Consider the following 68,315-nt stretch of genomic DNA (forward strand, 5'->3'; position numbering starts at 1 on the left):
AAAGGAGATTAGATTTAACTCCTAAGGGTGATAGCCATTGAAGCTTTTGAAGAGGTGAAGAACATAATCTGATTTATACTTCAAAATGAATCAACATGTATGAATCTCAAAAACAATGTTGAAAAATGAAGCAAGTCAGGGAAGAAAGAATAAGTCCAAAACAAACTACTAAATTATGTACTAGTTAAGAGTACAATTTTATTTTTAAAAATGAAATAAAAAGCAAATCCAGGATGCAGGTTACCTCTGAGAGAATTCAGGAAGAATGAATAAGTCCAAAACAAACTACTAAATTATCTACTAGTTAGGAATACAATTTTATTTTTAAAAATGAAATGAAAAGCAAATCCAGGATGCAGGTTATCTCTGAGGAAATTCAGGAAGAATGAATAAGTCCAAAACAAACTACTAAATTATCTACTAGTTAGGAATACAATTTTATTTTCAAAAATGAAATAAAAAAACAAATTCAGGATGCAGGTTACTTCTGAGGGAAGAGGGGGAATGCAATTTGAGAGAGAATACAGGGGATGTCTAGTGCTAGTAAATTCTATTAAGTTGGGTCGTGGCTATGGGATGTTTATTCTTTAAATCACATATACTCTCATGTGATCTATATTATGAAAACATAAAAAATTAAATATTTTGACTACTGAGCTACTGAGAATGATTGACTATAGGAAGGCAAGACTGATTCAGGAAGACTCATGATAAAAGGCAATTTTTAAAATCCAAGCGAATGGGGTTGGCAGTATGGTATGATGGGATAGCAGTCAGTGAGAAGGGACCAGATGTGAAAGTAGAGCTAATAGGAATTGCATGTGCATCGGATGTAGGGTATGAGACCAAAAAAAAAGGGGTGGGCAAGATTTAGAGAGGAGCAGACAGGTACAGGAATGTTTGGTGGGGGCGTCAGAGAGATTGATCTCTCCAGACTCTTTCAGCCCTAATGTGCCTGTGCCCAGTGGTTCGAGAAGGCCTTGGTGAAGATCTTCAAGGAAATCCCCCAGAACACATATATCGGGAGCTATAAAAGGAGCCCATCTGCACAGAAGCATCTCAGTACCTTGCCCTCTGGGAGCCCTAGGAGCAGCGGGCCCCTGTTCCCTGTCAGGACTTCTGTTCTGATGCTAGTTGCAGGGGTACTGGAGCAGAAAAAAGAGAAAATACAAGTTTGGGAGCTAGAGGTGGGAAAAGAACAATTTGCTATTTCCAATAAGTACAGGTCACCCTTGAACAATGCCTGGGTTAGGGAGCTCATCAACCCCCAACCCCTCACCTCCCTCCCAACCTTCCCCTGCCCTGCAGTTGAAAATCCATGTTTAACCTTTGACTCTACAGTCATCCCTTCTCAAACCCAGATTCACACAAGATGGATGGAAAATATTGTTTTCCACCCACATTGGGAAAATTCGAAAACAATGTTTTCAATCTGTGGTTGCTTGAATCCACTGATGCAAAACTCATGGCTATGAAGGGCAGACTATATTTTTTGAAAAACATCCACAGTGTAAGTGGACCTGTAAAGTTCAAACCTATGTTGCTCAAGAGTCAACTGTACAAGGCGAGCTTGATTAGGGAACATTTAATAGCAAATAGCAAAATGCTTTACAATATAAGATTTATAGAACTTTAAACAACGAAAACAAAAAAAACTAACTAGGTCCTCCCTCCCCAGATCTGCAGCGAGCTGCACTCTGGAAAGCTGATGCAGGCCAGCATCAAGAGGAAACACTACCCGGGGCAGCAGAACTCACCAGAGGAGTTGCCAAACCGCAATGTTCAATGCAGAAACTTTCTGTAACAGTGCTTCACAGTATGCAGGCTAGAGCAAGGGATAGTAACTATTTGTTGAATGAATGAACACATGAACAAGTCAGTGACCAGAAGTCAGAGAGTTTTGTCTGGGATCTGTAAGCCAGGGCGGATGACTGCTGTTTGGAAGGCTGAGGAAGTGTTTCACACATCTACTCGAGCCTGCTAATTTCCAAGGCGACTGTGATAACACGATACAAATTAAAAGTGCCACTGAATTCATGGTAGTTTTTTGCTATTTGTATTTGTCCTATGGACACAAGTAAAAAGTATGACAACTATAATGGGGCAAGCTCTGAAATTTTTTGATGTTTGAAAAGAGAAAGAAATGTCTTGTTCGAAAAGTCTAAATTATTTCTTCAAGTATTCTGAGCCTCACTCTTTTTCCTTCTCTGATTGTACAAATATTAGATCTGTTGTCCCACAGGTCTCTGAAGTTCTGGCCATTTCTTTTCTATTTTCTCCCTCTTGTTCAGATTGGGTCATTTCTATTTTCTTGTTTTCAAGGTCATCGATTCTTTTCTCTATCATATGCATTCTGCTATCGAGTCAATTCAGTGCCTTTTTAAATGTCATTCTATTTTTCTGTTCTAAAACTTCCATCTTATTCTTCTGTATTTTCTACTTCTGTGCTGAGATATTGTTTTATCTTTTGTTTCAAGCATGGTTGTAATTGTTCGTTTCATGGAGGCTGCTTAAAAATCCTTGTTAGCCGCTGCCAACGTATATATAATCTCAATGTTAGAATCTGTTGATTGTCTTTTCCAGTTCAAGTTGAGATGGTTCTTGGAATGATAAGTTATTTTTTGTTCTATCCTAGAGAGTTTTGGATATTATGTTGTGAGACCCTAGGTCATATTTCTCTATTTGGTAGGCAGTCATTCTGTTTAGGTGTACTGTTCAGCTCCAGGTGGGGCTAGAATCTCAGCTCCCAGTTTGGCCCCAGTAATACCACCAGTGAAACGAGCATCGACTCACACTGCCTTGCTTTTGGGTGAGAGTAAAAGTTCTCCCCATTGGGCCTCTCTGATGGGATCAGGGAAGGAGGGCTGGGAAAGCCAACCAGCTGTGTCACTTGCCTTGTTCAGTCACATGGCTCTCTGGTGAAGGAAGCAGTGACTTTTGGTAAAAATTTTGTTTTATGTCTTTCATCTTTTGTATTTCTCATTTTCTTCTTTTTGCTTTGTGGTCTGGGAGATTTGCTTAACTCTACCAGTCCTTCTGAATTATTTTATTTTGGCAATCATATTTTTAATTTTTTTCTTTGTCCTTTTTCATGACATCCTATTCTCAATTTGTGGCAGCAGTATTTTATCAAATCATTCTAAACAACACTTACTAGTTTTTTTTTAAAGAATAATTGGTTCTCAGAATTATGTCTATTATCGATTTGGGGTGTTTTCCTATTTATTTTGGTCTCCCTCTTCCATCTTGATGTTTCTTCTCATAGGCTGATGATTCTTGGTTGTCCACTCAGATTTAAGAATGATTATTGGAAGTAGATGGTATGAGTTTCTTTGCCATTGTTTAGATCTGTTTTTGAATAAGTGCCTCCCTTGAATGGAAAGGGTATCTGGGAGCTCTGTGTCCTGTCTATGGTCAGGATATGTAATCTGAAAAGACTGACTTTTGGGTGCTTGGGCAAGGACCTGGCCATTTGGCTTGGGCTCACCAAATACTAGAATGAAGGGGGCTAGACTCAGGTGTCAATATTTTTTCCAGGTAGTTCCTTCTATTTATTTAAGAAACTTGGCTTTTTCTCTCTTTCTGTCTCAGTGTTTTGTCTGGGAGTAAAGGCCGTATTTATTAGCTTGGCTTTCTCTCCTTTTTTCTTTTTTCAGTAACAACTTTATCAAGATATAATTCACATCCCATAAAGTGTACATTCAGTGGTTTTGAGCATATTCACAAAGTTGTGTGTGGATCACCACTAATTCTAGAGTATTTCATGCCCAGCCTCCAAAAAACTTCATACCCATCAACAGTCGCTCCCCATTTCTTGTTAACACCCCCCCTTTCATTCCAAGGTAATCTATATTCTGTCTCTATAGATTTGCCTATTTTGAACACTTCAATAAATGGAATCATATAATATATTAACTTTTGTGACTGACTTTTTTCACTTACCATAATGTTGATAAATGTTGTAGCATATATTAGAACTTTATTCCTTTTTATAGCTGAGTTATATTCCACTGTATAGTTATACCACATTTGATTTATCCATTCATCAGTTGATGGACATTTAGATTGTTTCCACTTTTTAGCTGTTTGAAATAATACTGATATAAAGATTCATGTACAATTTTTTTTGTGACTGTATGTTTTCATTTCTCTTAGGTATATACCAAGGAATTACTGGATTATAGGGTAACTACATTTAACTTTTTGATAAACTGCCAAACTCTTCCAAAGCAGCTGTGCCGTTATACATTCCTATCTGCAATCTATGAGGATTCCAATTTCTCCACATCCTCACCAGCGCTTATTATCTATCATCTGTCTTTTTAACTGTAGCCATCCTAGGGGGATATAAAGTAGCATCTCATTGTGGTATTGATTTGAAGTTCTGTAGTGACTAATGATGTTGAGCATCTTTTCAGGTGCTTATTGGCCATTTGCACACCTTTAGAGAAATGTCTATCCAGATCCTTTACTTATTTTTTTAATTAGGTGATTTGTCTTCATCGTGGTGTTGTAAGAGTTATTCATGTATCTACATAGATATATATAGATATAAGTCCCTTCTCAGATATATGATTTATGAATTTTTCCCCCAGTATGTGGGTTGTCTTCTCCCTTTATTGATGTCAATTGTGGCACAGAAGTTTTTAATTTCGATGTGGTCCAATTAATCTTTTTTGGTTGTGCATGCTTTTGGTGTCATATCGAAGAAGCTATGGCCTAATCTGAGGTTACAAAGATTTACGCCTTTTTTTTTCATAAGAGTTCATAGTTCTAGCTAATACATTTCTATCTCTGGTCTATTTTCAGTTAATTTTATGAATATGGCATGAGGTGGAGTACAACTTCTTTTTTTTTTTTGCATGTGGGTATCCAGTTGTCCCAGAACCATTTGTTGAGGAAACTGTTCTTTCCCCATTGAATTGTCATGGCACCCTTGTCAAAAATAAGTTGACCAAAATGTAAGGGTTCATTTCTAGACTTTTAATTCAATTCCATTGACCTATATTTCTATTCTTGTGCCAATACCACTCTGCCTTGATTATGGTAGCTTTGTAGTAAGTTTTGAAATTGGGAAGTATGAATTCTCTCTCTCCTTCTTTTTCAACTTTTTTTTTTTTTTTTTTTTTGTTTGCTATTTGGGATCCTTTGAATTTTCATATGAACTTTAGGATCAGCCTTCAAGGAAGTTAACTGGAACTGTAGTAGATTATATTGAATCTGTAGTTCAGTTTTGGGGGAATATTGTCATCTTAACAATATTAATTATTCTGATTCATAAATATGGGGTATCTTTAATTGTTTAGGCCTTATTTGATTTCTTTCAACGATGTCTTGTAGTTTTCATAGTTTAAGTTTGATACTTTGGTTAAATTTATTTTTAAGTAGTTTATTTTTGATATTATTGTAAATAAAATTGTTTTCTTAATTTTTATTGCGGTAAAGTATATATAACATGAAATTTGCCATTTTGACCATCTTTAAGAGTACAGGTCAGTGGCATTACGTACATTCATATTGCTGTGCAACCATCACCCTCTTCCATCTCCAGAACTTTTTCATCATCCCAAATTAAAACTCTGTACCCATTAAACAATTATCCCCTATTTCCCCCATCTCCTCAGCCCCTGGTAACTACTATTCTACTTTTTCTTTATGAATTTGACTATTCTCAGTACCTCATATAAGTGGAATCATACAATATTTGTCTGGTGTCTGGATTATTTCACTTAGCGTAATGTCTTCAAGGTACATCCATGTCGTAGCATGTATTGAATGTTCTTTTTTTAAGCTGAAAATATTCTAGTGTGTGTGCGTGTGTGGGTAGAGAGACAGACAGACAGACTACATTTTATTCATCTGTTGATGGACATTTGGGTTATTTTCACCTTTGAGTTATTGTGATTAATGCTGTAATTTCGATTTTGAACTGTTCATCTGAATTGTATAGAAATAGAATTGACTTTTTGAATATTGATCCTGTATCTTGAAACTCACATATTGATTTCAATATTATTTTAGTGTATTCCTTAGAATTTTCTATATACAAGATTATGTTTTCTGCAAACAGAGACAGTTTTATTTCTATTTTTCTATCTGGATGCCATGTATTTCATTTTCTTGTCCAGTTGCCCCGGCTAGAACCTTTCCAGAACAACATTAAGTAGAAGTGATGAGAACGGACGTTCTTTTTTTTTTTTCTTGATCTTAAGGGGAAAGCATTCAGTCTTTGCCTTTAAGGATGTTGTTAGCTGTGAAATTTTGTGTAGATGCCTTTTATTATATTGAGTAAGTTTCTATTTCTAGTTTGTTGAGAGTTTTTATTATAAAAGGGTGTTTGATTTTGTCAAGTGCTTTTTCTGAGTCTATTGAGATAATCATATAGTTTTTGTTTCTTATTCTATTGATATAATGTGTTACATTAATTGATTTCAGATATAAACAACATTGCATTCCTAAGTCCCCCTTGGACATGGTATATAATCCTTTTTATATGTTGTAACAGTTGTTTTTCTAGAATTTCATTGAAGATTGTTATGTCTATATTTATAAGGCACATTGATCTGTAGTTTTCTTGTGAAGTACTTATCTGGTTTTGATATCAGATGTTTAGAGTCTGGCCTCACTCATAGTATGAACTGTTTTATGTTCCCTCCTCTTGTTTTTTTGGAAGATTTTGCAAAGAATTGGTCTTAATTCTTTTTTTAAATTAGTACAGAAAAAAAAAAACTAGTACAGCTTTTAGAATTGGGGAGCGGGGTGAACTGGCATAGCTTTTTCATAGATATGATTAATTTTCCTAATGTTATGGCGTGAACGATTCTGAGCCCCATGGAGCCAATTGAGATTAACCATGAGCCTTTATTAGCCGGCCGGCGACTGACTCTCTACCAGGCAGGGTTAGAGGAGATCAGCCCCGAGCTTTCAGAGGAGGCAGCTGATAAAGCTTAAGACCATGTCCTGGTGGTCTCCTCAACAAGCAAGCAGATTACAGAAGTGGAAGTTGGCTGTTAGCATATCTTGGCCCGGAACAACACCCTTAATTAACAAGTAAATGGATTATAGAAGCAGACATTGGCCATCTTCATATCTTATACAATACACTTCCTAAACCACGCACAAGCAAGTAGGACAACTTCTGGTATCTAAAGATATTTCTTCCCTGTAGCTGACTTAGCTAGTTGGCTCACTTGAAAATTTTCCACCCTTAACACTATCTCAATTCTATTTCTTTCACACCCAGCTTCCATACTTGAAGATTTGGGGCTCAGTGCTTTTCAGGGTTCTGCTGGGAAAATTGACTCCCATCCCCACAGGAGCCCCTTAATGCTCATTTTCTGGGTTGCACTTTTCTCCTCAGTTTTACCTATTTATATACTTTTAATAACTTATATTTCAGGAGCCTTTTATTTGTTAATGACTCTTCTGCAATTCTCTTTGCTATTGTCGCAGGACAGGGCAAATTTCCCTGAGTGGCAGGGAGACCAAGCCCTGCACTGAGAGAAGAGTGTCCCTTGGCAGAGAACGTAGAAAGAATTCAACACACGCCAGAGTTAGAGTCAAAAGGAAAGTTTAGAAAAGGGGTAACACTCCACAGACAGAGTGTGTTCTCTCAGAGGCAGAGAGAGGGACAGTGAGATAGACAGTGACAATAGAGACGAGGACAGTGAGAAAGACAGAGTAAAGGCCCTGAGAAGGACCCAGAGACATAGAAAGACAATGAGTAGAGCTGAGTGTCTAGGGAATCTGGTTTATACATCATTCTTTAGTTCCTGTGAGTTATAGTTTAAAAGACTTTGTTAACCCATTTCCTTTGATATGGACATACAGTGAGGAAAGGGAAGACTATGTAGTGTGAAAAGGTAAGAATATGTAGAATGAAAGGCCTGCTGGCAGTTCCCAGCCTTTAATCCATAGGTTCCCCATGGTTTTAGCCGTAGGGAATGACTATATTGGTTCCTGTTTCCCCTTCTCAGATGTGAGGAATGGGTTGTTAGCAATCCAAGCAGAAATCTTTCTTTGTTCTGAAGGTGTTCTCCTGGCCTGTCTGCAGGGCCGATCAGCACATTGCAGTCTCCTATTGATTAACATTTTAATTCTCTTGCCCCCTCCCTACATTACTATAATGAATTCATTTCCTGTATATCTCTTTACTGCTATTTTAAAGGGGTCTGATGAAAGAAAACAGATAAATGTGTGCTCAGTCCACCATCATAAGATCAAAGCCCGGGACTTAATATAGAGATTAACACTAGGTAGATGCTCCCTCAGTGTTTGTGAAATTGAATTCAATTAAATCCATAGTGTTGGAATTTCTAAAATTATAGAATTTTAGTATTCTTTATAATATTCTTTAGGTTTTTTTTATAGTGTTCTTTAGGTTTTTTGTATTTAAAAAATTGGAATATTATTTGATTTGCTTTTATATCTTCAGACACGCAACTCAAAGGATAAATTTATTTTTAGAAGTTTTCATTTCAATTATATAAATACTTTAGAAGAATTTTAATGATATATGTATATACACACATGCATATGCAACACACATATGTGTGGTATGTATGTGTATGTGTGTATCCAAGATGTTGCAGCAATATGATATTAACATTGACATTTTCATTGCAAAACCAACTTTTTACTCTTCTTTAGAGGTCTTAATTAGCAATAAAATGTTAGCAAAATGTGAATTGTCTAAATAATCTCCAAATTCAGGGAATTTTGAATTGTTTTGTTTCTCCTTATTACAAAGATTGTAGACATACATTTTGAAGGATCTGAATTTTCATTCGGAATTTCCTTAATAATAAAAACTCTTGAAGACATTCAGAAGTACTTATTCAATTCTTGTTGCTCTGGGCTGAAATCTTTAAACCATCTCAAGATAACACACTTTGTCTCTCTCAGTAAACCATTTCTGTACTTATTACACTCTTGGAAATTTTTTATATCTGACTAGCTCCAATTTGAGCTTGTCTCCTTTTTTTTGTCTCATGACATTTTAAAAGCAATCAAATGTAATATATAATATATTGGTTGAAAGCATGGGATTTTGTGTTGGTCAGACTTGAGTTTCCATTTTGGCTTCACCTCTTACTAGCTAGATCTGCTTAAGTATCTTGTTTAACGTAGTTAGGTCTGTTTCTTCTTTTGTGAATTGGAACAATAATGCTGCCTGCCTCATGTGGCTATGGGATTTAAACAATATGCTGCCCAAAATACTGCCTATGAAAAGGGCTCCATGCATAATAGGTGTTTCATAACTATTTGTTTTTATTGTTTATTGATTACAGTAGACCTACTCTATTAAAGCTGAGCAATGAGATATTATGTAACAGAAAATTTTTCTAATGAATTATCTAAGGGAGAATTTGCCATTCTCATTGCTCCATGAGGTTAAATTTGAAGGCAATAATGGGGATTTTGTTTATTTGGTTAAAATATATATATATATATATATATATAATATATATTTTATACATAGATTTCTTTATTATGTATATTTATTATGTATATATTTACTATATATTTATTTATTATACATATTTCTTTGTTTAAGTCCAGAAGAAGAGAGACTATATCAAATGTCTTTATAAACATTAAACAATTTTTATTCTCAATTACTTCTGATTTTACTCATTTCACAGAAGTCAAATACCCTTAAATCTTGCTGAGCTTTATTGTGAAAGATGTTTAGACAAAGATGCTTGCTGGGTGGCAATGCTCAGCTACCACTGGTAAAGTGGCTATTAGAGGCTCTGGATTATTCTTAGATTATTTTCTCTCTGCATTAGACTTCCATTAATGGAGTCGAATAGAGAGGCAGAGTAGCAAGATGAAACCAGCAATCGAGATACAAAACAAGGGATTAGATAGCACTATACATACCCAGGCTACCAAAGGAGGCAAATTCTCAAGTGTAAGAAGCTAGCAGAAACAGGTGTGAAGACTACCTTCTCCTTCTGCTAGTGCTACTCTGTGCTCCCGCATAGATGGGGTATTTACATTAAGATAGTAACAGCTACCCTGCTTGGAAACCGCAGGATGAAACTGGGACCCTCTAGAAATAAGGGAGCATAATTGATGAGAACATAAAATGATCACACAATGACCTGTCATGTTTGTTGTTTTTGAAGTTGTGAGCAAATAGCTAAAAAATCTAAAAGATTTTAGTAGGTAAATTTTCCTAAAATTCATATGGAAAAGTAAAGAAACTGTAATATCTAAAACAATTTTGAAAAAGAATAAAATTGTAGTAATCAGTTTACCAAATTTTAAGACTTATTCTAGAGTCTTGATAATCAGGACAATGTGCTATTGGTGGAGGAATAGACTCACACATTAGTGGAGCAGAATAGAGAACCCAGAAATAGACCTACAAATATCCCCAAATGATTTCTAACAAAGATGCAAAAGCATTTCAGTGAAGGACAGATAGTCCTTTTATTCAATGGTGCTTGGACATCCATAAGGGGAAAAAATGAATTTTGAACTGTGTCACATCTAAACAAAAATTAATTCAAAATGAGTCACAGACTTAAATATAAAATGTCAAAATATAATATTTAAAAGGTACAGAAACATTTTAGGATATAGGTCTAGGCAAAGAGTTCTTAGACTTGAAACAAAAAGCACGACTTAAAAAATGAAAAATTTATAAATTGGACTTCATCAAAATAAAAACTTTGCTCTGAAAAATAACCCTGTTAAAAGGATGAAAAGGCAACCTACGGTCTGGGAGAAAATATTTGTAAACCACGTAGCGGTTTGTGATTTGGAGGGGTCTGCATTCTGTTATAAAGATTTAGTTGCTTTCATTTTTATCTATTGTTTCTAGAGGTATTTATTCTAATATCGTATTAATCTATGCTTTTTACTTAAAAATATGAAACTTATTTACTTATCGTTATATCTTTTACATCTTTAATGCTATTGCCATTTCTGGAAATTAATTCTCCTTTAGTTAGTATGAAGACTCAAAACAGCAAGTTTAATTATTGACTTTATCTTTTTAATGAAACATGTTGGGGTGCTGTATTCAGGAGCTTTCAGTACTGAAATATCATTCTTTACCTCTGGTTCTCGATTCATCAAGTATTTCTTGACACTTTGCTCTGTTCAAAAGAGACTTTTAAATGTAGTTCAGTGGCTCCATTCCTTGTGTGATGCTTGTGTAGTTCTGACCATAAAGGTTTAAAGAGAAAAAGTATGTGCAAATTTCAGAAGCAAAACACCCATGAAACATCATTCTGTATTGCTCTTAGTTGCCCATGTTTCTCCTCTCCTTTTTTGAAATTTAATCACTGACCAGACTGGATTCCTTTTTGCTTTGGTTCAGATCACAGTGCTAATAAGACCACCCTCTCAGCTATTTCCACTTCTCAGATGAGTCAATTATCTTCATTAAGGGAATGATGGAAGGGAATGTGTGAGAAGAAATTTTGTGGTAAGTGTGCAGATTGTGTATTTGATTCTGGCTCTCTGATGTAGATCACTGAGCTGAAAATGAAAGTATGTGGACAGCTAAGCCTGAATCCATGGCTACTTATTTCTTAAACTTCTTTACCAAGGTACCTGTTAGGACAGCAAAGTGTGAGTGTATTTTCTCAGATGTCTTTAGTTTAACCCAAATGGAAATCCTTAAACTCAAAATTTCTTTGAAGTATTATGCTGTATTCAAAAAATTCTCATGCTTTTTGGATCTTAATAGTATAATTGTTTTTCATGGTTTTTTTTTTTTTTTTTTTTTTTTGGTATAAAATAGTATTTTCTATTACCATCTCCACCTGAGACCTGCTAGATGTTTACCAATCCCATTTCTTCTTCCTAGGCATACAGACTATTTTCTGGTCTCTCTTGGAATTAGTAACACAGAGCCATGTGATTAGGTTCTAGGCAACAGAATGTGAGTGGCAGTAATGTATCTCTCTTTAGGCCTTGCCACAAAACTCCATGCAGGATTGCCCATGCTTTTTTTTTTCCCCGCAGTGACCTTGGAGGTTATATGTTTAGTATGAAAGTGACACAAGAAGCAAAGGGTATGGATTCCTGTATCCCCACGTGGAGGAGAGGGACTCAATGTACAGTAGAAGTGACATAGGCACGAAATAAACTTCTATTATGTTCAAGGATAGTTAGTTACAGCAGCTATATTACTTGTCCTGACTAATATACCCTTAGAAAATTTTTTTCCTACCAGCTGTACTCATCAAGATGCAATTTCATTGAGTTGATCAGTTTTGAAAATAGGGCTGAAATAAGGGATGATAACATTATCAGATTTAGTATCTAGGCAATTTCTCTCTTCTTTCTTGCTGTTACAATATTTCTAGACCTCAGGCTCACAAAAATATGTGGATACTAAAATAATTCTTTTATTTTTTTCTCTTTTTCAATGAGCTCTATCAGGGAAATCATTGAGAACAGATACCTAGAATACTATACAAAAATGCAATATTTGGGGGCTAGGCTAGATTAAAATTTTGGCAAGTGAATCTCCTTGTCAAGAGTAAAAAAAACGTTTTCATCATTTGTCAGATTTAAAGGTTTCCGACCCGTTGACATTCTGCAGTGACTCAATTTTTATTGAAAGATCATGGGTGATGATGCAGTTTACTTTACACTAATGGGATCATTTCCATGACTTATGTGTTAAGAGTCTCAAAAGATTCATCATCCCCACGTTCATTGTCATTATCAGATGCAAATCCTCAGTCTGGTAACGATCTCTCTCTTGCACCAGTTCTCAACTTATTCCGAATTTTCTATGGCTACACTCAGGAAAAACCCCTTGGGGGCACTCTTTCACCACTTTCAAGCCTTGTGTGTCCTAAATAATTCCCTCAGCCATTCATTCATTCCACCAACACTCTTATCAGCCTTTCTCAGATTTTTGTTATCCCTAAACCACTTAATGGTTTACTCGATGTACTCTTGGACCATTAATTTTAAGTAAATAGAGGCATGATAAGTATGCAACTTATAAAAATGGAACATAATATTAATGGTAAGAATAATTGTTTCATGTCAGTGGAAGAAGGATGATCTCGTTGCTAAACTTTTGGCTTGAGAGTTTAAGCATCAGGTTCTATATGCAGTATGTTTCTTTCCTGCCTCTTTATTGCTTCTAAATTTAAGAGGATTAAAATTACAATTATAGATGATTGGGAATGTCAGCAAGTATTTGATGGCTTCATCTGATAATTCTGGATGTTAAGGTCAAACATGGACCCAGAATTAATGGAGAAATTTTTAACGAGTAGTACCTTGAAAACTTAAGTCCACAGTCAAGTAGAAACCTGGCAGTTGGATTGGGTCTCCTTCGGGGTAGTGACAAATTCCTAATCTACTCTTTGATTGTATTGCACTTTGTCAAACAATTGTTTTTTTGTTTTGTTTTGTTTTGTTTTTATTGCAGCATCTTGATGTGACTTTTAAGCACACACAAGATTTCATTGTTCTGTGTTCTCTAATGAGAAAGAAAATCATCAAATATTGGGACTGTGTCAAATTCCTAGTGACCAAGCATTTGTACCATAGTTTGTTTTGTTTTAATCCTGACACTTTATCATCACTATTGAAAACTGGCAATAGTTCATTGCTTCAGTGAGAAGTTCAGATGTGTCAAGATAATTGAGGGTATTGCAGAGATCCACCATGCATTTGAAATGATAGAAATGGTCTTTATTGGCTTTATCAATGTCCCCATGGCTTTATCAAATTTCTCCATCCCTTATTTCACAACTTCTAAGAGGACATTTCTTTCTGCACACCAGCGTTCTTCAGTGGTGAAAAGCAGTGTCTCATATCCACTGTCCATTTCTTGGGAGGATGTGCTGAAAAGGTGTACATACAATAGCAAGTTGATCATAGTTATAATTTTCACTATTTCCTTAAATGTAAAATTACAATCAGGAGGCTCTTGGCAGACTGCTAATTAATCTCTGAAAACTAAGTGAGTGTGTGGATTTGCATTTAGGGGCTATTTTTCTAATCTTGTAAGAATCTGGGCCTTTGTCAGGAATGAGCACAACGCATCTCTAATCTATATAATGCTCCACAATAACTTAAAAAAATTCTTATGTGGTGTGAGTTTTCTGTATTACAGTAACCAAAATTCATCAAGCACTTTATATATAAAGTAGCTGAAAAGCGAAATGGCTGCTGGCAGGCCTTTTTGATGAACATCTTCCACATCGTACACTACTAATAGTATGCAATTTCAGCGATCTCTTTTAATATAGATATTGACCAGTCATCAACTTTGGGTGGCTCATATTATAAGTATATCATGAAGAAGGTCACCTGGGCCTGTTTTTACTGTGTTACTGTAAGGAGTGTAATTTTGAGGCCTCTTTGCTTCTAATGGTAAGAGTCATCCATTTTATACTGAAAAGTATAAATGTGGTCATAAAGCACACTCTGCTTTATTTGCAAATAACACAATGAGCACAGTTTCATGAAAGACAATGTATGCAGCCAGTGGATTTTCAGTTAAATCCCAATTTCCAAATATCTATAGCTGTTACAATTTTCATTTTTCATTTCTAGCTATTTCTATAAAATGTTCGTCTCAACAATCACATTTCCAAGTACTTATTGATTCCCATTTTGATTTTTACTGAGGTCCATTTATGGCATATACGGTGATGCCCTTTGACAACTCAGAATAGCCAGAGAATATCCTCCTTCATGAGAGGATTCCAAAACACTACTAAATATCTGATTCTTCCAAGCAGGGAACACTGGGCATCAAAATTTCAGGAAAATACTCTGAGATATCAGGGCTCAATGTTATACTTTAAGCAGATACTTCTTTTTACATTTTTTAGATGTAAAGGACCATTTGCATTCTAGGTCATACGTAACTTCTTAAACAGTGGGTGGGAAGGATAACCTCTGGTTTTACAAACCTTAATTTGCTCACATAAAACATGAAGACATAAAGGCTTATGAGAGTTTTCAGTCTTTTCCTTATTAGACTTCATATACATTGCCAGAAGCTCCTGAATGTTTTTAGATTTGATTGATTTAGAAGATTTTCTTCTATAAGACACTCAGAGATGGGAGGTCTTTGCTTTACAGTATTGTAGCCTGCTGAGCTAGCATATCAAGTAGAAAATATGATTGGAAACAAATGGGCACAGGGGCAAAGGGGACAGCACAAAAAGTGTGACTTTGCCCCTTTGCTTGAAGATTTTATTATGTACCAGACCTCTAATATGGGCTTCTCCTTGATATTTTTGTCAATTTATTCATTCAACAAATATTTTTGAGCATCTGCTACGTGCCTGATGCCCTTCTAGGCACTGGGTTTTCAGTAGTGAACACGATGAACCTTCTTGGAGTTTTATTCTCTAGGGGAGGACAGAGAAGAAACCAAAACAATAAATAATATATATATTATATATATATAAATAATACATACATATCTATATCTATATCTATATCTATATCTATATCTATATCTATATCTATATCTATATCTATATCTATCTATAATGTAGAACTCCCAGTTAAACGGAGATGGACACAGATACTAAATTACCAAACAACATGGAAAGGCTAATAACCCCAAGGTCATTTGCTAGCATGAAGGAAGGAATATACAACTCACTCTGAATAGGGGAGAGGGTAGATGGGAACGCTTCCTGGTAGAAGAGATACCTAAACAGAATCTTAACAACTGCTAAGGATTGGCCAGGAAATACATTAGGGAGGGCGTAGAAGGACATTGTCTCAACATGAAGTGATGGAGTCGTGCAAATGAAAAATAGAATGTGTGCAGTGCTTGTGGTGCGACTAGAACTCTGGTGTTGCTGTAACTCGTAGGAGGAGGCAGAGAGTGAGGCTGCCAGTGAACCACATTAAGGAGCTTGGTCTTTGTACAGCTGAGATTGGGAAAGGAAGAAATACAGGAGAGTGACAAGATTAGATTTTCTAGTGCCTGGTCTGCACCTGAGTGGGGTGCTGTGAGGCACCAGAGCTACAGATACATGAGACATAGGTCTATGGTCCGAAGGTGCTTGCTTCCGCACGGCCCGGTTTTTGCTCTACTTTGTTCTTCTCTAGACCTGCTCATCCTTGATCCACACCTTTCCTCTCTGCTCAGCGCATGTTGAGTGGTCAGTGTCTAGTCCTCGTCCCTGAGCACAGATCAAGATCCAGTATGGAAGACGTTAACGAAATACTACCTAATTTCTTAGCAAGGTACACGTATTAGCTTTAGTTTGAGAAGCATTCTATCACCTGGTACCAGGCTGTCCTGTGCTTCATGGCACCAGATAACTAACTATGCAGCCAACAAACTCTGTTCCCTAAAACCAGCTTAAGGCTTCAAAAAAATCTTTTATAGGGAACCTGAACCAAACCTATTTGTCAAAAATGGGTGCTCCTTTCCCAAGAAAAATTTCCCCTCAGGTCTGTGAACCCCTTGAAATGTGTACCCCACCAATTTACACAAAAAAAAATGTTGAGAGCTTTTGCATATCCATTAAACTGCTGTAAACTTTTGCACAAAAAAACCCACTAAAATTAATTTTACAAAGTGCTGTATTTTTTTCTCTAGCAAGTATTCCATAGGGCTTTTCATTGCATTCATATATTAATATAATATTAGCTCTTTTTTTTTTTTTGGTCTCTATATTCCTTCTGTTGCTTGCCAAGAGCATGCACTACTAAGTCTTCATAAAGTCCCTGTTCCTTTCCCCAGAGCTTATTTTTCTCATCACTCACCTTCGACTATTCATTTAAAAATACTAAATTCCTTTTCCCTAACAGTATAGTTCCACTTTCTACATAGCTCCTTGTCTTGGTTCAAAAGCATATTTTTACAAAATTACAATTAAAAATGAATTTCATGTACTTATTCTTTCCAAAATTACTAATCTTAATACTATAATGCAAACTTCATTGTATTCCAGGTTATAATTTACGATTTCTTTGTTGAACATTTAGGTCGTTTCCAGTTTTTCACTATTGAAATCTAATGCTGCCAATGCACCTTTAGGCACAGTCCTCTTCTGGTTATGTCATTAAGTTCACGAGAGCAGAATTATTGATGCAAACATATAAATATCTTTATGGTCTTGGGTACAGGGTTGGAGTAATGCCAAGCAAAATGTATTACGGTGTCACTGATACAGATCCTTGACTTTAAGCAAGTGGTAGATTAAATCACAGATGCAGCATCTGAAGACTGCTCTTTCTGCATTTACTCTGTAGCAAGTTCAGGTCATGGTTTTGAGTATGCCCTTTCATTTTTAATCAACTTCTGCTCTTAGAGGTACATAATCGCAGCTCCCAAGGTTGAAGATCACAAGACAAAGAATTAACCACAAAGATTGATTAAAATGTTATGTGAATATCACATATACCAATGCCATTTTCAGCTTATGACATTTGTCAATGTCATTTAAACTTATAAAAGACAAATTTATTTTAAAAGGCATTTGCAAGCAAAATAATTTTATTGAAAATTCAGAAGTTACAGTACTTGAAGACAAATTTTTTTTATATCAAAGAAAAATAAGTTAAAAGAAAAAGAACTGATTCAAGTGCAATGATAGTTTTCAAACTAACAAAAACATTTGAAAAACAAACTAACAGCTTAATTTATGGTATAAATATATATTTTCCTCTTATCAAGAAAACACTAATGGAATAATTTTCAGAGCGACCTTTCAACACATCACCTTTCTGGACCCAATTCACATGGTACATGAGGACTAGTATCTAATTCACAGACTGCAGGCATGTGCACGAGTGTAAGAACAAGCTAATTTTAATATGAAATCTAAGAATGACGTATCATTTTATCATATGGCAACAAATAGCATTTTTAGTCACTTCTTGAGCATGTTTTCTTATCTCCTGGATGAAAACCAATCACTTTTTAGAAAGGTGTTTAGCCTAGCGAGCACCAGTGGCAAAAACCAGATTAACCATAATGCTGTCAAAATGTTATCGGTCAGCCGTTTAATGTTAGAAAATATCTTGTTATACCTTTAAGATCAAAGTTTCTCAAATTTTCTTATAGAGGGGGAAGCTAGTTAAGGTAAAATGACCAAAATACTCATTTTTTAAAAAAAGCCCTAATTTTATGTTATTAATGGTCTACATTTTTATCAGATTGTTTTGTTCCTCAACAAAAAATATTGAGCCACTGGTGTTATTTTATTTATTTTCATGATCTACATTCTGTATTTTCTCCCTTTTAAAAAGAGAACCAAGGCCAAGATCTAAGGTGGGTATATACGATCAGTAAACAAATGCACGATTCAGACACTATATTGATTGACATCTGCAGCGAAGAGATACCACAGGCAAGACCTGGGCTTCACTCAGCTAGAAATGGCACTAATACAGAACTTTAGTATTTCAATTAATATTTTTATAGAACTTGCAGTTAGAGAATTTTTGTTAAATATTAATGAAAATACTGATTTTAGGCCCTATTAAGAAATTTACAACATGTACAGTGCATAAAATGCTTATAAAATGTTAAGTGCATTGCCTAGGTGAGAAACAGAAATGGAGAATTCAGTGAGGACAGAAAAAAAACGTAATGTGGCACTTTCTATTTAGTAGTTTTTTCATTTGCTAACAACATACAATGGGTCTCTAACCGAGAAAAAAAAAAACAAACTAGTTCTTATTTAACTGTGGAGAAATCTGGCCAAGTGGGGAAAAGATCCTCTGATAAAAAATGTCTGAGAACCAGTGTTTTGACAAGTCAACTATGAAATTGGTGAAACCTCTCTGGATGTAAGGGAAATAGTGATAACTGACTTAAGAGGTCATCAGAGGTAAATAAAGCTTTCTTTTTTCTCCCTTCATCCAGTAGTAGAAAAGGCTCTCAGGCACATGATTAGCTTTCAGAGAAGGGACTTTACTGGGGTAGCAGATGAAATGCTGAATCACTTAGCCATAATGCGATGGACCAAAAAGATACTAAATACAAAATTTGGCAAGTGCAATCACTCTCATTTTTCCAGGCTCCAAAATAAAAGCAATAACTGGTCTAATCAAAATTTCTCCACAAAATTTTTAGAAAATTCTGACTCATTAAAAATAAAATTTCAGAAGAAAAATATCGCCCACTGATTTTCTTGCAAATACATCATCACAAATCCTTAAATAAGAGTACATTTATTTATATATAGTGTTTTCTGTTAAGAATTAAAACTACTTTCTCCCTTTTAAGCTCCTCTTCTGTATTTCAAATCTTGTACTTAAAGTATTGATAGTTTAATGAATTAAGTACTGAATGCCAATTCAGCACTCATTGCATAAGGAAGCCTGGCTGATAATGTGCTCAACATTTATGATAAATTTAAAATTTATTGCTATAAGCTACTCAAAATTTCACTGACTTTTATGAATTCATAAGAAAAATAAACAGGTGAAAATATGAAAATAAAATTTCACATACAGACTACAGATATTATCTAAAGAGAGCTGAAAAGACTTAACAGTGCTTTCCATTAAATAAGTTTTCAAGTCATATTGTTATAGTTTTTTAAAATACCTAATTTATTCTTAGAATCAAAATTATATAACATTAGTTTCAATTGCAATTACTTTTCCTGTAACTTCTACATTTAATATGACTAAAAGTTCAACATAACAGATTTGGCATAGAAGTATCACAATTACTGGTGTTACTTAATGCCAATGTTAAAAAAAAGTTTGATTCTTATGAATTTGTACCAAAATAAAGCTTCTGATATTTCTTTAGGATTTAACTTGATGACTCATTAATGATGAAGGCAAAAAATACTTGAATTATGTTAACATTTATATATAAAAATAGAATGTACACACTACAGTGATCTTGACAGGGTATTAAAGTACCACTAGCCTGATTAAAAAGTTGAACATTTTAAAGTATGAACTTTTTAAAAAGCAGGGTTCTTAATGTTTTAAACTTAATTTTTATCTCCTATGCCAACTGAGATTCTTTGAGTTCATAACTGGGCTTAAAGAATATATGGAGTAACACAAGGTATTTCTCTGGAAGAAACCTAGAGTGTCACGATATTTAGTAGAGTTTATTATGGTCTTGATTTTTCCTAATCATGAATCTCTTTACGGTTCTTTCATTCTGCACATTCAGATCAATAAAGGGCTATAATAAAAAAAAGCCATACGGTTGTAAACAGTGCACGAATCCTGTATTTTGTCAGATACCTATTTTCTGCCATTAAGAAAGATGGTGCCTACAAAATCTAGAAAGAAAAGAAACAATGAGAGCTGAAGCCACAAACGGGATGGTTGGGCACATTCTACCTGCCAGAAGTTAAACCAGTAAGTGGTTTCTATTCTGTTTTAAAAAAAAACATTGTTTTTTTCCCTTGTTGAGGTTTATATGTCTGTAGTTCAGGCTTTCTGGCATTCTCTGATTTTCTGCTCAGGTCACTATACAAAGATCACCCGATTTCAAAGCAGTAAAATATAATTAAAGAGACTCAACATTAAAGTTAAACTGAACATAATTTATTCCTTTTCTTAGATGTGAAAAAACAAAACCTGGACTGGGAATCAAAAGCTCAGTACTCTTCATCTCAAGGGTGCGTGGTCCTGACCAAATTATTTAACATTTCTGGGCACTGATTTCCTCAGGTAAAAAATAAGGAACTTGTACTGGGTAGCCTTAAAGCCTCTTTCAAATTTAAGTGAAACCCTAAGCCAGAATCTTGCACCATGCCTCGTAGTTTTCATTATGAAGATCAACTGGTATTACAAAGTAGTGTAAAAATAATACTGGTTTTATGTATTTCTGATGCTTACATTATGGTTAGTGAGGGTTTTCTATACTCTCAGGGGCTAATCATAAGAAACTGGTTCTCTAATAAAAACATAGTCGAGACATTTTTACATGATACACGAAGTGTGCTTTGACATTTGCTGCGATGGCCTGGGGATCTTTGTTACGGACGTCTTTTAATGCTCGTATTGTTGGAATCCTGTTCTCTCCTCTACTGGGTGGCAAAAGAGTAGCATCTTGGTTAAAGTATTTCTGATTGAATGAAGAATAATAAAAGTCTTTTTCATTCTAGAATTTTTTTTACATTTTAATTTTCAATTTTCAAAACTAAATTTGAAATGATTGCTAATACTTAAAACTAAGAATCTGTCATAGTTTTCTACTACCGGTAAAGAATAATAATTTACCAGCAAAATATCAGCATTGTGCCAAAAGGAAACAGAGTTCTTCTATTTTTAAGTATAGTACAATGCATTCTACTAGTTCTTATTTTAATCATTTTCAGAACTGAGACAAAAGTAGAAGACTCGTAATTCTGTGTCAGCTATTTCAAACCAGATGTAAAGCATGTTGAATTCAAATTTAAAGAGGGACTCTGTGAAATAACTTTGGGAGTAGGATAAATAATTTCTTCAACAGTCACATATGTACCTAACAAGAAACCAACAACTCCAGTAAATGCTATAGAAATATTTTTCAGGATCATCCATATATTGTAGTGTTCCTTAGAAAATGTAAGAATTTCAACCAAAGGTGGCAGGATTAGGGCTAATGTGCTGCTGCTCACAGCTCCAACAAAGGAAATCACAATGTCGAGGCGAGGAATCAGAATCGCTCCAGCACCTGGAATATAAAACGTATTTTTATTTAAATATTTAAAACATGAATGCTAAATACTGATATTTTCAATACATTAAATTAATTAATGCAAGTAAGCACTACTAAACTATTGCTTATAGAAAAATGTCATCTTTTTTTTTGTAAGCTAAAAAGAAAACAAACCAAAATGATGAATGACATTTTTTGGTTTTTGACATCAATAGACCTCTTATATACAGAACTTTTTTTTCTTACATATAGAACTAATTTTTTGCTGTGATATTCTGGAGCAAAAAAGTTTGGGTAGTTTATTTCCAGAGCATTTTCATTACTCTGCCATTTAGCTCATTCTAGATGAAGTGGTGTATTATAAATAAATTATTAAATAAATGAAAAACGAGACCTATTCCTTATACCAGAATTTCAATTAATTTTCAAATTTTCAATTTCAAATAGAAGGAACAATGAAAATAGAAAATTAGTATTAAGCCAACACCACAGTGGTTAATTGTCATAGGGAAAATCACTGAAGGATGCTAAAATTAGTGGGCTAAATTAGTATGAGAACAAGATATTTGCATAGTCTCAAAATATCTCCCTACAAGATACTTATAAAGGGAAAAAGTTTCTTTACAGTGGAGAACTCCCTCAAACGCCATAGCAGCAAAGTGATCAAAGTTAACATCACTAGTAATAAGACATATTTACACTATGATGTGATGTGTTGAGAAGTGCAAAACATCACTTGTGGAATTCTTGTTAAAAATGTTTAACCTCAATCTAAACATAGGAAAGCATCGCACCAATCTAAACTGAAGGACATTCTTCAAAATTACTGTCACTTCAAAAATGTCACAGTAAAGAAAGACGAAGACAAAAACTGTCAAGACTGGAGGAGACTAAGGAAACGCAACAACTAAATTCAAGTGGGATGTTGTACTGGTTCCTGAACCAGAAAAAAAAATATAGGAAAATACTAGCAAAATCAGGATGAGGTTTATAGATTAGTTAGTATGACTATATTAATGTTAATTTCCTGGTTTTAATAAGTGTAGGAGGTGGGTCCAAGAAGGTAGCGAAAGAGGACATGGAGCTCACCCCTAGCGTGAACATACCAAATATGCACCTGTATTTAGAGCAATTCAATCTGAGAGACAACTGAAGGACAAATGAACAACTTCTGCAGAACAAAGGAGAGACCACAAAGAGTAGACTGGGGAAATGTGGGAGCCCACCAGGAACGGAGGAGTCAGTGAGCATCCCTGTTTACATTGCCCCTGCACTTGGAAAGACCAGGCAGGAGCTCTACCAGGTGCTCTAGCTGACCTGTGAGGCTGCGGTAGTGTGTCTCCAGCTACCCCACCTGGAGCTAGCTCCAGCAGAATAACAGTGCGTCATAGCAGGCACACACATTCCCCAGCTCCCCAAAAATCTGGAGCTATATTCAGCAGGCACAACAGGGTGCTGAAGTTTACCTGTACCAGGCCACAGCTGTATACACCCATGGGGCTGCCCCACTGGGAGCAAAGGCAGAACTACTAGGAAGCCCTAGTCCATGCATGCATGCTGGGCCGTGCTGCCTGGAGTGACGGAATAAGGATGCTGTAGTGAGCATCTCTGGAACAGTTCAGCTGAGACCTTGCTCTTGCAGCAATCACGAGAGAGAGAAAGCAGAGTGCTGCTATAGCGTGCACCTACACAGGGCCTCCAGACCAGCAGCAGACAGTCAAAACAACAGAGTAAGCTTTGAGCACACAGCCGAAAGACTCCCCTCTCCCAGAGGGAGACTGCAGAGTGCTGCAGCAGCACACCTTCACAGGGCCCCCGGACCAGCGGCAGTCAATCAAGACAATAGGGCTCACCTCGCACACAGAGCAGGCAGCCCTGCCCAGATCAAAAGCAGAATCAGCAGGGCTCTGTAGCACAAGCCTACAGGGCTGCCTTATTCAGCACAGCAGGGCAGGGAAGCCCACACACCAGGATGCTTGAACCCACTCCACACCTTTTGGCCAGGTGGTACCACAGGAGCCCACTCCAACTCCAACAAATCTACCTGAACCATCAGGCTACACAGTATCCGCAGAAGCCACTTTTACAAATGACTTTTTCAAGATTGAGATAGCTATTTCATTTAACTCACAGGAAGAAACACAAAGTTAAACAAATTGGGAAACAGAAGAATATGCCCTAAATGAACAACAAGAAAAAACTCCAGAGAAAAACTCCAATAAAATGAAGATAATTTGCCTGGTAAAGAATTCAAAGAAACGGTCATAAGAATGCTGAACAAAACTGAGAGCAGGAAAGTAGAACTCACAGAGAACGTCAAGAAAGAGATAAAGAATACAATAACTGAAAAAAACACATTAGAAGGACTGACAGCAGATTAGTTAATACAGAAGAACAGATTAGTGACTGGAAGAATACTGGAAATCACTTAACAAAATTTAAAAAATTTTAAAATGAGTCTAGTATAAGGGACCTCGGGTACAACATGAAGTGCCCTAAAATTCACATTATAGGGAAGGATTCCAGAAGAAGAGAAAAGGAGCAGAAACTATATTTGAAGAAATAATGACTGAAAACTTTCCTAATCTGGAGAAGGAAACGACATCCAGGTCTAGGAGGCACAGAGAGGCCCAAACGAGATGACCCCAAAGAGGCCCACACCCAGACATACTGTAATTAAAATGGCAAAAGTTAGGGATGAAGAGACAATCTTTAAGGCAGCAAGAAGGAAACTAGTCGCACACAAGAGAAACCCCAAAGGCTGTCAGCTGATTTCTCAACAGCAGCTTTACAGGCCAGAAGGGTGTGGCAGGACACTTTTAAATTGCTGGGGCGGCGGGGGGAAGCTATAACCTAGAATACTACACCTGGCAAGGTTATCATTCAGAACTGAAGGAGAGAGAGTTTCCCAGATAAAAAGTTCCCCACCGCTAAACTCACTTTACAAGAAATGTTAAAGCATGTAGAAAAAAAAAAAAAGCCATAACCAGAAATAAGAAAATTTAAGAAAAAATACCACTGGTAAAGAAAGACAAATATTACACAGCAAATCAACCACTCAAAATGCTAATAAGAAGGTCAAAAAACAAAAGTAGCAAAATTAACTACAATAGAGGAAAGACAAAAAGATAAAATATGATGTCAAGAACAAAGCATGGAGAGTAGTAAAAATATAGTGCTTTTAAAAAGTATTTGAACTTAAACTCACATCAGCTTAAACTAGACTGCTACAGCTATAGATAGATATATATGAACCTCATGGCAACCACAAACAGAAAACCTACAAGAAACACACAAAATAGGAATGAACTCAAACAAAACACTAAAGAACACCAGTAAATCAAAAAGATCAAAATAAGAAAGGAAATAGGAGAACAAAAACAACCAAAAAACAACAAAATGGCAACCAGCACATACCTATCAATAAATACTTTAAATGTAAGTGGACTAAATACTCCAATTAAAAGACATAGGGTGGCAGAATAGATAAAATAACAAGACCCATCTATATGCTGCCTACAGGAGACACACTTGAGATCAAAAGACAGACTGAATATTAAGGGACTGAAAAAGTCCGTGCAAATAGAAACGAAAAGCTAGGGTAGCAATACTCATATCAGTCAAAATAAATTTTAAAACAAAGAATATAAAAAGAGACAAAGATACTACATAATGATAAAGGGTTCGATCCAGGAACAGGAACAATAATAAATATTTATGCACACAGCATAGGAGCATCCAAGTACAGAAAGCAAATATTAATGGATATTAATAGAAATAAAGGGACTTTAATACCCTACTTACCTCAATGGATAGATCATTCAGACAGAAAATTAATAATGGCCTTAAATGTCACATTAGAGCCAATCTACTTAATAGACATTTTTAGAACATTTCATCCCCAAACTGTAGAATATACACTTTTCTCAAGTGCACATGGAACATTTTCTGGACAGACCTCATATAAGGTCACAAAAGAAGCCTCAATTCAAGAAGACTGAAATCATACCAAGCATATTTTCCAACCACAATGGCGTGAAACTAGAAATCAACTGCTGGAAGAAAACTGGAAAAAAACCACAAATATATAGAGATTAAACAACATGTTACTAAACCAATGGGTCAAAAAGGAAATCACAAATTACCTTGAGACAGATGAAAATGAATACAACTCATCAAAATTTATAGGATGTAGCAAAAGCAGTTTTAAGAGAGGCGTTCATAGCTATACAGGCCTACCTCAAGGAACAAGAAAAATCTCAATCTGAGTTTATAACTAAAGGAACTAAAAAGAGAACAAATAAAACTCAAAGTAGGTAGAAGGAAATAATGTGGATCACAGCAGAAATAAACAAAATAGAGACTAAAAAAAAAAAAAGGATCAATGAAACTAAGAGCTGGTTCTCTGAAAGGATAAATAAAAATTGACAAACCTCTAGCCGGGCTTAAGAAAAAGAGAACTCAAATACAATCAGAAATGAGAGATTACGGCTGATAACACAGAAATAAAAAGGATCATTAAGGAATACTAAAAACAATTATATGCCAACAAATTTGATAATGTAGAAGAAGTGAATGAACTTCTAGAAACATACAAACTTCCAAGACTAAACCAGGAAATCTGAACAGATTATCAGCAATGAAACTGAAGCAGTAATCAAAAAATTCCTAAGAAAAAAAGCCCAGGACCAGACAGCTTCACAAGTGAATTTTACCAATTTTACCACAGTTAAAGAATACCTATTCTTCTATTCTAAAAACTCTAAAAAGAACTATTCTAAAAATTCTAAAAAGAAGACTCATTCTACAAGTCCAGCATTATTCTAAACTATTCTAAAAATTCTAAAAAGAAGACTCATTCTACAAGTCCAGCATTACCCTGATACCAAAACCAGACAAAAACACCACAAAAAGAATTATAGGCCAAAACCCCTGATGAACATAGACGTAAAAATTGTAAAGGAAGAAGTAAAACTCTCCATTTGCAGATGATGTGATACTATATATAGAAAACTCTAATGAATCCATCAAAAAATTAATAGAATTAATGAATTCAGTAAAATAGCAGTATACAAAATTAATTTACAGAAATCCATCATGTTTCTATACACTAATAACGATCAGAAGGAGAAATTAAGAAAAATCTCATTTACAACTCCATCAAAAAGAATAAAATATCTAGGAATAAATTTAAAAAACAATGTGAAAAACCTGTACTCTAAAAAAATATAAGACACTGAAGAAAAAAACTGAAGACATAAACAGAAAAATGTGCCGCACTCACGGACTGGAAGGATTAATATCGTTAAAATGACCATACTACCCAAAGCCGTCTACAGATTCTATCAAAATACCAGTCACACTGTTCTCAGAACTAGAACAAATAATCTTAAACTTATATGGAATCACAAAAGACCATGAACAGCCAAAGCAATCTTGAGAAAGAAGAACAAAGTTAGATTTCAAACTATACTACAAAGCTATAATCAAAACAATATGGTCTGGCACAAAAACAGACACGTAGATCAATGCAACAGAATAGAGATCCCAGAAATAAACTCTCACTTATATGGTCAATTAATCTATGACAAAGGAGGCAAAAAAATACAGTAGGGTAAAGACAGTCTCTTCAACAACTGATATTGTAAATACTGGATCTCTCTTACATCACATAAAAAATAAACTTAAAATGTATTAAAGACTTAAATGTGAGATCTGAAACCATAAAAATCCCAGAAGAAAACAGGTAGTAAACTATTTGACATTTCTTAGCAATATCTTTTTGGATATGTCCCCTAGAGCAAAGTAAATAAAAGCTGTTTATTTTTAACAAACGGGACTTCTTCAAACTAAAAAGTTTTTGCACCACAAAAGAAACCACCAACTAAAAAAAAAAAAAAACCTACTGAATGGGAGAATATATTCATAAATGATATATCCAATTAGGGTCTGACATCCAAAATATATAAGGAACTCATACAACTCAGCAAAAAATAATCCAATCAAAGAATGGGCAGAGGTCATGAAAAGACATTTCTCCAAAGAAAACATAATGGCCAACGGATATATAAACAGATGCTCAACACCACTAACCATAAAAGAAATTCAAATTAAAATGACAATGAGATACCACCTGAGACCAGTCAGAACGGCTATTATCAAAAAGTCAACAAATACAAGTGTTGGCGAGGATATGGAGAAAAGGGAATCTTCATGCACTGTTGGTGGGACTAGAATTTGGTAGAGCTACTATGGAAAACAGTTTGGAGGTTCCACAAAACTAAAATGGAACTACCATATGACCCAGCAATTCTACTTCTGGGTATTTACCAAAGAAAATGAAAACACTCATTTGAAAAGATATATGCTCCTCTATGTTCACTGCAGCATTATTTACAATAGCCAAGGTGTAGAAGCAACCTAGGTGTCTTGTCGATAGGTGAATGGATAAAGAAGTTGTGGTACATATATGCAATGGAATATTAACCATAAAAAAAGAACGAAATCTTGCCATTTGTGACAACATGGATGGACCTAGAGGGTATTACTAAATAAGTCAGAGAAAGAGAGATAACACATGATTCCACTATTATATGTGGAATTTTTTAGAAAAAATAAAACAAAACAAAATAGAAATACTCATAGAAACAAAGAACAAACCAATGGTTGCCAGAGAGGTGGGGGTGGAGGGATGGGTGAAAAAGGTGATGGGGAATATAGATGGGGAATAGTGTGATAACGTTGCACAGTGATAAATGATTACTAGACTTATGGTCAGCACATCGTAAGATATATGATGTTGAAACACTATGTTGTGCACCTGAAACTACTATAATATTGTATGCCAACTATACTTTAAAAAAAAAATGATTACTTTGAAAATAAGTTTTATGTACTTTTATCAGCTTTGTTTTTTCTTCGAAATGTAATGCACCCAATTCTTTAAATCCAGGCATAAACTCTACCCCAAGCTACTCAATGCGATTTACAAAGTTGCCCAGAATTCTAGCTCTACCATACTATAACCTGAAAAGGGCCAAGATGGTTATTCATATCTTCCACAGAATTTCCAAAGCTGCTTAATCTTCAGAACACCAGGAATTTGGTCCCTGGTATCATTTTAGGCAATCCCATTAGTTCAGTGTTGCAGTCACCTTTCTATTTGCAGTTATAATAATGGTGACAATAACAACAGTAACTTCTAGCTACTTTGTTAATATTGTTAAGCCCTACAAAAACGCCATAAGGAAGTCTTACCTTTATTCCACAGTCGAGGAAAGAGGGTCTCAAAGGTGGTATGTAACTTGCCATGCAAGACACCAGCAAGTAAGTGGTAGGGCTGAGTCTGAACCATCAGGTCAGTGAGACTCCAAAACTCACACTTTATACTATACCAAACTCAAGTTCCCTCTCCACAAGTCTCCATTACTAATGCTACCTTGTGAAGACATTTTCTAATATGGAACCGTAATAAAAGATTATGTACACACCTTCGAGTAACAAGTAAAATAAACCACTGAAATTATTAAACGCCAAAACAAAACCCAGTCCTATATATAGTCATGGAGAGTTAAACTGTTAAATATACAAAAGTCAGCTGAAATAAAAAACCTGAAGAAAACTAGAACCAAAATGTGTATCAGCAATATAAGGGGTGCCCTTATGCATCTGATTTAAGTATATTTTAATCACAACTGATGTCATTTTCAAAATGATAGTTTTTTTAAGTGTGGTAGAGTCTGGTTGTGTTTTTCTTAAATAGTAGTAGACTAATAAAATTTTAAACTAAAAAGTATCTCAGCTAGATGAATAAAATTGTTTAAAAATATTTAAAATATAATTTAGCTAATGAAGCTCAACAACAACAAAAAATTATTATAATGTAAACATGTAATGATACTTACAAGTAATACTAACCAAGACGGATCTTATCACAAATTCACAGATTTGCTTCCATTTAGCCTGAAATTTGGATGTGATCGCAGGAATAATGATCTCTGCTGGAACATAGAACTGAATGGAATATGTCACAAAGATGCCAAAGGAATACAGAATTTTCACTGCCTGATATAACCTGTTAAAAAAATTCAAAATTTAGTCATTTTTCACCCCCCCCCCCAGTTTGACTGAGGTATAACTGACAAATAAAATTGTAATATGTTTAAAGTGTACAACATGATGATTGATATACATTGTGAAAGGATGATGCCCATAATTGAGTTAATTAATAGATTCATCACCATATATTTTTACTTTTTTTTTTTCTTGGTGAGAACACTTTGGTTCTATTCTCTTAGCAAAGTTCAATTATAAAATACAGTATTATCAATGACAGTCATAATTGTTACATTAGATCCTCAGACCTTATTCATCTTATAACTGGAAGTTTGTACCCTTTTACAAAGATTTCTTCTTTTCCCCATCCTCCAGCCACTGGCAACCACCAATATACTGTTTATGTGAGCTGGCCTTTTTTTTTTATGTTGCACATGTAAGTGATAACAAACAGTATTTGTCTTTGTCTGTCTGGCTTATTTCACTTAGCATAATGCCTTTCAGGTTCAACCACACTGTTGTCTTAATATAAATCTAGCTTTCTTCCTTTTTAATGTTAGACAAGAAATCCAACACAAACTTAGGTCAGTATCTTACAAATTTTTAATGATTGTTTATATAAAAAAAAAAACACAGCTGATTTCTACTATATTTCTAGATGATAGATGGACAATTCATTCTGGCAACCCTAGAAAGCTTGAATGTGGCATGCAAAGGTTTGCAAAATATTGTTGGAAAGATTTCATTCGAGGCTAAGCCAATGTTCTGAAGGTTAGGGTGAGCCCCATGAAGAGCTAATGTTTTCTCAACTTTCTTTTTAAAAATTGAGCATACTGTATGTCCTTGATATCTCAGTGATTCATATAGAGAAGAAAAACTTCATATTGAGTTATACAGTTCTCCTTGCTAGAAATTTCTTGGTATGTATATTAGTTACAGAAATGTCATCGTCATTCTTAAGTCTAAAAAGAGGGCATCTAAATGGTTTCAGCTTGCAAAGTTCTCTAGATTACATAGGAATTCTGCCTATTTTAAAGTTACATTAATAAGAGAAATAAAGTTGTTGGGTTCGGTTGTTGTTTTGTCCAAGTAAACAACTTTTTTGATGCCCAGTGCTTCGAAACAGCACAGCAATGTTCAGTTTTATAAATATCTTTAGCTTTCTACATTGTAGACAGCCTCTTGCCAAAACTCAGCACGTATATCTTAATAAAAACTTTAGGAAAATGCCTTTTTAAAAGTTAATAATGACACAGAGAGAATATGTATAATTGTAGGACTCAGAGAGAAACTATGGAACCTACTCCCTTAGGTTACAAACAATAAAATTATGTGTTGCATTTTTTGAAATTCCGAATATTTGACAACAATCAATAGAAAAATCCAATCACACTTGTATTGTTTAAGAAACACACTAGAGACGAGCCTGTGAATCAAAAGAGCCACACGCTGCATTACGGGTAGTGACTAACATGTTTATCCTCTTTCGGGGGAAACGTTATTGATAGCCACAATCTTGCCGCTTAAAAGTTCTACTTTGTCACCTAAGATGTGTATGCACAGGGCAGAGCGTTTCTTAGGAAAAAAATGCAATTACTTTAAAGGGTTATAAAATGTCCCATTTTTGGTAAAGAAAGGCCTCAAGATTAATTAGGCTTTCAGCTTAATTTCGATGTCTTAAGACAAAGTGGTAAAGATTATAAACAGTTCTCTGAACTGTGGCAGAGCAAAAAGGAATTCAGTAATTCCTCTATAATTTTTTCATCATAGAAGAGGAAGGAAAAGAGCTAAGTAGAAATAGATTTAAAAGCACTACAAATAACATAGTTAAGGAAAGAAGAAACTCCTTAGGGCTGGCACAATAAAAATCTTAATTTTAAAACAATCTCAGGATATATTTCTCAGCTTGAGGTTTAAAGATTAAACACAAAATGGTCAAATTACTGAACTGTACAAAATAACAGAAAGCCTCCTAGTTTCACATACTCTTACATGTGATTGTGAGAACTGAATATTCTTATTAGTTTATTAGAACATTCCTTTTTAAAATTATTTTTTAACTTACATGTTTTTAAAATATAGCTAATATATTTTAAAATATTATGCATATAATTTTTATTGCTATAAAACAAGTTATATAGGCTGAGCCTCATTATTATTAATAACCATTCAATAATATTAGTTTTTTGCAATTATTGGTGTTACACAGAATAAAAATGGGACATAAATGGTTTCTGTCTTCTGGAAGCAGGTGTACTTGTTCATAACAATGAAAAGTAATAGAGAAATGTTTAAGAAAGTGCTGTAGTCTTTTAAAATCAACTGTTTCATTTCTACTTGTTTTCTGATTCAAGAGCCCAAACTATTTTTCTCTATTCAACTTTTCTAGAGATATTGCTAACCTTTGTTCTCATTTTGGTTTTTAGCAAGCAGCTCTGGTAAGAATCCTTTATATACTAAGTTTTAGAAATGAAGAGTTGAAAGAACAATTTACCCAGTAAACTCTCTCTCCAAAGTATAAAAACTTTCTTAAAATCACAAGAATTTGTTTTGAGGATATATAAGAACATAAAAACTTGTAAGTAACATGTAGTGTACATTAAAAGGTATTTTAAAACTCATTACCAAAGTTCTTTAAAGTTAGAGACTGTGTTTTATTCCTCTCAGTATACTCCACCATCAATATACTTAGTAGGTGACATATACTTATTAAATATGAAATTAATATTAATAATCAAAAAGGGTATGAACAGGTAATTTTTAGAAACTACATCCATTCAATATTACAAATAAAAATAATCCAAAGAATGATTCTTGCTTTAAAACAAATATGTTATACTGTTAGCAGAACATTTAACATCTTAGTAAAGAGCAGAAATGTATTTTTTAAATAATTATTTTGCAGTCAATACATGAAATCATAATAAGGGGAGGGGAGACAACTAATGTTTCGCTAAAAACATTAATTTTGAATACATGGGATTCAAAATTTGCAACGCTTCTATTCTTTTCCACTCATTGGCTAACAAATCAATAGTTAACCTAAATTTACATGTATGAATATCTTAAAAAGTTTTTAAAGGCCAACCTAAGAAATAAGTTGTTGACCAAGTCTTTTTCTCAAGGCTGAATACAGAAGTTAACCCCTGGAAAGAATCGGATAACTCACTTTCCCTCTTGGACCCTTCACTGTACTCAGGTTAAGAATCTTGGGTTTAGCTGTGATAAGAGTCTTTTTGAAGACTAGCTACAATTCTTACTAAGAACCTCACCTCATTCTACGCTAAAAAATAAGACAATGGGAGTTTAATATTCATTACTAGATTAAATGCTTTAAACAACTAAACTTTTGTAGCATGTTCAGTAGAATGTAAGCATCATGAGGAAGAGATTTTTATCTGTTCATCACTATGTCTCTAGTGCCTGGAATAGTACCTAGTACACAAAAGGCATAATATAAATATCTGTTAGATGAATAAATGAATTTGGTAGATAACCTTCATTTTAAATTTAGTATGATCAATAATAGATATTCTGATGAGGAAAGGCAGAGACAGTCTGGGTCCCGAATTCCTAGTTACAGGCAACTTTAATATTGGATGGAGATTTAAGAATTTGTGAGGGAGAGGACAGAGGGAACAGTCTAGGGTATGTGAATCTCCTTTTTCAGTTTCCTTAAATTTATTTCTCTATTTTTTTATTTGTTGTGTCTCTTGGTGAATCTATTTTCACCTAAACATTTTCATCTTAGGCAATAAACTCCTCAGAGTTGAACCTTATGATTGTCTAGTAGGATCAATTAAGACATTGCTTGATTACCTTGATTACTCGTCAGCTTTATTTCCCAGAATATTCAGACTCCTAGCTCCTGTATGCTACAAATATGGCTTAGTCTTAGGGTCTGCTTTTCTTGGGAAGTGGGGTTTAAGGAATAAAGTCCCAGTTTAATTATCTTAGTAAATTAAAATGCTTACCTCATTGCTTCCCTGTTCTTACATGCTCCTTCCCTATTTTTTGGATTGAATTTTTCTTATCCAATACATGCTTCATGAAGACTGCTACATGTGAAACAGCAGAAGTCACCTGACTACTTCTCAATATTTGTTTGTATAAAAACCTAATACCCTTGATATTTTTTAGTGTAAGTGCTATATTTAACATTTAAGGTCTCCTAGACTTCAATCCAAGCAGCTAAAGGAGCAGCATGACATTAATCAACAATTTAGTATTTATTCGCTGCATTTATCAAAACTAAGAAGTTACTTTCCATTTTATAAATAAGGGAACAATATGCATAGTAATCACTATGCATATCTTTTTGCATTCTCCAGAGACTAATCTCTGGAAGAAGGAAAAACCCTATACACTGCTTCATTTAATGGAATATGGTTCTAATATTAGAGACTATTAGGACACTACGTTATTTAATTTACTTATAATGTGCCCTGTGTCTGAAAGGTTTTGGAGTGCATACAATATTAACATTGGTGAGCAAAACAGTAAAGGCCATAGTGAAAGGTTATATTATTTTATCAAGAACTCAGAGTGTTGGATTTTTTGGCATCAAGGACAAGTATTAAATTTTTTATTCAAGAGAGTCCATATTAAGAGAATTCATGTTTTACTCTTCTAATTTACTCAAATTTGGAACATTCTACAATGTTTAATCTTTTAAAAAAATCCCACAAGGATATGCAAAATCATAGATGGTCTCTGAAGATTATAAATATTCTAGATTACACAAATGAAATCGGTAAAAATTACACTTTTAAACCGTAAATCCAAGAATGCACTTTTATCATCAAATATTAGCAAACTACATCTATAAAATATACAGACTAGGATTAACGAACTCATATATACCTACCATACATCTTGGGGAAGATTTAAAGTTATGCTGCCTTTGATTTCATCCCGGAAACACATATATCCTAAGGTAGCTAATGTTACATACAAAGTTGTAACAATCCCCATGCCAATATTCAATGCTTGTGGGAAGCGTTTTGATTCTCTCATCTGATTTTCCAGTGGAAGGACCTAAGAAGAGAATGCAGAAAACAAATAATTTAAAACAATCTAGTATCCTGTCTTACATTTATACAAATTAATCTTTCCGCAGTTTATATGCAAATCTTTTTTCCTTTAAAACACTTATAATTGTTGAAGTATGTTTCTAGGTGTTATATATATATATATATATATATATATATATATATATATATATATATATATATATATATATATATATATATATATATATATATATTACATTACAGGTTTTTAAAAAGATTTAAAATCAACTCTTAGCAGGCAAACCTGTTTTAAAAAACAAATGTGAAAACTTTCCCCTATTAACATTTTATGCAACCAAAGTACATTTGTTACAACTAAGAACCAACACTGGTACATTCCTATTAAACTCCAAACTTGATTTGGATTTTACTAGTTTTTCTGCTAATGTCCTTTTTCAGTTCGAGTCTCAGCCAGGATAGGACATTGCATTTTCTTGCCATGTCTCTTTAGTCTCCTCTGGTCTGTGAAAGTTCTTCAATCTTTCCTTATTATTATTTTGACCATTTTGAGGAGTATTGGCTAGGTATGTGGTATAATGTCCTTCTCTTTGGGTTTGTCTGTGTTTTCCTCATGACTAGACTGGGATTATAGGTTTTAGAAAAAGATACCACAAAGGTGAAGTGCCCGTCTCATCACATACAGTATCAACATGATTCATCACTGGTGAATTTTGATCACTTGGTTAAGGCAGTGTTTTCCAGGATCCTCTGCTGGTAAAGTTCTTCTCCCTCTCATCATACACTATTTTTGTGAAAGCAAGTCACACAATGCAGCCAGCCCACACTCCAGGGACTAGGGGGGATTAAGCTGCAGCTCCTGGAGGGGGAGTAGCTATATAAATTATTTAGAAATACCCTCCCCCCCCTTTTTTACATATTTGTATGTTTTTACTTTTATCTATATTAGTATTTATCATTTATATTAGTATGGATTCATGTGTATTAGCTTTAAACTTTGAGTATGAATCCAAAACACTGTTATTTTGTTGCTCATACTGCCCCAGCTTTGGTGGTTGTAAATTCTATCAGGTTGATTGCTATGTCCCATTGACTTGCCTTCATTCTCCTGTTTTTTGAGCACTTCCATACTTTCTAGCACAAGATGCTCCAGATTCATCTTGAATTTCCTTGCTTCAGCCCTAGAATCAGCCATTTCACCAAAAAACTTTGGTTCTTTTGTTGCAAATGGTATTCAGAAATCAAGATTTGGGTACTGGATGTTCTTGTTTCTAGTGAGGCATCAGTGCTTATAGGGCCTTTCATCAGACAGTACTAGAAAATATATGTATGTATAATAACCCATGTATACACGTCTATAATTGTTTCTTTATCTATCCATCTGTATCTATTGTATGTCACTTTAGTGAGATGAATAAATTATTTTCATTATATAAAAAAGTGAAAGAAAATAACTGAAATAAGGGATTATGGTCAATAAATGGTGCCAGTAGAGCTAGAAAAGGAGAAAGGGGAGAAAATGAACATTTATGGAGGCTCCCTCTGTGTCAAGCAGCATTCTAAGTGCTTTACACATAATCTCATTTATGAAATAGATCTGGGGAAATATGAAAGAGAATCAATATGTCTTAATTACTGAGTACAATGAAGAAACCAGAGATGGAGTGAAAAGAATTACTACAATGTTTCAAGCTTGAGCCACTAAAAGTAGAACTAAAAGAAACAGGGAAATGAAAAAGTGAAGCTAGTTTTGTATAAGAAAATACGTGTCAGACTTTGGACCTGTTGAATTTGAGGTGTCACAGAACCAACACTTAAATGGAAATGTCCAGTCGCTAACTAGAGCTTAGGTAAAGACAGAAATGAAAACCTGCAGGTATGCCTATAAAAGTGGTTAAGTGGAATTGTAAGAACTTGTGAGAATTCTCTAAAGGAGAATTCGGAGAGCAGAAACCCAAGTAAAATGTTGTAAAATTGTCTTTTAGATCTATTTTTGGTTCACATAAACAGATGTTTATGAGTGGTTCCACTCCCATACCATACCATCAGACTATGAAACAAGCTATAGAGTAGACAGCAATAATCTATTTTCCTCAAATCTATACATTCTAGGTTTTAAAAAACATGGAAGCATCTTGAGTGGAAATATTTAAGATCTTAGAATCCTCAGGATACTTGTATCTGAGGATAACATCATTTCCCAAAACAAATATGATATGAACAAATCTAAAGGGAGAATTTATATTGGACTTTTCTTATGTAATAGTACCTTTGTAACAATTTCAATTTACTTCAAATCATCCAGTCTATAAAATATGTTTGAGATTTGTCTGAATATAACCCAGGCTTAGTAGAGTAGCTGGGACATAGATAAAACAAAATTGGCTATGTGTTAATAATTTCTGAAACTAAGTGATGCTTACATAAAAGTTCATCATATGATTATCTACATTTTGTATAGGTTTAAAATTTTACATAATAAAATATTAAAAATAATCTAATGTCTTCATTTTACAAATAAAGAGAATTAGAGAGTTTAAGTGATATATTTAAGATTAAACTCTTGGTTAGTGGAAGATAAACTTTAAGTCGAGCCTATTATATCAAACTGCAAATCGTGTTCTAGAAATATCAAAAATAGAAATATCAAAAATAGAAACAAAAAAGAAAAACATACATTTCTAAATGTAGCTTGACTTAAATCTTTGTATTAAGATTTTAAAAAATAATAAACATTAAATCCTTACCACTCCTATGCCTTCAAAAGCAAATACAGCAGTACCAAAAAAAAGTGGATATTTTTTCCAACCAGCCACTATTGGAAGGTTGTAGGGATCTGGCATATTCTGCAGAAAAGAAGAAACAAATAAAGCAAGTTATACCTTTACTTATCTTAAAAAATTTTAAATGAAAGAGTAAAATCATATAATTCTGAGCTTCACAACAGCAAATGTGTTATAAAAGTGAATAATTCTTTCAATGAACACTTTAAGCATCCTATGTTAAATATAGCCAAGCTGTTAAGATGTCACTGCCAAAAGCAATTGTTTCCCTCATGCCCACGCATTCCAACTGAGCTAAATGCTCCTGATTACCTGTTTCCACCTGCAAGTCTTAGGCTGTTCACATTGGGTATAGCTCCTGCCACAACAGGAAATACATAAGCATACTCGAGGTCTGAGCTGAGAGCCATATAATCAGTTATTAATCACTGTCGATGATGTCTAACGAATCTCATTCTCTACCCGATTTTCACTGCTCTTTCAGTCTCTAGGATACCTGATTCCTGACTTTGGCTTTCTACCTCATAATTCTGTGCTACTCCCTAGTACAGGTCTCCCCGGTTTCAGTGTTTTACTCTTTGAACTGACAGTTGCCATTACCCTTACTGTTTGTGCATATGCCTTGATTCTGGCTTTGATGACTTGGTCCCAACTCATAGTCTCATTCCAACTCTCTACTATCTGGAAACTCACAAGCTACATATCTTGTTCAATGGACACTTGTTTCAGCTACCTCAAGACTGGTCCCTATTTGCCTCGTCATCTTGTGTTCTCTGCCTTATCTGATTGAAAATAAAATAGAAGGCCAAGGAAAGAGGATAAACAAAGAAACTGAAATATGAAAGCACAGATAATCTGGAAAATAGGTCTAGAATATCTGAAGTTTAGGAAGAACTGTGTTATTTAATGGTGATACATGGCTAAAAACATAAGCCTAGGTCAGAAGGACAAGTGTATTAAAGTGTTTGGATTATTTGATAACAATACTACACTGTTATTCAAGGCTCACACTGTCCATTCTATCTAAGGAAACTCCTTTTCTGCTCCACTGACTCACACATTCAGCTAAGGGGTCATGGACTCCAGAAAGCCTTATGAGATCTTCCTGCTTGTCCGCTTCCACTCTTACATGTTATAAGAAAGAGTCTACAGGTTTTGTAATTCAGAGAGGGGGTTAAAATGAAATGTAGAGCCATCGTAAGAGAGTCTATAAAGGATTGTTAATGAAGATTTTAGAGCAATTACTTTGGCAGCAATATATAAGATGGATCGAATCAGGAAAGAATAGGACAGGGATTCACAACCTTTTCGATCATTTTCCCCTTTGAGACATGAAAGCTATACTAAGCTGCTCAGTATAAAAATGCATATACATATAAACACTATATCTCACAAGTAATTTTAATTATTTCAGATCTCCTGAATCCCATCAATAGATTCTTTTAAGGAAAGTGGGTTAAGAATCCCCAGACTACAGACAATGAAATCAGTTGACATATTCACATACTTCAGATAAAAAGGATACAGACTAGTGTAGTCTGTATCTAGTATAGTATAGGCAGTGGACTAAAGTGGTGGCAGTAAATAAAGGTTTGGAAGTGAAAGAAAATTATAAAATTACATCTATATTCCCATATCTTGTGATTGATTTGCATCTTAAAGGAGTAAACAAAATACTAATGAGTCCTCTGTTTCATTTAGGCAGTGTACAAAGGCACGGTCCTAAATCTCACAACTCTTGTAAGGTAGGTATTACTATCTTCTGAAGCTATGTCATAAAGCCCAGACGTGTATTTATCAAGATTCAAACCCAGATCTGACTATGAAGCCTGTGCTTTCAATCTTTATGTCATATACTTTTCTAACTGAGGAGTATCACACACAAGAAAACCAAAGTTTACTAATTATCTCCTGGTATTGCCACATATGAAGTGGGGTCTTTACAAGTCATTACTTTCACTTCAAAATAAACAATTTACTTATTAAGAAGCATATTACAGTTAAAAACATGTAATACTTACCCTAACAACATATTGATAAATTATCACAAGACTGACAGCCATGGAAATGTTGGCAAGGAACGAAAGCACAAATAGATTCTTTAGCTCACGAATGAAGACCAAGAGAATTATAAATGGAAGGAAGCAAAGCATATATATTCTTAAGTCGATACTTCTTCTCTCACATGGATTTGATGAACTGGTACTATTCAGAACAAGCACTTTACTTTCCAGGAATCCTTCATGAACCTACACATAGGATTATCAGGAGAATAATGAAGAGAGGGGAAAAAAAACTTACATCAACTTATAATCATAAAAGGGAAATAAAAAGAAAATTCTGGTCTATGCCCTCAATGATAAATTCCTTTACAACAAATATCTACATTTTTTCAAGATATTCTAGCTTCCTAGAAATGAATGAATGAATGAATGAATGAATAACAAATTTAAGGATAATCACAATAGGGGTTACAAAATAACTTCTATCATATCATGAATGGAAAGTTCACTAGAAAATTATGAGTAGATTTAACTAATTTATTTTGAAGCTTTGTAATAAACCATGCTGCTTCATGATTCCTGCAAAGGCTCAATCTGCTTTTGAGATCATCAAAAGAGGAAGCATATTTGCCTAGAATGACCATTGAATGTGCTACTCTAATATTCTTCAGAGTAGGAAACAAGCTCTAAGTACCTCTAAGAAATGTAGTCAAAATAAAATTTAGAAATTACAGTCTAACTGTAAAACTTTTATAAAGCAATTGTTCATAAATTATCATTACTATCAATAAATATTTGTTAAGAATCCACTAAATTCATGCATGGCTATACACTAGATAATAGATAAATTTTTGCTAGAACAAAAATCTTCTATAAGTAAATCAACTTTACCTTAAAATTTATTCAGCCACTTCTACATATCAATATTCAGCTTTCAAAAGATATACAATGATTTACAGGCTCCATATATTAAAAATTGTCTCTGATTTAATTAATCACACAACCCAACTTACTTAAAATAGAAATGAAATGATGGAGAATTTGAAAAACAATTTTAAAAACTCATAGCAGAGGCAGATCATACTATAATTTAAGTACCAGTGAAAAATCTATTTGCCCCCAAACACTATACCCTCCTTTGAACACAATGACATTATCAAATCTTTGGATAAATTCTTACAAACCAAATCAAATTAAGAGCAAGCATTTTTGAGTACTTTCTATGTGTCAGACACTGAACTAAATACTTTATATACAATATATCTCATTTAATCCTCAAAACAACTCTCTGAGGTGGGTGATAGCATTAATTTCAATTTATAGTTGAGGAAACTGAGGTTTAGGGAGGGTAAAGGAAACTTACATGATATCAAGCCAGTGAGTGGTGGTTCTAGAAGTCAAACCTAGGCTTGAGGCTCCAGAACCTAGCTTCACATTAACCTGACCAAAATACTGCAACCCTGAAAGGGAGGCCCTGTGGAAGTGGCCACCTGGCCTCCACTCTCTCTCTCTAAATATAGTTAAGTATTAATAGGCCAATAAATTAGAATTTTAGAACAAAATTCTCATATAATTAACAATTCAAGTGTTTCCTTTCATTTTACACTTATAATCCACGATAAGCAACGTTTACTGCCACTACAAATGTATATACCTCACCTGAGACTGCAGGAAATATATCTACTGGCTTCAAGTTACACAGGCAAGTTATAACTCATAATAGACTAACTAAACTCTCAGGTTACTCCATGTACCACTTCAGAAATGCATAGCTCACATTTATCTTGTAATTGGCCATCCAAACTTCATGTATTATTTTTCTATAATTTGAAATAGAAGCTAAATTGGTTAATTCACATTACTTGGCTCTTAACATATTTTATTTGTCGACTCAATTTTCTCAGTAACCAAATTATTTGAAGCCAAATATTTCTACACTTCTAATAATCAGATTAGATAATGATCAAAGCTAAGCTCTAACAAGGGTATCTGGCAAGAGAAAAGCAGTTACATAACCAATTTTAAAAAGTGCCATTTGAATCATTAAGTGCTTGGGAATTTGAAATTAATTCTATCACAAATCTCTCATAATAATTATTATTTCTCAGCAGAAAGATGGTTATAAAAATTCTCAGGATTAAAAATAAAATAAAAATGTAGATACATACCCAGAGCAAGATTCAGATAAACATTTGAGTCCTTTGGTGCCCTCTAGAGACAGAGATTGGCTATCTAATAGGACTTCCTATGATCTCACATGTTTACCAAAATGCAAAACACTGAAATAAATATTATAAAATAAAATTACTAAATTCAGTTCTTTTCATTTAAGAGCTCAAATTTACTAAAAACCACTACTTATGAACTTATCAATGATCCAGTAATTTAATGGTTACAATTCCAAAGGCAGATTATGCCTTCAGCAAAGCTAAAATGCAAAATTAAAGCCATAATACCTTATATTTGTATGCTGCTTTACATTTTACAAAGGTTTTTGTCAGCTGAACCTCACAATAAGGTTATGAGGAACAAGAGGAGATTTCGTTACTATTCTCATTTTATAAATAAGGAAACTGAGGCCTGACCAGGGATAAGGGGATCTTGCCCGACGTGAATTAATACTGAGAACAAGGATTTGAATTCAGATCTTCTGACTCTAAAGTCCACATCGAGTCTTTAGTATCGCTATATTTTTTCTTAATAATAATATCCCTTTCCCATTCTTCATGTCCATAGTATATATTTTATCTATCTGAAATTTTCTAGAGTATCTTAGAGTAAAAACAGACAGGAGCTTTAACAACAATGGACTAGAATCACTGGAAGCACTATGGTTTTTTTCACCATGCCAATTGTCCACAGTGGCCTAATGGGACCACGAACAGCCACATGGCAGTTATAGAGCAGGAGGTTCCCGCATCTCTATAGCAACTAAACTCTTAATTCTTTAATTTGATGAACTATATATCTTCAATTTTATGTAGAATAAGGTGATAATAATCTCACAGTTTTTAACTATAACAGTAGCTGTAATTGGTAAGGTTTAATAAACCCATGTACCTACTCTTGGAGACTGCTATCGAAAGTGAGAGAACACTTTTACTCTCTTCTGCCAAGAGTAAAAATCTCTGAAGATGCTGTTTCAGTGACCATCTGTCTGCTCTGCCAAGATAATGTGTTTATTGTTGCTTTCGGCTTTTCTCAAGTCTCAAGGAATGTCTTTTTCCATGTTGCTCTTTATGCCTCAAAAGGACTTTCATCTTTCTATCTACAACAGGCATTCTCCTTAGCTCCCAGAGAGTCATTTTTTCTACTTGGTCTTCTAGCATATGTGCAAATGAGTTAAATTCTTCCATTTAACTTTGGAAGCAACTGATAGTATTTCACAGGAGAAAGTTACTAATCCTAAGTTTATAGACATTTATTTTATGCATTTTATATACTCTTTATGTACACGTATACACACACACACACACACATACACACACACACACACACGCAAATTAAAATCAGACGATGTTCTGTCCAGTGTTGAACAATTAATATGCTGGGTGGAAACTGTGTTGGAGACCTAGATTTCAGCATAATTCATATGACTTAGTGCATTGCTCATGCTTTGTGACAGTTTCCTCATTCATAAAATGAGCATAGTACTTATATTAGAGCAGTTGTAAAGATTAAATATGTCATAGCTTATAAATATAAGATTATAAAGCATTATTACTATTACTTGTGAATTCAAATCAAGCTTGTTGGTTGTTCTATTTGGAGGTAACAGAAAAGATACAGTACTACCATGTTGCACAATCCTAGAAAGGCATACTTTCCACTGTATTCTACATGAATGATTGGTAAGATGTTATCTTACCAGTGCTTGACAACAGTCTCTTAACTGAGTTTGTAGTCCTAGGAATATGCAACTTGTGGAATTAAATACTTGTAAAATCATAAGCACATCATCAATAATGGATAATGCTAATGAAAGCATCAACTCTCTTATTTATAAAAGGGAGTCTGACTCAATGAGCCTTTCAAACATTAAAAATCTAAGCTGGTGGCTTTAGCAAAGTATGGCCCATAGACCAAATCTGGCCTATTTTTCCAAATAAAATTTTATTGGAATACAGACATATATCCATTTGTTTATGTACTGTTGTCTATGGCTGAGTTGAGACAGAGACCATATGGCCTGCAACACTGAAAATACTTATTATCTGGCCCTTTACAAAAAAAGTTTGCCTATTCTTGGTCTAAATAGAAAATAATGCATACTTTGTACTTAGAAAAGTGAGTCAAATATATGTATATGGGATTCTTTAGAAAACATATTCACATAATTTTGCATTAAAATACCTAATAGATGACTATGCACAATGCCTACTATTGCATCATGCACATGTGGATAATTAATAAATATTAATTAAACTAATAATTAAAGAGCTGGAGGTAATGTAGGAATAGTAAAAACAATCTAACAGTTAAGGCACATAAAGAAATGTACTTTGGCATTGTTTTGATAGGGGAGCTTTTTTTATTTCAGTGCTTTGCATGTTTGTTCAAACTGACCACCTCTACCAAGAATGTACTACTACTTCTTAAAGCAAATATTCAAATATGGAGAGAATTATAGAACACTGTATATTTCTAGACACAGCATCTTTTTAGACAATGGCAGTAATTATTGGATTTTAGTAATGCCCACTTTTTTACTTCACTTTTTAGGCTCTGGCTAAAGCCTTATATATGTCTTTATAAAACATCAATGTAAAAAATATGCTCCCAAACATATTTGTGTATCTAAATTTCAGGTGGCTAAGAATCAGTAAATTATGTCCTGTTCTGGTGTGAAAGAACAAGCATCATTGATATAATAACGAGAAGTAAAACCAACAATAGCAGGAATCCACCTTGCAGAAAAGAAGACTAAAGGAAAATCTACAAAGGAACATGATTTATTGAAAGAAACACATTTGCATATTCAACCATGGCTCATTCAGAAGAAATATGATGCAATAACTATGGCATTGGAAGAAAATGATTTCATTAGAGAAAAATACTTACTTGTTTCACATTCTCAGCTAAGAAGACAATATAAACACTACAGAATCCCAGCTGTGTTATCACCAGAAAAAAGTCAACCACATTCCTGTAAAGAGATACTCACAAATAAGTATCAATAAGAGCTGCTGAAATGTCAATATATATTTTATTTTCAACTATTTTAAAACATTTTATAACAGTATATATTCTTTTTACTTCCTTAAAATATTTATTTTATTTAAAAATCATATATGTATGATCAGTATGTCACTAGAACTACTATAGAGCAAAAGAACATTCCATTAAGTTAAAAAGCCAAAATTTTCTCATCATTTCTGAAATTCAACAGTTTAAGAGTATCTGCTTATAAAATACCATGAAAACATTTTTCTTTTAGATTAAGCACATTTCTCCTTCTCAAAATTTTTATCAGATCAACCCAATATATTTCCCAGCTCTCCCAGCTTCATGTCATTTTCAAATATGACGAGCATACTCTACTATCCAAATCACTAGTAAGAATATAGAATTGGAGAGGACTGGGGGCGTGGCCCTAAATCATACCACTAGAGACCTCCTTAGTAGCTTAGCTCTGTCTTTATTTTTTAATGAGATACTCTAAAAAATTCCAGTTACATAAAATAGTAATCAGGAGTAGGGAAGGGATATCACCAGTCAAATGAGCATTATTTGGGTATGGCGGTTAATCAAGTTACAAATTTGCCTACATGTTATTAAAATACAGCCCACACTTCTCAATTTTGTTCTGGGAACAATGAGTGACTAAAATAGCACGCACTTACTAATTCATTATAGTCTCTTGTTTGACCATCAATGTCAAGCTGTCAAATAATGTGCTCTACAAATCTACCGATCCTCCCTCTGCCATCTGAAACTAGAAGAGCCCTTGCCTATCTTTATGCTTATCATAACTCTACAGTTCTCTATGGTTTTTCAGGAATCTAATTTGTAAGTAATCTTGGTACCCTGAAATGAACCCAAGTTTCTTCTCTCCGATGAATTACATTTAAGTATACTCTTAAGATCTCTTTATCCATCTTTGATTTTAGCATCCCAGCAATAATCATTCCAACCACTTCTATCTGAAAGCCATTCTTCTTGATAGAAAAAAACAGACAAGGTTGCCTCTGGACTGGGGCAGAAGAAGGAAGAAGATACAGTTCTGGCGGCAAATCCCTATGGCATTAAGCTTTGTTTTCTTCCTTTTCCTACTCAGCATATCAGGAACTCTGAATGGCTCATAAACAAATCTAAACTCCTGAAAATCCCCAGAAAGGCCATAGTTAGCCATATACTACCCTATTAATATGGTTCTTTTTCTTCTAAATTCCACTGCACACATCATTTGTACCACAGTAAGCATTTTGTTGATTGCCTTAGTTTTTCAGTCCTGTATTCATGTGACTTTGATTAGCCATGTTCACCAATGAGTTACATTTAAACAAGATAATAAAGAGTATGCCAAAATACATACTGAACATATAGCTAAACAGTACGGTTTTATTTGATATAATGAGATCGTGACATTTTTCTTGCCTATTCCTTAAAAAATTATTGAACATCATTATATCATAGGTTACCCAGGTGCTTTATAAATTTCATTTAAACTACTATAATAATCCTGTGAGGCAAGTATTATTACAAACTCATCTGATAGTGAGAAAACTAAGAAAAAACAAAAACCCAAAACCAACAAAACAACAAAAAAAAAACTCTGATAATTTGACTCAGGTCTCAAAATTGAGAAATGGCATTGAGATCTGCCTAAGTCTAAAGATTGTTTAATCCCCCAACTTTATCATACTTTTATACTTAGAAAAGTATAAATGTAACTTCTGTTCATGTATCTTGTCAGATTAAATTACTTAAAAATTAATGTAATTTAAATAACCAGATATTAATAACATAGCAAGTACTTACCGTCCCCATGCTGCTTGCTTTTGAAGACAACTCCAAGGACTTACTTCCATAGCAAAACTCACAGTGTCACTATAACCTAACGTTGACTTTTTAAATCTGTAGTTTAATGGCATACATGCAAATGAAAAAAAAAAATTAAGTTGGTCCATAAATCCTCCCATCGAAAAGAACAGCAAATAAATGGGAATTAATGAATATGAGGTTATGCTCTGACAGAGGAGTTTCTGAAATTTCAAGATCTGCATACTCTTAAAGTATGTCTCATGAAATTGAAAAATTTTACATCTGCCCTTATTACCAATAGATTAGTTGTTATCTACTGTTAAAGTTTATATATTTGTAGCATTCGCATAACATATTTGTTCTTCACTGATTTAAATATTTCAATTACCTAAAAACATCAATTACATTGTTCATGCCTCTTTTATTCCATTCTTAGACTAGCACTATTTAATACATCTCTACAAGGCTTTACAATATATATTCACATAAACTACCATATTTGATCCTTAAAATAGCCCCATGAAGTAGGTATTATTTCCCCATGTCCTCGCTCCCACTTCTTTTCCAAGTATACATGTTCTTTAAAGATCATAAATGACTTACCCAGTTTTAAGAACATTTAACAACAACAGTTAGGATTAGAATATTAGTTTACTAGGATAGGTTAACATTTATTTTTTAAAAAGTTGGTCCATTGTCCAGTAGAAGCATTTCATGATACAAATATAAAGAAAAAAGAATATTATTTTACTATCTACCGAGTGACATAATCAGCAAAGAGCACCAAAGTCATTATACCCCAAAATTAATTACTAACAAACTGAAGACCATTACACTATAACTAAAAGCAGTACTGCTGCCTCCATTTCCCTATATACCTTTCCTGATTTTCTTCATTTACACTAAAAGAAACCATTCTATTTCACTAACAAGGCTATATCTCAAAAGAAGTAAATATAGTCTGACCAGATTTCACTAGTAAGGTTTTATTTTAAAAGAATATATTCTGACCAGATTTCAATCATATGAAATGCTACTTTATTCTATATTATCTTAGATTTGTCTTTATAACTGATTATAGGAACTACAACTGCTAGTTGCAAAGCACAACAGAAATATGACTATCTGATACTTGCAATAACTACACAGCTTTAAAATAAATTAAATAGACTTAACAAATCCACATTTACCTCTGACATAGAAAGTGACTGCAACGTACCAAAATGTGCATACAATGAACAGAAATAATTCCTATAAACACAAGGCTGATTGGTCCAAGCTGTAGGGGAAAAAATTATAAAGTTTAAATATTTAAGTTTAACAAAAATTAAGTTGGCTTATAAGCAATGAGACAACAGATTACTCATTTGCAATGAATAAATATTTGTTGGACAAATGATTAAATAGCCATTTGCATAAGGAAAAGCTAACCATTGGGAGAATTTTAGTAATACTTAAGACAACCACATATGATTCCATCTTGTCAACTTGGCTATCTAAACCTATGAATACAGATATGACAAAGACAGAATACAATATCATATTAACATGAGATGGCAGTCTATCACTGTTGGTGTCCCACCAAAATAATGATATGCAACTACGCATCATTATCTCTAAATTATTTTTTTTTAAATGCTGTTTCAATATGGGATTGTGGGCAATCCACTTCTGTACATTGCTTGTTGAGCGCTTACTATGTGTGGGGAACTGTGCCTAGAAAATTACTATTTAAAAGAGTGGTACATAAAAAAATTTCAACTATTTATTACTAAAATCAAAGTGATGTCTGGATTGAGATGTACACAAAATATTACCAAAGCTTATTTTTATAATCAGAAATGTTTAAGTTTCTCTAAATTAGGGTGGACAAAGTCAAATGCAGAGAAAGATGATAGTTACAAGTGTTAGAGAACTAGCCAGTAAAAAACGGAGAAATAAATATAATTTCATTACTTCATTAGTGAATTGTCCCTATCAAGATTCTCTGTGATTACAATTAGTTCTAACAATACTTTAAATATTTGTTTTCAAAAGATATTGTTATTCCTCTTCTTAACTACTGTTCTTTAAATCTGAAGACTACATATTTTATTCTGATTCTAAAATACTATAAAATTTCACCAATACAAATGATCTGCTCTATAAATATGTTTGTTGATATGAATACATTACTTAAATTCCTGAAAGTCATATCTGGGAAACCAAATACTGTTTTAGGATCTTTCTGTCAAAAAATATGAAGCAGTAATTAAGAAGAAACAAAGAGTAATTTTCTCATTTTTTGTTAGATATTTTTATAGTTCACATAATTTTATCAATGCAATGGCTAAATTATTATCTAACTGTCACCTGACCATGTTTTATCTGAGTAGGCCAGATATTAACTTGTGGCGACTTCTGCTGTAAATTAAGATTGATAACTGTATCTTAACTAGAGATAACAATGGTAAGTCTTACCACTATGCCTGCATTTTTTATTGCCAATGGAAGTCCTAAAAGGCCAGTTCCAATATTTCCTTTAAGAAGATGCATAAGAGTCTGTACAAATCTGAAAAGTAAATGTTGTGAGAATTATATATTTTAGAACAAAAGCTATTAAAATCACATGATCATGGTTTTAGCATTAGAAAAAAACTGAAAATTAATCTAGGCAAGGAATCAAATAACATTTCCATTCAATCAGAAGTTAAATAGGCCATCTCTGTAATAGGCCCATTTAAGTAAAAGAGATATTTAAGTAAAAGTATTTTTGTAAAAGAGATATTTAAGTAAAAATATTTTTGTACATATTAAAGTAATAAAGAAAGGGTAATTTTCTCATGACACTCTTTGCTGCTACAGTATTCAGAACACTGTTGAAGATTATATATGGATACGCTGGTAAGACAGAGCCATTTATTGACACTGTCTTTGTAATCATGGTACTAACCATATCTGATCTATGATCAACCTAAGAGGAAGTTAATTAAAAGAAAATATATACAAATTTTAAAACTATGTGTATCATCAGGCAAGACAAATATTAACTTGTAGACCTAATGAACTCCCTAAAGGATTTTACCTAAGAAAAGTTTCCAAGAGGCATTTGAATGAGGTCTCTCGATCAAGAAAAAAATAAACTAAGAACAGTAAAAATTTTAAACTGATGAAACAAAAATACTTCCTTAAAAATTTTTTTCTATTTGTACTATTTGTACTATTTGTACTATTCTTTTATGATCAATTAAAATTTTGATTAATCATTTGTACTATTCTTTTATGATCAATTAAAATTTTGATTAATCATTAAATTACTATTGGAATAAGAACTTACTCAAATCTATTAATGATGACAAAATAAAAAGTTTTAAAAAGTTCCACTGTTTTCCTACTACCATGACTGTTTCATACCATTTACTCTGCATAAGGGTTTACTACCTACCTCCCACCATTTAACTCCTAACCATTGCAGAAGTCATGTCTCTTAAAATTTCTCTTCCTCTCAATCAGATCTCCCTTCAAGATCCATAGCATTTGATATGTTTCATCACTGTAATAATTCCTATACACTGCTCTGAAATTTAGATGTATTTCTTCTTTCTCAAATAGACTAGGGGACGTTTTATTCATCTTTGTGTCTTCTGTAGTATCTAATAAAATGCCTCGTCTATAAAAGATGGCTACAAAATACATACTGAATGAAAAGGAGACATATAAGCTGTAACACTTACGAAATACCCTCTTGCTTCTGAACAGGCAGGAGCTCTTGCTCATGTTCTTCATCCGACGTTCCATCAAAATTCTGCTCATTTATTAAGGGCCTCATCACATCCATATCTTTAAAAACAAACAAAAAAAAAGAACTTCACTATTCTTTTAAAAATTGGGTTAAGGCTGGTAGAAATAATTCTTTTTAAGTAGGACATACAACTTTTAGTTACCTTTATTATTTCTACCCTAAATGAACTCACATTAATATCCTGAGTATCAGCATATTTAAAAAGAAAAAACTAGACTATTTTCTGGATATTTTGTTTAGACTAAACAGTGATAAGTGAAAAGCGTAAGTATTCAATGCAAAACTTTCTGCTTTGTCTACAAGAGGTTTACAGAAAATTACAAAATTATGGGATGAGAGATATGAAGAAATAAATGAATTGTCATCTCTGTTAGCTTCAAATCATACTATATATAATCAGATTTTTAAATACATCAAGGAAATTATAAAGCCATTCCAATATTTAAAATTTTGGTATCAAAATCTGCTCTATTATCTAGCAATTTTTAGCATGATTTTATTCCTTTCAGGGAAAAAAGCAACACTAGTCATCACTGTGTCTCTTGTTCTAGTAAAATTCACTAAATTTAAATTTATTGAGATGACTGATATGCATTAGTAAGTCTGAAATACGGGATATCTCAAAGACATGAAAGTTTGTTCCATTCAAATATATACAATGAATTTACTTAACAGAGAACTGGAGGAACCTAAATAATTTAGTCCAGAACAAACAACTGACATAACTTTTTAAAACTTTACTTTGGAATAATTTCAAACTTACATTAAATTTGCAATAATAATACAAAACAACTCCTATAAATCCCTTATAGGCTTACCATTTTTCATATTTTGCCATGTTTGCTATTTCTCTCTCAAATGTATATCACTTTTTATGAACTATCTGAGAGTAAGTTACATTTATCATGCCACTTTATTCTATGTGCCCCTAAAAACAAGAATATTTTCTGACCTCTGTTTAGACTTTTCACACTTTAGTTTAGACTTTTTTTTTTATGATGGAGGTTTTCACTGTTTCTTCCAAGCCTCCTCTTTTCCAAAGAGATTTTGAAGCCCTGCCTCCGCCCACCCTTCATGCTTGCTGCAGCAACAGGAACTCTAAAATCTGCTGATTATTTTCCTACTTATATATAGTTTGAAGTTTATTGTATCCTTGGTTTCCTAGTAATGCTAAAAAGATAATTTCATGAATGGGTTTATTTGTACTACTTGTTGAATTAACAGGTTTTGGGGGAGGATATGTGGAGAGATGAGGATTTGGGCAGCCACCATTATTATCCCAGCGCTAATGGGAACTCAGCATGACAGTTTTTCATAAAAGTTGTACTTTAAAATATTGGAGATGCTTTTTAGCTTTGTAATATATTTTTTGTAAAGTATTTTGAAATCAAGAAGTATGATCAGCTTTGTTCTTTTTCAACTCTGTTTTGGCTATCTGGGGTTTTTATAATTAAAACAGTATGATATTGGTATAAAGACAGACATATAGCTCAATGGAATAGAGGGCCCAGAAATAAATCTATGCATATGGTCAACTGATCTTTGACAGGGGTGCCAAGAATACACAATGGGGAAAAAACAGTCTCTTTAACAAATGGTACTGGGAAAACTGGATATCCATATGCAAAAGAATAAAACTGGATCTTATACCATACACAAAAATTAACTCAAAATAGATTGAGGACTTAAATGTAAAACTTAAAACTGTAAAACTCCTACAAGAAAATATAGGAGGAATGCTTTACGCATTGGTTTTGGACAGTGATTTCACGAATATTACACCAAAGGCAGAGGCAAAAAAAGCAAAAATAGACAACTGAGATTACATCAAACTAAAAAGCTTCTGCACAGCAAAGAAAACAATCAACAGGGTGAAAAGCCAATCTACAGAATGGGAAAAAATATTTGCAAACCATATAACTGATAAGGGATTAATTTCCAAAATACATAAGGAACTCCTATAACAAACAAAAAAAAAGACTAATAATTTGACTAAAGATCTGAACAGGTATTTCTCCAAAGAAGACATACAAATGGTCAACAGATATATCAAAAGATGCTCAATGTCACTAATCATCAAGGAAATGTAAATCAAAACCACAGTGAGATATTATCTCGTACCTGTTAAGGTAGCCATTATATGGGAAAAAAAATAAGGCAACAAACTGTTGGTGAAGTTGTGGAGAAATGGAAACCTTATATAAGAATGCAGAATATTGCAGCTGCTATGGAAAACAGTATGGGGATTTTTCAAAAAATTAAAAACAATTACCATATAATCCAGCAATCCCACTTCTGGGTATTTATCCAAAAGAAATGAAACCAGGAGCCTGAAGAGATATTAGCACTCCCATATTCATTGCAATGCTATTCACAATAACCAAGATATGACAACAACCTAAATGTCCATTAACAGATGAATAAAGAAAGTGAGATATATACATACAATGAAATTTTAGCCTTAAAAAAGGAAATTCTGCAAAATGCAACAACAAGAATTAACCTTGAAGACATTTTGCTAAATGAAACAAACCAGTCATGGAAGTTCAAATACTGCACAATTCCAGCTGTATGAGGTACCTAAAACTCAAACTCACAGAAGCAGAGAACAGAATAGTGGTTACCAGGATCTGTGGGGAAGGGGAAATAGAGAGTTGCTAATCAACATGTATCAAATTTATTATGCAAGAAGTTCCAGAGATCTGATGTAGAATATTGTGCCTATAGATAATATTGTACACTTAAAAATCTGTTAAGAGGGGGTAGATCTCATGTTGTGTTCATACCACAACTGAAAAATGAATATTGAAAGAAGCTTGAAAATATTCTATTCTTGTCATTTAAATATTCTTCCTCTAAAAATGTTGCTAATACGTATAAAGTAAAATACATTGAATTATCAAAAGTTCTTAATCTCTGTGTGTAAATTAATGAGGATAGTTTATAATTCAAATTCTCCAACTTTTGTCTCTGGGTAGTTTTTCTAATCCTTTAATTTTCAAGACATTCTTTACAGATTATTTTGTAGGATTTCCTTGTTTATTGTTCTCCAGTATCAAAAGTGGCTCAGCCTAGATCTGTGCACAGTGAAAATTAAGTGTTTCCTAGTATTAGGTCTACTGGATATGCACTACCTATATTTACTTAAGAAACCTATTAATATCATAAATTATGGTCATCTGTCATTTCAAAGTAAATTGATACTTTATCTTAACAAACTATTGTATTAGTTTGCTAGAGCTGCTATAACAAATTACTACAAAGTGGGTGGCTTAAACAACAGAAATTTATTATCTCCCAGTTCTGGAGGCTGGAAGTCCAAAATCAAGGTGTTGGCAGGGTTAGTTCCTTCTGAAGGCTAAGGAGAGAACGATCTATTCCTGGATTGTAGTTCTGAGCTGTCTTCAAGTTCATAGGGCATTCTCCCTTTCTCTTGCTTCTAGCCTTCACATACACTATTCCCTCCTGAATCAAACTCTGTTCTCCATACCCTCTTCTTTCCTTCCAATTTTGTCTAATTACTATATTTCTTACTCATCCGTTAAGTGTCGGTTTAGACACAACTTCTCAGTATTTTCCTTAACTCCAAGCCTAGCTTAAGTCTCTCTCCTAGGTGTTCCCATTGCACCCTATAACCCCGCTATAACAGTGCTTAACACATTGTATTGTAAAGGTCTATTTTACTTGCCTGCATTCTCTACCAAGTGACAGGAATGCCTGATTTGTGTATAGTGCATCCTTAGTATTTGAAACATGGTAGATGCTCAATAAACAAATAAGTGCATGAAAGAAAATAAGTGCATGTTAAGGAGGAAATATGAGTTCAATTTTTAAATCATGTACTTTGAGATTATACTAAATGAGCAGTTAGAAACAGGGTCTGGAGAGGAGGAAAGAATTCTGGGCTAAAGGTTTGAGAATTACATCAGAATGTAAGTAGCAAATAATTAGGGCCAAAGGCAAGATGAGGTCACTTGGAGATTGTATGGAGAAGAACAGAGCTGAAGACAGAATACTAGGGATCCACTAATATTTTAAATTCAAGGAAAAAGTTGGCAAAGGTAACTGAAAATAAATGATCAAAGCCTCCATTGAATTTGGTATAACAGACATTTAAAATTGTAAGCAAAAGATTAAAGTTTTCAAATCAGTGTGGTCAAGAACCACAATCCCTTTCCCGTGAGCAGTTCTAGCTCAGGTTCGAGAAAGGCAGCACTCATCACCACTACCATATCCTTCTCTTGGTTATTTCACATCATCCCGTCTTTGTTACCTCTCTGATCTCATCTTACTCCTCTTCCCCTTGCTCACTCTGAGTGCTCACTCCCTGTCAGAGAGACATGGGGTAAACAATTAGTGTTCATCTGCTTTCCTGGCACCTATCCCTTGTTGAAAACTAGGAAACCATAAAGAAGTAGTTAGCAGGATGTTTTGGACTGAATGTTTCTAACCTTTGAAATTCATCCATTGAAATGTTACACCCCAATGTATCAGCATTAGGAGATGGGGCCTTTGGGAGGTAATTAGGTTTAGATAAAGTCATGAGGATGGAGCCCCAGGATAGGATTGGTGTCCTTATAAGAGCAAGAGTACAGAGCTCTCTCCCCACCATAAGAGGACACAGTACGAAGACTACCTCTTGTAAACCAGGAAGAGAGCTCTTAGTCAGCCTGAGCTGACAAAGACACAGGAGTTGCTTTTCTGGGTTCAACAGATTCTGGTGGCTTACCTTTTGATTTGCTAGTAAGAAGGGTGGAAAGGACTAAGATGGCTTTTATGCACATCAGTATTGCAGGCAGAGCATACACCAGGGGCTGGTATAGAGATAAAAGTCCTCTCACAAATTGTATTAGTTTCTGGCCCTTCTCAAGAGCCTCTATTAATGGACTGTCACCATTATTTACTGACAATGGCCTCTCCTCACAAAAAGTCTATGCCTCCTGACTGAATATATTCAATAAAAGTGGTTGCAATCATTTTCAATTCAGTTTCACAAATATTAACGGAGCCCCAATATGTGTCAGGTACTATTAGATGCCGGGAATAAAGCAATTACTGAAACTAACAAAAACTCCTGTCCTCATGGAGCCCAAATTCTAGTGAGGGAAACAGACAAATAAGAGAAGTAAAATAGAGAGCACGCTAATGTTAAGATAAAAAATAAGGAAAAGGAGGGAGAGCCTGTAATTTTAGATAGGAGAGCCGAAGCAGGCCTCACAGAGAAGAGTGGGATTTTAGAGAAGACATGAAGGAGTGAGAATGAACAATGGAAATATCTTGGAGAAAAGAAATCAGGCAGTGGGAACAACAAAGGCAAAAGCTCTGAGGATGCAGAGAACCAGGTGAGCCTGGTAGGAGGGAGGCCAGAGTAGCTAGAAAAGAGTGAGCAAGGGGGAAACATTAGGAGAGGAGATCAGAGAGTAACAGAGCATGAGGGTACACTGTTGTGTAGACTATTCTGTGGGACATGAATGCCACTAGGGCTGGTTTGACCAACAGAAATAGAATGTGAGCCACAAACATAATTTAAATACTTCCAGTAAGCACATTTCTTAAAAAAGGAAAAAGGCAACTGGTGAAATTAATTTTAATAAGAAATTTTATGTAACCTAATATATCTAAAATATTATTTTGACATGTAATCAACATAAAATATTATTTACAAGGTATTTTACACTCCATTTTTCATGTTCGGTCTTGGAAATCCAGTGTGTATTTTACACTTAGAGCATATTTTAATTTGGACAAACCACATTTCAAATGCACATGTGAGTAAAGGCTACCATACCTGACAACACAAAAATAGTTTAGTGCAGAGGAGTGACATGATCTGATTTATATTTTAACCAGGAATCTCTCTTCATGTGTAAAATGAGAATAATAACTTCTACCTCAAAGGGTTTTGTGATGAAATAAAACAATGTATTTGAAGCATAGAGCCTAGCCCTTGGCACAAAATAAGCAATCAATAACTACTAGTTTTCTTCTAATATATCATTATATAGGATATATTAGAAGCAATGATATATTAGAAGCAAATTATGCTATTGTATATAATGATATGATATATTAGATATATTAGAAGCAAATTATGCTATTGTACAGGACTTTTAAATATAAATCTTTGACAAGAAATTAATTTACTACTAATAATAATCCTGAGCATCTATGAGCTATAAACTGTGCTGTAATATTGAGTATGCAAAGGTAAGCAAAACATGTCACCTAGATGGAAACAGACTAGTGGAGGAGACAAATACTTAAAAATATAACATTGTAAAAGTTTTAACAAGTAAAACGTGTGAAATAAAATCAGAACACTCACAGAAAGTAATTAAAAATTACAAAATCCAATTTACATTTCACCAAAGTCTATTATTTGACAATGTCTTGCTGTAATTTTTGGGCAAGTGTTGAACTGGGAAGCTCTGAAAAATGCTGTTACTTCTATAGGTAAGAATTAACAATGCTTTACAAAATACTATTAAGCAATGGACAGATATTAGGTCAAACTACTTAGACCTAATTTTTTCTAGTTACAAATGGAAAAATTATAGATGAATAAACACTGGCTTCAATCAATAGTATACACCATATATTATACACCATATGTATACATGAATGGTGCATACAAATGGAACATTCTTAAATTAGGAAGTGCTTATATGCTGTCTCACATTGCTTAATTATTTCAACCTCAATTTCCTAAACTACAATCAACCTAAAGTTCCAATTTTAGTCAGAATTTTAAAAAATCACATTAACTTAGCAATATGTATTGAAATCTTAAAAATGTTTATATCCTTTTCACCTAATAATTCCACTTCTGACAAGCTAGTATATGTAAAAAAGGATTTCTCCACAAAAAACTTTAATTGAAACATTATTTATGTTGAAAATTTGGAAACAACCTAAATGTGCAACAATCAGGAAATTGCTAAATTAAGTACAGCACATCTACTCTATAAAGTCTTATATTAATGTTAAATTATGGTTCTGAAGTTTGAATAAAACAGGAAGAAGTTAGATAATCACAGTGTGACTGCAATGATGTTTTAAAGTTAAATAAAAATGAAAGGAAATATATCAAAACGTTAATAAATTAACAAGGATATAGATGGACAATGCGATCATGAGTACCTTTTTGTGTCTTTTTCTGGAAAGTGTAAAAAAAGAAATAATAAACTTGCATGGCTTTAAATACTATCTATATGCTGATGACTTCCAAATTTCTATCTCCAGACCAGATCCTTAATAACTCTAGACATAATCCAACTGTTTACTCAACATCTGCACTTTCCTGTCTAACAGATATCTCAAACTGAACTCCTGATCTTCACCACCAAACCTGTTCCTCCTGTGGCTTTACCCATCTGTACTGGTTAACAATTTATGGCTGTTGTCAGGAGGCCTCGATTTCATGCAACATGGCCCCTTCTTTATAGCTGCTTAAGTAGTCTCACAACACGGGAGCTGGCTTCCCCACAAGTGAGTGAATCCTAAAGAGAGCAAGGCACAACGCCAATTAGGACCTAGCTTTGAAGTCGCACATTTTCACTTTCACCATAATCTATTCATTAGAAGCAAGTTTTAAATCCAGCCCACAACTCAAAGGGAAGGAAATTAAGTTCCTTCTCTTGAAAAGAGAAACGTCAAAGAATGTTATAAATATCAAACACATATTATAAAAGCCCTGTAACATCTCAGTTGATGGTAATTTCAGGTCCCTGTGGTCATCCTTGTCTCCTCTGTTTCACTCTCACTTTCATCCAATCTATGAGGAAATAATTTTGGTTCTACTTTCAAAATACATCCGGAGTCTAACTATTTTTGTCCACTCCCACTGCTACTCCCATACTGCTGTGAAGGACATGTAAATCTCTTTCCTGAATTGCTGAAATACCCTACTGCTTCTACTTTTGTCCCTTATATACTATTCTTACCAAGCAGCCAGTGTAATCATTCCTCTGCTGAAACCCTGCATTGGCTCCCCATTCTCTCGGAGTAGAAGCCAAAGGCTTTACATGACCTCCAAGACCCTACATAATCTGGCCTTGTCACCACCTCGATCCTCCTATTTCAGCCACCTTGGCCGCCTTGTTATTTTTCTTTACTCTAGTTGTTTCTTCTGCCTGGAATGATCTTTCTCCAGATATCCACTTGACTAATTACCTCACTTCTTCCAAGTCTTTACTCAAATCTCACCTTTTCAATAAAGTCCATCCTGCCCACTTTATAAAATACTATAAACTACCCAGCCCCCACCCTCACTCCTGCTTTCCCTCACTCTGCTCTTTTTTCCCCACAACACTTTCCACCTAATGTGCTACATAATTAACTATTCATTGTCTTTGCTGTTTACTATCTGCTTCCTCTTACTAAAATATAAGCTCCATGAAAGCAGGAATCTTGATCTGTTTTGTTCATAGATGTATCCCAAGTGTCTGAAACAGTGCCTGGCACATGGGAGCAGATCAATAAATGTGTTGAATTAATAAAAGGATAAAACTGTTTAAAAATTAAAATGGCTATTCAATATATGGCTATATGGTCATACCACAGTTTATCTAAACAATTTTAATTGAACATTTACATAGTTACCAGCTTTTCTCTATTACAAAGAATGTAACGAACACCTCTGATATAAGTACCTATTACGTGACTTATTTCCTTGGGAAATATTTCTAGAAGTGGAATTGCTGGGTCAAAGAATATGTGCATTTTTAAGGGTAAAATGCAATACCAGCAATATATGAGAATGCACATTTCCCCACATTCCCACCTAGATGGGTTAGTAATGAATTTAAAACAGATAAACCTGGGTTCAAATTCTGGGTTCTGCCAGTAATGAGCTTAAAATAGTGTATCTATAAAATGAGAATAATTCCATCTACCTCATCCCATTGTTGTGAGTATTAAAGGAGACAATGCATATGTAAAGCTAACTTAGCACACTATGTGACCCACAGTAAACAGTCAAAATGATGCAGTTGACTTCTATCATTATGACTTGAAAGAAATCAAATTGAAGTGCCTTGCAAATCAGTATAGGAATGCCAACTAATTGCCAACTAATGCCAGCTACTATAATAAAGTATTTCTTTGAAGCTCAACTTATTAAATCATTTAGCATCAAATTAAAAATATTTCTAAATATAATGCATATAAGGTGGGGGGATGGATAATATTACTACCCTGATTCTCACTTTTTTTTTCCTTTGACAGCGGGGGAAACTATAAACAATGCTTTACATTCCCTGGCTTGCCTTTGAAATGTACACACAGTGCACCACACCCCCAACACACACAGAGAGAGAGGGAGAGAAGGGTGTCTTAAACTGCTGCTCCAACTTGATCTGTAATCAAGGGAACGGTAAATTTCTAACCAAGGCCTTCCGTGGGGCTAGCCATGTATACTTTCAAACAGCTCCAATTAAAAAGACAGATGATTATAGAAGGCAGTGCCTGTTCTTTCTTACAACCTCGCAAAAACGTAAATAATCGCTTCCAGACCCCTTGCCACCACTCCCGACTCCAGATGCTTGACGGCCCTACCTCATCTGTATATTCTCCCCACCTGATGTATATTGTTAATCCTTGGGTGTATGTAACTAAAACTGTTGGTGCATAGCTATCTTTTTCTTTGTCCTCCTGCCTATATAAACATCCCTTCATTCGCCTACATTTAGAGCACTATGCCAAGGCTTCTTGGAACTCTGCTCTCGGGCAATATCCTCAGATGGGCCCAAATAAAAATCTCTTTCCTTAAATCTACATAGATTCGATTCCTCTCTTCGTTGACCACACACACACGCACCCCTATTCTGACACCTTGTTGACCCTGACTTCGAAGTCAGTCACCTCCCAAGTCTCAGCTCACCCCAAAAGTCCTAAGGAGGTTTGCTTTGCTGGGTTTTAAATTCAAACCTGTGCCAGACCACAATACCTTGAGCCTTGACCCCCAAACCCCTCGACAACAAGAAAAACACGGGCGTCTCTCCCTGTCTAGGGGCGGGGGGGCGGGGGGGCGGGGGCAAGCCACTTGAGCCCGGATGAGGCCGGCGGCGGCCCAGGCGCCCGCAGTCGCTTCCGCCGCCAAGGCCGAGCTCAGGGGCCGGAACCGCGGCGCATCCCGCTGACGCGCAGCCCCGCTCCACGGCGGCCCGCACCGCTGCCCGCACGCAGCACCCACCTAGCTCCTCGCGCCCCGCCGCCTCGGCCGCCGCCGGCGCCGCCGCTTCCATCTCTCGGGGGTCTCCAGGACGCCGCCGCCCCGGTGCGCGCTCTCCCGCCGCTGCGTGGCCCGCGTCAGACCGAGGCCTCCCCAGTCGAGCCGACCTGCGTGGCGCCCGCCTCCGGCCCGACACACCCGGCCCGTGCGAGCAGGAGCATGCGCAGTGGGGCGGGCCGGCCCCGCGGAGGCGCAGATGCGCGAGGGGCCCGCTTGGGGCTCAGACAGCGCTGCCGGTGAAAGGCGCTAGTGGGAGCAGACCCCTGCGAGGGGAAGCCAGGCTGGAGAAAGGCAGGGTAACGGGAGAGAAGGAGCATTTTGGAGATAACCAGATGGGAGCTTAGAGCTGGCAGAGACCCAGGCCTATCAACTCCCTGGGGGGTGTCTTTAAAGATGACCACGAACTTAAATTTCAGGAGCCTGTTAGAATTCTATAAGGCACCTTGGAGAATGAAAAGTAGGAGGGTATTTGCCCCTATCCTTGTTGGAGTTCTGACTACTCCTTGGTTATCGGTATTCTTATGCCTCTGTTTAGAGATATACGATACACACGGCTAGAATTTAGCCCAAGTTTCATTTTAAGGATTTTTCTATGCCCTTCAAAGACATTTGAAGTTAACCGCGGTGCAGAAAGGAAATTAAGATTAAGAGAAATTACACTGAAATGGTGTCAGATACTCTTAAGCTCTATACATGCATTGTCTTATTTAATTCTGATGACAAACCCGTGAGATAACTCTAATGTTTATATCCATTTTATAGACGAGGGAATTAAGGTACACAGAGCTAAGTAACTTGTCCAAGGATAGTAAACTAGTAAATGGCAAAGATGGAATTCTGTCTGCAGCTGGAGCTGGGGCTCTCAAGTGGGTGCCAATAAATAATGGATGAAGCAAACTTTTGGATAGAAAGGAAAATTATTTTAATTTTGAAATTGCTTTCATTTTTTTTTTTTTTAAATTTCATAGTTCTTTAAAGTCAAGACACCAGACAACATTTTCTTTTTGTTGGTTCCATTTCAGTGGTGTCTTCTTAGGAAGTTGTGTGTTTTTTCGGGGGTGAGGAGTGTCTAATTTCTAGGATCACTGATGTTAACTACATGGTGGTGGTGTTAAATATTTAAAATTAAAAAATTAAAAAGGTACACAGTTACATAATATCTATATCTTTTCTCCTGTTGCATCCTTTTATAGGTTTCATTAGCGGTATTGATGGTTTGCCAAAACCTGTTGTTTTCCTTTAGATCAACCCCAATTACTCACACACATACACATGCAAACCCCAAAGAAAGGTTTTGTTTAAAATGTTCCTGACATATAACAAATATGTAGGAGAGACAGAGAAAAAAGAACTTTATCCTGGATTATAACTAGAATAGTCCCTAATATGTGTTGGGGTGAGGCACCTGGTTTGAGATCAGAGGGAAAGAAGATAGGCACCAGACAGGTAATTGCCCATAAAACCATCCATTATAATGAGAACACCTGGGACAGTGTCTTGAAAGAGGATTATCCTTTGAGTGTTAAAAGGGATTAAAAGTCATTGTCCTCCAATCTCAGGAAAAGCAGATCTGGCAGTGTGGAAGGAAGAAAGGCCTGACCTGTAATGGAAGCCTAGCTGAGGCAGGCAACCAGGCTGTGTCTTCAAAGGATGAGGTGGAGATAAGCCAAGAGATAGGGATGATCATAAGATTTAAGAGAATTATAGTTTTCAGATATCACTACATGAGAAGATATTTGCTGTGACTTCTACTCCAGATCTTGTAAACTGGAGCAGGTATAGGGAAACGCTGTATCAGAATACTTCATAAAGAATCTGACGGTTCGAACCCTGATCATTTCTTTCCTTTCCTCACTTCCTGGATCATATCTCAATTACGTCATTCTTTGTAACCATGGCACTTGTTTTATATCCCCATTATAACACTTCTCTCCTTGTGTTATAATTATTTCCCTATCTGAGTCTTATGCTGTACTGTGAGTTCCTGCAGGAGAGAAGCTATATCTTTGTGTCTTTGTCTCAACAGGGTCTGGTAGAGTGCCCTGCATGAATTGTCACTTAATAAATAGGTGTTGAAAGTTGTTACATAGAGCCTTATAGATACATGAAAGGAAATGCACGTCACCCTTGAATAACATGGGGGTTAGGGATTCCAACCCTTCTGCACAGTCGAAAATCTGCGTATAACTTTTGACTCCCCAAAAATTTAACTAATAACCTACTGTTGATTGGAAGCTTTACTGATAACAAACAGTAGGTTAACACGTATTTTGTATATGTATTATATACTGCATTCTTATAATAAAGTACACTAAAGAAAATGTTAAAATCATAAGAGGAAATACATTTACAGTACTGTATTGATACTCTAAGTTTACATTGTCTGTTTACTAGATGAATCATTTATTGGTACCTACATCAATATTGTCTTATATAAGACACTGTAGATGTTATACATATTAACACTAGACATCAAAAATGAAAAGATAATGTGAAAAAAATTCATATTTATTTTCGGTATAGCGATTCGTGCATTGTTAATGAAGCAGCAGCAATATGATTGCTTTATGGTAGCCTAGTATAATCAATATGATTGCTTCACAGTAGCCTAGCCTATACAATGAATGAATCATTATAAAATTTTTATAGCATACAGTATTGCAGTAGTATTCATAATACAGTATTAGAAACATTATTACATTTTTTTGAAAAACCACTTACCTGTGATGATAGGCTGATAGGCATTTTCTCCAATTATCAGAAGGCAGGGAGGCATACTGTATAGTAATGTAATTCTTTGAAAGCAAAGTTATAAAACTAAGAAAGTTGACACGTTATTAATTTTATAGAAAATATCACTCACCTTTTTCTAAGTAAGGCTAGGCTATGCACTTCCATACAAGTATCACCCACAATGAATACTTAGGTGATGATGATAACACAAAAATGTCTCATATAGTTCTCTCTGTACAGTTATTAGATTTTCACACAACAGATAAGTTTATTAACCGTACGGTATGATGATGATCTACGATTCATTAAATGGAAATGGATCAGCATAAAGATCTTCATCCTCATTGTCCTCACGTCGAGTAGGCTGAGGAAGAGGAGGAAAAGAAGGATTGGTCTTTCTGTCTTGGGTGACAGAGGTGGAAGAGATGGAGGAGGTGGAAGGGGACACAGGCACACTCAGTGCCTGTACAGAAATACATTGTAATTTCTGACTTTTTGCTTTTTTATTACTTTAAAAACGTTTTTATCTGGTACCAATCCTTCTTCCACCATTTGCTCTAGTGTCAGTGCCCATATCATAGAAGAGCCCATGTCGTAAAAGAAGTCAAAAGCAGTGTTGAATAATCAGAACCCTTTTGCCTGATTGTCTAATGTCAATTTGTTTACAGCACTGCCTCTTCATCTTCCTCTTTATCTGATACTGGTTCAGAAGCACTCATCTACACCAGTCGTCTTCTGTTAATTCCTCCAGTGGGGTGTTTGTTAGCTCTTGAATTTCTCCAAGATCCGTATCTTGAAACTCTTTACCCTCCATCCTTTTTGTTACATCCATAATCTCTCCTGTGATTTCCTTGATTGGCTCTGTTGCAAATCTTGTGAAGTCATGCACGACATCTGGATACACTTTTCTCCAGCAAGAATTTACTGTTTCAGGCTTGATGGCTTTCACAGCTTTTTCTATAACAATGATGGCATCTTCGTTGGTGTAATCTTTCCAAACTTTCATTATGCTTTCTCTATTGGGGTTTTCTTTCATAGCATTGACAATCCTTTCCATAGAGTACCATGTGTAAAGAGCCTTAAATGTCCCTGATCTAGAGGCTGAATTAGAGACGTTGTGTTTGGGGGTAAGCAGACCACTTTGACACATTTGATGTTGAACTCATGGGGTTCTGAGTGGCCAGTAGCACTGTCCAATATCAAAAGAATTTTTAAAGGCAGTCCCTTACCAGCAAGGTACTTCTTGACTTTAGGGGCGAAGCATTGATGGAAACCATCCAGAAAAAGGGTTCTCATTGTTCAGGCCTTCTTTTTGTATAATCAAAAGACTGGCAGTTGGTGTTTATCTTTTCCCTTCATGGCTCAGGGGTTAGTAGCTTTATAGATGAGGGCAGTCTTCATAATAAACCAGCCTGCGTTTACACAGAATATTAGAGTTAGCCTCTCCCTTCCTGCCTTAAATTCTGGTGCTTGCTTCTCTTCTTTACTAATAAATGTCTTTGTGGCACTCTTCCCGCCCCCACCCCTCCGCCCCCCACCAGAATAGGGCTCCTTTGTCTGCATGAAAAAACCTATTTAGGCAGATATCCTTTCTCCTCAATGATTTTATTAATAGCGTGTGGGAACTTCTGCTGCCTCTTGGATCAGCAGAAGCTGCTTCTCCTGTTATCTTGACATTTTTTAACCCAAACTTCTTTCTAAAATTATCAAATCTACTTTGCTGGCATTAATTTCTCCAGCTTTAGCTCCTTCACCTTCCTTCTTCTTTAAGATGTCATACAATCACTTCGCCTTTTCTTTAATCATTTTAAAGTCTATAGACGTGTCTTTCTTATAACAATCTTGCACCCACATAAAAATTGCACTTTCAATACAACATAAAAAGGTATTTTGCAAAAAGTGCAAGGTATAGTTGCAGCAATGGCTTCATGGATTTATTTTTCTTGTTTCTCTTTTTACAATAGCCCTTAATGCTAGATTCATTTATCTTGAGATGGCAGGCAACCACAGCTGCAGATTTCAATCTGCGGTACATATCAAGCAATTCAACTTTTTCTTGAAATGTCATGACTTTCCTCTGCTCCTTGGGAGTACTTCAGCCTCACTAGTGACACTTTGTATGGGTCCCATGGTGTTATTCCAGGTTTATGGTGTTGCACTAAACACAATTAAAAATACACAAGAATGACAAGAGATCACTTTTACTGCAATATGTAATTTACTGAAGAGACAAACTGCTCATGCAGAGATGATTAGCATCACATGGCATTTTAATCAGACACTTGCAACACTTGAGCCACCACAATAGCAACAGGAAGTGGCTACGAAATTATTATAGTAGTACAGTATGTACTACAGTTAATTTTATGCAATTATGATATAATACTACATTTATATATTTGTGTCCATTTCTTTCAACGACAGATGGCACCATGTGTGGTCTGTGTTTGTGTGCATGTTTTGATAAATTTTAACTTTTTATAATAGATTTGCATATATTTTATGGTAGCAAAGGATAAAATAGACTATTATTTACCTATATTTTATGGATACGTGACATACCTAACTTCTTCTTATTCTTTTAATATTTCTAGGCTACATGGTTTGAGAATTTTCACAAATCTCCAAAATTTTTTCCAATACATTTATTGAAAAAAATCTGTAAATAAATGGACCTGTGCAGTTCAAACCAAACCCATGTTTTTCGACGGTTTCCTGTACTATCTGTGTGCCAGGCAAAATACTATGTACCTGGTAATGTCCTCCAGTTGTCTTCCATTTTCCCCTCCAGATCCACTTTTCCTCCTTTCTTTCTTGCTCTGGGCCCGGGAAGACTATCCTCTATAGAGTGCTCCAATGGGCTCCCTTGAGCTTTGGCTTCCAATTAGGTTTGACGATTGAAAGAAGTAGAAGGAGATCATGTACAGAGGTGAAATAGGTCAGGAATTCTTTCCTCTGGCACCCTCCTAACTTAGTCATTATAGGTTGGCTGCACCCCTCTATGAAATCCCTCTATGTAGCATTCTGGCAGTGTCTGTCAGCCCTCTCCAGGGTTCCTGGAAACACTCCTTTCCATTGCCTGTCCCAGCCCGGCGGTAGGGATGCTCCTCCTCCCCACTGCCTCCCTAGGGCATTATATCATCCCTTGTATCGTTTTCCTAAAAACTTGCCCATACCATTGTAAATAGTTCATCTACCCAACTTCTCTCTGTTAGTACTTTGTATGAGTGTGTATGCCATCTGTTTCCTAGCAAGACCCTTATAAATACGCATACATAATCTTATTTATTTCTCTAAAAATGCTTCAAGTATTAAATCTATTTTATAAATGAAGAAACTAAGATTAAGAGCAGTTAAGCATTTTGCTCAAAATCCAATAGTAGAGGCAAGATTCAACCACACTGTATCCAGAAACATTTATTCAGGCAATGGGAAATGACATCCCTATCCTAATGAGTTCTTAAAATTCGGACTGTAATGGGCTGTCATTATCACATCAATAACTTTGTTGAGAATGGTTATTGATATTGGCCAATAATTGTCAGGTAGGAGGACAACAGTTGCTAAAGCGGCTGTTGTCTTAATTTTGGTCAAACACCTAGGCCACTGACCAAAAAAAAATAAAGCATGCTGGATAGAATTGTACATGGGTACCAGGCAAGGGACGCCTGTCATGTGTCGGTCAATCTGTGATTCGAGGAGCCTGTTATCCATTTATAGTCTCCAGCCTCTTCCCCTTTCTTCAAGGCTATTAAATTGGGAAGAAAATTTTCTTCAAATTCTTTATCTTCCCTTCCCCTTGTCCAGTCCCAGGAGGGCCCTACTGAGAATATACAGTCCTAGAACTGGGCCATCAGGCTGTAAATTATCCTGAAAAAAATTGTCCAGAGAGGCTCCATTTTTCTGCCATTTGGCAGTGGGGTAGGGATGGGGGTTAAAAACAAGGGGTAAAATGATAAGAGCAAGGTTAGTTCAGTTTAGTCTCCTTTACTAGATTCTTGCTCTTCATCTTTTCTTCCATAGTCATATTGAAAAGGTGATAAAATAGGAGTTCTCACATCACAATGGTCTAGTTAATTTTGTTAAAAGTTGTATAGTAACATATGTTAACAAGGAAAGCTAACTGTCATTTAGCCAAGCCTCATGCTAAGTGTGTTTCAGCATTATCTTATTTATTCTGCACAATAACCCTAGGAAGTAGGTATTGTATTACCCCGTCTTTTTAGTTGAAAAAACTTGAGGCTTTAGACAGCCTAAGCAACTTGTCTAAAGTCCTACAGCTGGAAAACAAGTTCCATTGCAACTCTAGGACATGTGGTCTAAACTACCGTGCCTCCCAGCCACATGAGGACCTGAGTTCCTGAAATGGCCGGTTGTGGGTGCTATTCCACACTACAGACTACAGGAGGTGGTGTGATGTAGTCATTAGAGCATTATCCATGTGTGTCTATCCATTCTCATATTGCTAATGAAAGATTAAGAGAATCATCATGAAGTCAAGTAATCAAGCTTCAGTGTTGGGGCTTAATACTGGCATAAATGCCCCCATTACCATATTCAGCATGGTCTTTTAAAAATATTACTCTTTGAAGGACAGTAGAAAAACGACTCATGGCAAGTACTAGGAAGCATACACTTATTTCCCCACGTTATTTATTCCTCTTGGTATTTAACATAAATGGTAAAAAGGCTTTAAAGCTTGTACGTAAATAAATCCCAAGTGTATTTCCAAAGGATCAAAGAGGAGAAGTTCTTTCGAAAATGTACTTCATTCCATTTTAAGCCAATACCATTATGTATTGGTCAAATATTAACCTACAAGGAAATTATTTAACTTGCGTTGTCTTCTAATGAAACTATTGTCATGCTGAGTAGTCTGGGTTTTCCATTGAACTAAGAATTCGTGGTCCTCACAAATACATTAATAAGTCCTCTCTGTTTCAGGATTTTAACATCAAGGTCTGATTTGGGATTAGATTGGATAGACTGTACCTGTCAGCTCAGACTGTGCCTGTCATGAGGCACGGAGGCCGAAATCAGACCCACAGCTGTCTGCAGTGTCCCCCAACTGACCTCTTTCCAGCGGGTGACGGCCTCCAGGGAAGGACGGGCCAAAGCATCCC

At 34.9% G+C, this 68,315-nt stretch overlaps 1 protein-coding gene across 2 annotated transcripts; it reads right to left on the bottom strand.

The window, feature by feature from the left end:
* Positions 1–19,506: 19,506 nt before the first annotated feature.
* Positions 19,507–60,675, bottom strand: SLC36A4 (solute carrier family 36 member 4). Of its 2 annotated transcripts, XM_039847667.1 has the most exons (11): positions 60,421–60,675; positions 50,161–50,266; positions 48,908–48,998; positions 47,638–47,726; positions 46,445–46,540; positions 44,525–44,609; positions 39,482–39,709; positions 37,425–37,523; positions 34,515–34,684; positions 29,497–29,666; positions 19,507–21,607 (listed from the first exon to the last, which is right to left on the bottom strand). In XM_039847667.1, exons 1-11 carry the CDS (start codon positions 60,470–60,472, stop codon positions 21,309–21,311), a joined length of 1,485 nt encoding a protein of 494 aa, XP_039703601.1. In that variant the 5' UTR covers positions 60,473–60,675; the 3' UTR covers positions 19,507–21,308. The 2 variants fall into 2 exon arrangements, with proteins under 2 accessions (XP_039703601.1, XP_039703600.1); XM_039847666.1 differs by lacking the exon at positions 60,421–60,675 and having other exon boundaries at positions 47,667–47,726.
* Positions 60,676–68,315: the final 7,640 nt, after the last annotated feature.

This window comes from Pteropus medius, unplaced genomic scaffold, assembly GCF_902729225.1.
Source record: "Pteropus medius unplaced genomic scaffold, Ma_sr-lr_union100, whole genome shotgun sequence".
Lineage (NCBI taxonomy): Eukaryota > Metazoa > Chordata > Mammalia > Chiroptera > Pteropodidae > Pteropus > Pteropus medius.

Excerpts from the sequence above, each read along its gene's own strand:
- SLC36A4 (XM_039847667.1), bottom strand. The coding sequence starts at position 60,472 with ATGGAAGCGGCGGCGCCGGCGGCGGCCGAGGCGGCGGGGCGCGAGGAG. Across the intron at positions 46,541-47,637 it reads AGTCACTTTCTATGTCAGAG|ATTTAAAAAGTCAACGTTAG; the intron begins GTAAATGTGGAT and ends ATTAAACTACAG. Across the intron at positions 39,710-44,524 it reads TAGCTGAGAATGTGAAACAA|GTTCATGAAGGATTCCTGGA; the intron begins GTAAGTATTTTT and ends TCCTATGTGTAG.